At 34.9% G+C, this 70504-nt stretch overlaps 7 protein-coding genes across 9 annotated transcripts in view; 5 read left to right on the forward strand and 2 right to left on the reverse strand.

Moving 5' to 3' along the window:
- Positions 1-1307: 1307 nt before the first annotated feature.
- LOC136230760 (methylthioribose-1-phosphate isomerase) lies at positions 1308-8537 on the forward strand. Its single transcript, XM_066019929.1, has 9 exons — positions 1308-1684; positions 1780-1835; positions 2574-2732; positions 3941-4040; positions 4489-4631; positions 5712-5817; positions 6058-6196; positions 6269-6537; positions 8313-8537. The coding sequence occupies exons 1-9, from the start codon at positions 1589-1591 to the stop codon at positions 8391-8393; spliced, it is 1149 nt and encodes a 382-aa protein (XP_065876001.1). The 5' UTR covers positions 1308-1588; the 3' UTR covers positions 8394-8537.
- Positions 8538-22302: 13765 nt separating this feature from the next.
- LOC136229069 (beta-glucuronosyltransferase GlcAT14A) lies at positions 22303-29926 on the forward strand. The gene is made up of 4 exons (XM_066017634.1): positions 22303-24278; positions 28156-28231; positions 28559-28674; positions 29280-29926. The coding sequence occupies exons 1-4, from the start codon at positions 23687-23689 to the stop codon at positions 29786-29788; spliced, it is 1293 nt and encodes a 430-aa protein (XP_065873706.1). The 5' UTR covers positions 22303-23686; the 3' UTR covers positions 29789-29926.
- A 2322-nt stretch (positions 29927-32248) lies between these two features.
- LOC136229194 (uncharacterized) lies at positions 32249-39493 on the reverse strand. Of its 3 annotated transcripts, XM_066017807.1 has the most exons (6): positions 38868-39452; positions 38390-38402; positions 37939-37954; positions 36793-37190; positions 35115-35272; positions 32249-33577 (listed from the first exon to the last, which is right to left on the reverse strand). In XM_066017807.1, exons 1-6 carry the CDS (start codon positions 39246-39248, stop codon positions 33218-33220), a joined length of 1326 nt encoding a protein of 441 aa, XP_065873879.1. In that variant the 5' UTR covers positions 39249-39452; the 3' UTR covers positions 32249-33217. The 3 variants fall into 3 exon arrangements, with proteins under 3 accessions (XP_065873879.1, XP_065873876.1, XP_065873878.1); XM_066017804.1 differs by lacking the exons at positions 37939-37954; positions 38390-38402 and having other exon boundaries at positions 36793-37214; positions 39354-39493; XM_066017806.1 differs by lacking the exon at positions 38868-39452 and having other exon boundaries at positions 36793-38818.
- Positions 39494-40943: 1450 nt separating this feature from the next.
- LOC136229841 (disease resistance protein RPP2A-like) lies at positions 40944-45208 on the forward strand. The gene is made up of 4 exons (XM_066018723.1): positions 40944-41470; positions 42961-44033; positions 44133-44405; positions 44491-45208. The coding sequence occupies exons 2-4, from the start codon at positions 43584-43586 to the stop codon at positions 44884-44886; spliced, it is 1119 nt and encodes a 372-aa protein (XP_065874795.1). The 5' UTR covers positions 40944-41470; positions 42961-43583; the 3' UTR covers positions 44887-45208.
- On the forward strand, positions 45208-50028 carry LOC136229840 (disease resistance-like protein DSC1). Its single transcript, XM_066018722.1, has 6 exons — positions 45208-46295; positions 46373-46995; positions 47094-47219; positions 48045-48304; positions 48412-48508; positions 49553-50028. The coding sequence occupies exons 1-3, from the start codon at positions 45483-45485 to the stop codon at positions 47164-47166; spliced, it is 1509 nt and encodes a 502-aa protein (XP_065874794.1). The 5' UTR covers positions 45208-45482; the 3' UTR covers positions 47167-47219; positions 48045-48304; positions 48412-48508; positions 49553-50028.
- A 14530-nt stretch (positions 50029-64558) lies between these two features.
- LOC136231018 (uncharacterized) lies at positions 64559-68885 on the forward strand. The gene is made up of 2 exons (XM_066020247.1): positions 64559-65828; positions 67223-68885. The coding sequence occupies exons 1-2, from the start codon at positions 65634-65636 to the stop codon at positions 68711-68713; spliced, it is 1686 nt and encodes a 561-aa protein (XP_065876319.1). The 5' UTR covers positions 64559-65633; the 3' UTR covers positions 68714-68885.
- Positions 68886-69722: 837 nt separating this feature from the next.
- The window catches only part of LOC136228823 (uncharacterized), a 2227-nt gene continuing 1445 nt past the window's right edge, over positions 69723-70504 (reverse strand). The window contains exon 4 of the mRNA XM_066017303.1: positions 69723-69995. Coding sequence (XP_065873375.1) covers positions 69972-69995 — 24 coding nt within the window. The 3' untranslated portion in view covers positions 69723-69971. The remainder of the gene's footprint in view (positions 69996-70504) is intronic.

Here is a 70504-nt window from a genome sequence, read left to right on the forward strand (position 1 = left end):
TTCAAAATAGGAGGACTAAATAATGTGTTACGTAAAAAGGTGAGGACTAATAAATTATTTGTTCTGTTATAAACACATGTATTTTGTCCTTATTCTGCACTAATTGCTTATCAGTTCGTTTTAAAAAAAGATTTCACATTTTCTTTGATTTAATAATAGAATAATATTTTATAAATTTGGCGAAATATTTTGATTTTTTTATTCAACTCGTAAAATAGACAGTATATTTTTTAATTTTTTTTCACGTCTAATCATATGTTTATGATTTGTTTCTAATGAGTGATAAAATGATTCACATGTGAAGTATAGATGACAAGATTCATGACCGAGAAGACATTTTGATGAATTATTTTTCAAATTGACCAAACTTGATAATGTTAGGAGTAAAATTGTATTATCTTAAACGTTAAGGGTAAAATTGCTCTTGACTGCAAACGTTAGGGGTATTTTTTTACCCATTGAGTCATTTTTTATTAACATAATGACACCGAGCCCTTATTGCAGCCCGCTCTACTGAATCCGCTGCTTTATTTTTGGTACCATGTCATGGGGGGAGTTTGGTCGATCCACGGCATGGGCAGAGCCATCTCGTAGCCATCAAAGGCGGCAAGGAGGATCGGGCTTGACGGGTGGCTAGTGGTGAATGAGACATATTAATGTCCGCTAACCGTGGGCTTCAAGTTGGTGTAAGAAACGCTTATAAGGGACATGGTTAGCTAGTGTCAGATCTCCACCAACTCCTGGGCATTGTCGGGACTCAGCGATCCATCCTATTACGGGGCGTTTGGTATTCTATTGGGGATAGGGATGAGGATAAATGTTGGGATAGAGATACTGTATGGAGATAAGGATAAAATTACGATAGTCAAAAATTATTATTAAATGTTTGGTATGTGGGATAGGGATAGAGATAAAATAATACATTTTACTATTTTAACCTTATTTAAACTACATAACATTAATTTGAGGGATAAGATAGACTTTTCCATCCGATTAAAATCGCAGGAGCTTATCACACCTCCTTATACCACCTCCTCTTGGGTATAGGATTTGAGGGATAAGTGACTTATCCCTCACATGTCTCACTCTTCTATCTCTCAAACAAACACGAAATAACTTATCTCGTGTTTTTTATCCATATCTCACCTTCTATATTCCTTCTAACAAACACCCTATTAGGGATTAGAAGAGTCGGACATCCGGTCATTAGAAAAAGAAAAAAAAAAAAAAAAAAAAACAACAAAAACGACGTAACAATCCAAAATAAAGGAAAGAAAGGGGTTTATAAACCCAAAAAAAAGAAAAGTTTCTTGGCGGCTAGTGCAGCTATTGCCACTTCTTTGTTAGTCTGTATATTTTCAAATTGTTGGATTGAACTGATTCCGATTCTAGAGACTCGAGAAAAAGTAGGAATCCAAGATCAAGTGAAAACTAAGCAAGAGGATTCCTGAAGATGGAACCTTCAATTTTATACATGTTGTAGAGTTGAGAAGAGAAGAAGCGAGAGCTATAGCCTACAAAAAGCGAATCTGCGCCTGAATTTCAGTGAAGTAATTTTGTTTTCATTTTCGGTAGGTTCCTATAAAATATGCAATCGGTTTCGATATCGAGCTCTGCTCTTGAAGCTGATAACACTCTCCTTTCTATCTGCTACACCCGCGGCTCTCTTCAGCTCCTCGACCAGGTTCTTTTGCTTTTCCATCTCCTTTTAATTAACCTTTGCTGTTGCGTTCAATCGAATTGTTTGGTTAAATCGAAAATTTGTTTGTTGTTCAACAGAGAAAGCTTCCTCTAGAGACTGTATATTTGGATATCTGTGATTCATCAGATGGATGGTATTTCCTGAAACCCTATTTTTAGTAGAAATGGAAAATTGTCTGCTCATTGATTTTCTATTTTGGGGATTTCAAATTTGTTTTCTAGCTTATAAGAATAAGTTGGATCCATTGTTAAAATGTGGAAAATGGGCAGGAGTTCTCTATTTTGGGATAAATTGCAGTAACAGTTACTGATGTTTGGGGGTCTATTTCATAGAAGTTAGAGAATTTCATATTCTTTCAATAAAGTCATTCAATTTCAACTTTCATTTCAATAAATTCATTCCGAGCTAATTTGATGTGACAGAGAAGAAAGCTGAATATATGCCAACTAAGAGCCATTTTAGCATTGCTTTCCCAATCTTCTCAGCTAAAAACAATTTTGTTAAATGCAAAATTGATTTGCTTAAGATATGTGAAAGCTGCTTTAAGTAAAAACTAAATTTGTTGCTTTTGGGAAAAACATCTTTCACAACTTATGAGAATTAACTTTTTTTGGATAAAAATAGTAGTAACTTGCTATATCTTAACACAATATGTATATTTTTTATTTCTTGATTTTTAGAACTTTTATTACGCATTTACCAAACAATTATCCAGGTTGTCAATTTCTGACACGACAACATGATTTGCCGAAACAATTCGCTTGACTTGAATCAATTGACACGATATTTATTTTTGTATCATTCATATAATATACAAATCACATAACACGATAACTCGTTTTGACACCCTATTTACAACTCCGTGGTTCAGGTCTGCCATACGGGAGATGGTTGTCCGCGGGGCACCTGCTATAGCTATTGCAGCTGCCTTATCTCTTGCAGTTGAAGTGTTTAACTTGAAGGATTTTAATGGGAATTCTGATGATGCAGTTTCTTTCCTCTTCAAGAAATTGGAATACCTTGTTTCTAGGTAATTGGTGTGTTCTTGCTAGTCTTCTGTAGAGATGATGTGGATAATTAACTTGACTTTGCCAAATTGCCATAATTATAAGGGTAAAGTTAAAGAAAAACCCTTGTGCTTTCACGTTTTGTCAAACTGCTATCGGTAAATTCTTTTTTGGCCTAAACCATATGCAGCCCCTGAACTTGTCAATTTTGGTCATTTTGCCTTCTGAACTTACGGGACAACCTATTTGTCCCATCAACTATTTAAAGTGGTATTAGCAACCCCCTATTTTCATTATAACGGAAACAAGATGAAGTTCCAACATTAGTACAAGTATTCATGGAAGTATTGGAACCAGCCTCTGTAGACGATATAGAAGGAGTTAAAGCTATATGCAATTCTTACAAGAGAACTTCTATACTGTCTATACTAACCTGATTTGCAGCTTGTTTGAGTAGTGCACAACCCTTTTTTATTATGACTTGGTACTTGCAATGAGAACATGTCATGATTCTTTCCTGTTATAATGAAAAGAGGGGGTTGTTAATACCACTTTTAAATAGTTGATGGGGGCAAATAGGTCGTCACGTAAGTTCAGGGGGCAAAAATGACCAAAATTGACAAGTTTAGGGGCTGCGTATGGTTTAGGCCTTTCTTTTTTGTCCAAACGGGGATTGAGGTTTTCGTTATGACCGGGGTTTTTCTCTCTACTAAAAATAAGGACCTCAAAATTAAAATGAGCGTTTGAGGTTATTTAGGTGTGTTTGGTGATCTTTTTTGTCCAAACGGGGATTGAGGTTTTCGTTATGACCGGGGTTTTTCTCTCTACTAAAAATAAGGACCTCAAAATTAAAATGAGCGTTTGAGGTTATTTAGGTGTGTTTGGTGAGGAGAGAGAAATTAGGTGTGTTAGTGAGGAGAGAGAAAGCTCTGAAAATGATGATTTTGAAAAAATAAAAAATTTGGTTGCATAGTAAATGTGTTACTAAACAACTTTAGTTTTTGGAATTTTCCATTTTGAGGTCGTTAACGATCATTTTATAGTGTCGGACTAAACAATTCTCATTTTCAGCAAAACCAAAACCTCAGTTTCCATTTGGACAAAAACATTTTTTTGCAGGTACCAGTTTGACAAAAAGTGAAACCACAATAGTTTTTTTAGACTTTACCCTACTTATAATTAGTTAATTGTTTAGTGGATTGGCTAAGGTTTATCTTTCATATATTATCAGCCGGCCAACTGCTGTGAATCTCTCAGATGCTGCAACAAAACTTAAAGAAATTGTATTGCAAGCTGCTGCTACTGCTTCAGAGTCAAAAACTGTTTTTCAGGTGCTATGATTTTTTATGTGCTCTGATTTTTTTTTTTTTTTTTAATATTATCACTCATTCTGGAGGGCGAGCCTTGGCGCAACGGTAAACGTTGTTGTCATGTGACCTCTCACGGGTTCGAGTCTTCGGAGCAGCCTCTTGCCAAAAAAAAAAAAAGCCAGGGGAAGACTTGCCCACAATACACCCTTGTGGTGGGATCCCTCCCCAGAACCCTTGCTTAGCAGGGACGTGTAGTGCACCGGGCCGCCCCCCTATCACCCGTTCTGTCTAATTGGGCTGAAATTCAATTTAAGCTTTACCATGTGAATGAATCACTCTAGACTTGGCATGGAATTCAATTTAGGTTCTAATTGATTAGAATTTAGACTTAAAGGGGTTTATGTTTGGTGTTTTGCAACTTCATGGAGTAGCTGTATGTTTAACTTACTTTCACATTTTTATCTGCTAGGCCTACATAGAAGCTGCAGAAATTATGCTTAAAGATGATGTCGCTTCAAATAAAGCTATTGGATCATACGGAGCTAGTTTTCTTCAGAACTTACTGAAGAAATCTGAGAAGCTATCTGTTCTAACACATTGCAATACTGGCAGGTCTTGCTCTTATCACGTTTGTGTTCCTAATTTCAGTCCTCTTCTATGTTGCAGGAAACGCCTCTTAACTAGCGGTTTCTGGGTTCCATTTCTGTTTCAGTTTCACTTTCTGTTTGAAGGCTATGTTTTCGCAATAACGTTTTCTAGTGTCCATTGCAATACTGGTAGTCTTGCTCTTATATCATGTTTGTGTTCCTAATTACAGTCCTCTTGTATGTTGCACGGAAACACCTCTTAAGTAGCATTTCTGTGTTCCGTTTCCCTTTCACTTTCTGTTTGAAGGCTATGTTTTCGAAATAAGGTTTTCCAGTGTCCATTGCAATACTGGCAGTCTTGCTCTTATATCATGTTTGTGTTCCTAATTTATAGTCCTCTTATATGTTGCACGGAAACGCCTCTTAAGTAGCATTTCTACGTTCCGTTTCCCTTTCACTTTCTGTTTGAAGGCTATGTTTTCGAAATAACGTTTTTCAGTGTCCATCGCAATACTGGCAGTCTTGCTCTTATATTATGTTCGTGTTCCTAATTAGTAATTACAGTCCTCTTGTATGTTGCATGGAAACAACTCTTAAGTAGCATTTCTGTGTTCCTTTCCCTTTCACTTTCTGTTTGAAGGCTATGTTTTAAAAATAACGTTCCCAGTGTCCATTGCAATACTGGCAGTCTTGCTCTTATATCATGTTTGTGTTCCTAATTACAGTCCTCTTGTATGTTGCACGGAAACACCTCTTAAGTAGCATTTCTGCGTTCCGTTTCCCTTTCACTTTCTGTTTCAAGGCTATGTTTTAAAAATAACGTTTCCCAGTGTCCATTGCAATACTGGCAGGTCTTGCTCTTATATCATGTCTGTGTTCCTAATTTATAGTCCTCTTATATGTTGCACGGAACGCCTCTTATGTAGCGCCTCTGCATTCCGTTTCCGTTTCCGTTTCACTTGCACTTTCTGTTTGATGGCTATGTTTTAGAAATAACGTTTCCCAGTGTCCATTTTCGTTACGGTTTCGATTTCTATGCAATATAGATCCTCTTTACTTTCGAATAGCAACGCAAAAATAATCTCGGGTTCATTTTTTTTCCCAGTTTGGCTACAGCTGGATACGGTACTGCCCTAGGTGTTATTCGGGCACTTCATACTGAAGGAGTCTTAGAGAGGGCCTATTGCACAGAAACTCGTCCATTTAATCAGGTAGAAGCTACGTTGCACGGAAACTCTTTTTTATTAGCGTTTCCACCTTGCAATATGTTTTCGTTTCATTTCTTTTCTGTTTCCACTACCGTTTCGTAGCTATAATTTTTTAGAAATAACGTTTTCCCGGTTTCCGTTTCAGTTTCAGTTTTCGTTTCCGTGCAACATAGGGTAGAAGTTTTTATTTGTTGTAGTGTCAAATATCACCGGACATAATAAAGATTGGAATTCTGACTGCAGGGATCAAGACTCACAGCTTTTGAGTTAGTCCATGAAAAAATACCTGCTACTCTTATAGCAGATTCTGCTGCAGCTGCATTAATGAAAGACGATCGAGTGAGCGCTGTGATTGTCGGAGCAGATCGAGTTGCTGCAAATGGTATACTATGCTGAAGATTATTTATCTGCTGTGTGTCCTAATGTGTCACTAAAATGTGCAGTAACATTGCAGGAGATACTGCTAACAAGATCGGGACTTATAGCCTTGCGTTATGCGCGTCTCATCACAACATTCCATTTTTCGTGGCAGCACCATTGACCTCTATTGATTTATCGCTTTCTTCTGGAAAAGAAATTATAATAGAGGAAAGATCAGCAAAAGAATTATTAAATTCGCGGGGAGGACTCGGAGAGCAAGTTGCTGCTTCTGGGGTTGATGTTTGGAATCCAGCTTTTGATGTTACACCTGCACAATTGATTACTGGTATCATAACAGAAAAGGTAGTTCTTTTTCTGACTTTCATTTCATTGAAGCTAGAGATGGAAATTTTGGGTTATCATGTCAAAATCATGTTATGTTATCTAAAACCTGTGGTTTGGCCGATTTGTATATATGTGTCTGTGTTTCTTTTTTGGTTGCAAAGAGGACCGAGGTCCGTGTCGTTAATAAGACCAAAGATTTTTAGGTTGTCAGTTTGACTATTATCTGAGAATTGACGATATTCTAAGTAATTTTTTAGTTTCGAGATCATTTAGGTGTTAGATTGATTAGGAGAGAGAAAATGAAAGTTTAGAGAAAATCGAAAACATGGTTCGATAGTAAATGTGGTATTAAACAAATTTAATTCTTTGTAATTTTCTATTTTGAGATCATCAGTCAAACTGAGAGTGTCAATGTAAGTCTTTGGTTTTGCTAACGGTGAGCATTTCAGTTCTCTTTTTGCAACAAAAAAAAAACCCCATAGGTATCTATCTTTCAATCAGCGAAACCACAGGGTTATGTTTGAAATTTGACCTATTATGTTATATACTCCCTCCATTCTCAAATAAGTGTCGTTTTAGAATTTTCACACAAATTAAGAAACACAATTAATATGCATTTAAATTAATAAATTTACATGGATTAACTAAATAAAAGTTCTCTCTCCTATAATGGTTGGAGAAAAAACTTTGAAAGCTTAAAAAACGCATAAATCAAGATAAAATTTAAATGCTTAGACCAAAATACTATACTAAATTTTATTGAAAAACGGAAACGACACTTAAAAAAGAATAAAAACAATTATCTAAAACGACACTTATTTGAGAATGGAGTGAGTATATGGATTAATACATCCCTAGCCCCTGTACTTTACAAAAGTCGATTGTCCCCTTATACTTCTAAAATGTTCAATTTACCCCAAACTTATTTAAAGGGACCTATTAACCCCTTAAAATCTACGTGGTAGAGTAAGGAGAAATTTTGTAAAAATTGAAATGCATACACTTTAAACAAGTTCAGAAGGCCAATAGATCATTTTAAAAAAAGTTCAGGAGGCTAATATGTATTTTTCAAAAGAGTCAATTGGTCACTTTAAACAAGTTCAGGGGTTAATGGAACTTTTTCAAAGTAGAAACAGACAATTGACTCTTTTAGACAAGTAAAGGGCTAAAGAAGTATTAAGCCTATGTTGTGTAGAAGGGATAAGGTCCAAAATTGCCCCTAAATTATGAAGTTGTGTAATTTTACCCCTAACGTTTCTAAGCAAGTTCAATTTTACCTTTTAGATAACAGAAAATTTGAACTAATTGATTTAATAGTTGTTCGACTATCTATCGGATCTTCCAAACAAGTTTGTCGATAAAATAAAGAAGTTATGTGTGTTTGAATAACATAGTAAACATTTTATATATATATATATATATATATATATATATATATATATATATATATATATATATATATATATTTTGTAATTAACTTGTATTTAGCAGACTTAAATATTGTCATTTGACAAGTTACTCCTACTCTGTTAGTAACGGAATAAATATTTTAGATATAATTGATGTTTGAAATTACGTGATAATTAAATAACAAGTTAAGCAATAATATAACAGCCTTTTTAAATTCTGTTAGGTAGAGGTGAAATTGCCCTGGGGTAAAATTTCACAATTTCATAGAGTAAATTTGCACTTTCCGAAAACATTAGGGGCAAAATTACCGTGTGTAGAATAAAGCAATTTCAAAATTAGTCATTTTGGTGATTTATTATATCTAACATTATGTTTTAAATCAGGGTGTCATCACTCAGACAGGCAGTAATGTTTTTGACATAAAGAATTTCGTAAAAGGGACAGCTGGCCTATCTTTTGCATAGTAGAGGCAAGGAGTTAAAAACTCTTACTGTAACGGTAACTGAACTTTCGGTAAAAAAAAATTGTTGAGGTTACTTTACTTATTTTGTGTTTGATAGAGTAATTTAACTACGGTTTTATTCAATAAAGTAACTTTGACCGGTTTATTGCTTATTTCACCATTGTTAATTATTTGTTGTTAATTTAACTCTAACATTGGCGGCCAAGAGACCCTTAACATTGGTAAGTTGTGTCCATTTCAGATATCATTATAAGATTCTTAACATGTAAAAAAAATTGTGGTTAATAGAAAAAATTGGATTTTTAGAATTTTGGATTTAGAGAGGGTTTAACAGGACTGAGTCAATTTTGGAGGATGTTAATTTAGCACCCGATCTAAATTTTTGGGAAATAAGTGGGCCGGAACTACCATAGCCTCAAATTTTGTGGAGAGAGAGGGCTAAAACTACTTGTGGTTATGGTAGTTCAGGCAGTCGGAGGGGCCCGAGCCTCCTTGGGCCCCATTGTATCTGCCCATGGTACCGTTTGTTCCGAACTTCCATGCGTGAATATAACTCCTTCGTTGCATACTATAAGAAAGAAAAATGCACTCCTAAAGCTTTGATACCATAAACAAGCTAAAAGAGAAGAAAAATGTGAGATTCTTATTAATGAGTTGAATTGTAATACATCTGTTATGAGCTTCTATCTGTAGGAACTCTTTTATAGAGAAAATGACAATGTCACCTCACTATTCTGTTATATAGTAGCGTTCACTTGATTCTGAATGACCAAATACCGTTAGATTTAGGCTGATTATAATCCTACAGTGGATATCCAAATAGAAATCTAATTTTCCCGCCTATACTATCTTCTTTTCATTCTTTAGTTTGATGCTTGGTACGTGATATCATACTTCAATAGATAAGTTATAAATTTAGTCTCATGGTTACTGGGAGAGAATGGATTTAACGTCAGATGATGAGTGTTTTTTTTTTCATGAAAAGAAGATGTACAGTTTCAAATTTTATTGGGTGGTTAGAACGCTGAACATTGGAGGGTGACAAAACATGAAAAACAAAGAAACTCATCTTTCGTTAACAAGTCTTGAAAGTGTACTGTTGTTTGAATGTTAGGTTTGAGATTGTATTGTTTATACATATAAGGTTAAATCTGTATTTTCTAATAATCCTATGGTTAAATTTGTACTTTATCTAATTATCCAAACACTTGATATCTAATATTTGGAGTAAAAAAATAAAGGATAAGAATCAAATTTGACCTTAACATTTTCAGAGAAGTGTAAATTTGACCCTAATTTATGAAATGGTATAGATTTACTCTTAGTGTTTCCAATCAAGATCAATTTACGGATTAAAGAGAACCAAAAAAGACACTTAACATGTTATTTAAAGGGCCTAATGTAGTGGCGGAGCTAAGATGTAATTTCAACAATTTCCATAAACTCCTTCCATATGAAAGACTGTCTAGACCAATGATTCAACGGACCCGTGTACCTCTCCGTCTATCGATTTAGGATTTGATTAGATGGGAAAGTTTTGAAGAGTTAGTAAATGAAGGTTGGAAGGGATTATTTTATAAAACTAAGTTTATTGTAACCAACATTTATAAAAAGAATGATAATTGTTTCATTCATAGGAAAAATAAAATATATATTTCAATGTATTACATTTCAGAAGTACACTAGAGAAGTTTGAATCTGTATCTTCAATATCATAGATCGTGATAGAGCAATATTAGACAGTGCTTGAAACTGTTTTTGGCACAACGCATTCCATCCGGAATTGATTTCATAGTTTTTTTTTTTTTCCAGGAATGACTTTATGATCTTTCAATAAATTAGCTTTATATGATGATAGAAACAAAAATTATGTTTTTTTCACAAAGGAAAACATGATAACACGGTAAAACTCATACAAGGAGATATATATGCCACATCCATCCATAAAAAGAGAAAGTACAAAAAACTATAAATAAATAAGAAACTACCAAATCTACCATATTATATCAATAAAAAAATTCATTCAACAAAGAAAATGTAAAACAAAATAAAAAATGGGCTTATTTTCATGCTAAAAGCCGGAAGAAAACTCCAAAACCTGAATGAAGAACAATAGAGTTTCTTGGCGGTTAGGTATAGGTTATAATTTTTATGTGCATATTGTAATACACGAAGTCGAGTATCTCTAACGTCCATTTTGGCACTTAACCCTTGAACTTAATGTCATGTAGACATAAAAGGGTTAGTACATCCATCGCCCCTTGAACTTGTCCCATTTTGCCACTTAACCCTCTCTACTTAATGTCATGTAGACATAAAAGGGTTCAAATATATGACAATTCTTGAGTTGAAATGACTGGTAGATTGACTATTAAGTACATGAGGTTAAGTGACAAAATGAGAGGAAGCGATGAAGTATTAAGCCATCTATTAATTGATATATGAATTAAAATGAGATAAGGTGCAAAAATACTCTAATATTTACAGTTATGAGCAAATTTACCCTAATGTCTAAAATGATGTAATTTTACTCTTGATGTTGGCACCGAATAGAAATTTTATCCCATACGTTGACAAGTTGGGTCAATTTGAGAAATAATTCATCAAACTGCCTTCTTTGTCGTAAATCTTATCATCTATTATTCACATGTGTGTCATTTTATCACTAATTAGTAACAAATCATAACATACAATTAGACTTGAAGTTTTTTTAGAAAAAATATTGTATTTTGTACAAGTTGAATAAAAAAAATCAAATATTGAACCGGATTTGAAAATAATAATGTCTGGTTCTATTATTAAATCACAAAAAATATGATTTTTTTTTAGAACCAATTAATATATAATTGGTGCAGAATAAGGAACAAAATATATATGTTTTGTAATGATGTCTGAAATTAACTCAACTTGTTAATGTTAGGGGTAAAATTGCTCTTGACTACCTACTTTAGGTTAAAATTGCACCATTTCAAACGTTATGGGTAATTTTACACCTTGGCTCTGATTAACAAATAGTTGTTAGCTGATTACATTAGCCGTTAGCTAATTACTGTTTTGGTTAGCTGATTGCGTAAACTTGTTTGGTACAAGTTAGCTGATTGTTAATAGCTGTTTGTATAAAATGACAAATAAAGACATGGTAAACCCTTTATTTGAGGTTAAAAAATACTCTCTCCATTCCATTATATAGGTAATTCTAGCAAATTAGTTTTTTCCCTAAATATAAGTCATTCTAGGATTCCAATACTTATTGCCCAATAGTGACATGAGAGAGAATTATTTTTTGTATTGGTACATGTGTTTTTTAATATTCTAATGCTTATTGCCCAATAGTGACATGAGAGAGAATTTTTTTTAGTTAACCAATATATTTCTTAATTTGTGTGAAATACCCTAGAATGACTTATATAATGGAATGGAGGGAGTAGTAATTATGAGCAAAAATGTTTATAAAAAAGATGAAGCAATAAGCTAATTGTAAAAACTCGTAAAACTAGTTTTGTAAAATTAGTTTTTTTTTTTAACCTAATAAACTCTTTCAAATATCTATGGCTTAATAGGCACCCAACCCCCTAAACTTGTAATTTTTTTTCACCTGGCTCCCTCAACTTAGGGAGACAACCTCTCAACCTCCTCAACTCTCCAAAAAAATTACATACAACCCCTTGTACCCCTATGTTCGGTCAAAATATTGACCCGTGTAGAAAACACGCTTGACTGTTGACCACACCAATGCCACGTGTCATTTTTTATTAAATTTTTCTATTGAGACCCCTACTCGGCGAGCAAGCCCAATTGTGCTCGACGAGCAACTACCAGAGATGGATTTCGATCAGAATTCTTAAGCCAGAATAGAAAATTTTAATAACAAAATGACACGTGACATTGGTGTGGTCAACAGTTAAGCGCGTTTTCTACACGGGTCAATATTTTGACCGAACATAGGGATGTAAGAGGCTATATGTGATGTTTTTGGAGAGTTGAAGGGGTTGAGAGGTTGTCCTTAAGTTGAGGGGACCAGGTGAGAAAAAGTTACAAATTTAAAGGGTTGGGTGTCTATTAAGCCAATATCTATTCACTAAACCCTAACCTGTAAAGTGACTTAAACCTCTCGTAAAAAAAAAAAGAAACGTGAGACTTTTTTTTCCTTTTTATAACAAAGAAATATGAGACTTTTTTTTTTTTTGAACTAAGAAATAAGAAATATGAGACTTGAGAGTTAGGGGTGGGCAAAAAAACCGATCAAACCATTAACTGAACCGAAAACCGATAATCCGAACTGGAAGAAGCGGTTAACCGAATTGGTGGTTTTCTTAATGGTTAAAAAAATATATAGTTACCGGTTTCGGTTTCGGTTTCGGGTTAGAGTTTCAAAAACCGCGGTTAACGGTTAACCGAACCGTTTAATAAATATAACCAATTTTTTTAAAAAAATTAATATATAATTATATAACATAGATTATAAGATTAAAAAAAAGTCTTTAACATAGATTATAACATATATTAATATAAATATATACCATAGATTATACTTAAATGTAAACTTGATGGATTAATGTTGTAATAAACACTTTAACGAAATATTATTTACATTTCTTCATGTTTTAAATGTAAATTTGATGGATTGTTTTTTAGTTCGGTACTTATGTTTGAATTTGAACTTTTATATGAATTCGTTTCGTTTGAATTTTTGAAATGTGTATTTTAATCTTGTTTAAAAATTTAGGTTTGGGTAAAAATTATGGTTAACCGTTGATTTTTGGTTAACTGGTGAGAATTGGTTAAAAACCGTTAACCGAAAAACCTAACCGAAATTAATGGTTAACCGATTGTATGGTTAACCGATTGATATGGACCGGTTTCGGTTTGGATGGTTAAAAAACCGTTAATAACGATTCGGTTAATTTTTTTACTTAATGGACCGGTTAACCGAACCGTGCCCACCCCTATTGAGAGCTGCTTTTTCCTAACTTTTTTTTTTTTAATTAAAACAGAATAACGTCACCATTGTAAAAGGACGCAAAGAGCTCCCACTCATAAATAGTGGTTCTGACGCAAAACTAGCACAGACCCACTCATAAATACTGCTTTTAAATTTTTTTAGGCTAATACAACTCTGCTTGTCCCCCTGGACCGACGGTTGTTATTTAACTGCGTTCAATAACTCTGTATTTCAATAAAATTTATTAGAGGTAGAAAATGGAGATATATTTCATCATGAATTATTTCTCAAATTAATCCAACTTATCAATATTAGGGATAAAAATTATTCTTGTCTGTCAATTTTAGAGGTAAAATTACACCATTTTAAATATTAAGAGTAAAATTGCTCCCGGTTGTAAATGTTAAGAGTATTTTTGCACTTTATCTCATAAATAATTAGATACTTTTGAAAATTCACGAGGTAGTTGAATTTTTAAGGTTATTGAATACAGTTGGACAAAAACAGAAAGCTAGACCTGGGCATGGACCGACATCCCGCTATTTAGCTGAGTTTGGACATATGAAATTGGTGTCAGGCCTGGTCCAGCCCAAGCCCGTATAAAACCCGTCAGAAACTGGACGGACTTGGGCTATATGAATTTTCTATCAGTCCGGTCCGACCCCATATACTATATATATTTATATATATTATAATTTATAAATATAAATTAATTATATTTTTTATGAGATGATATGAATTAATTTATTTTGGATTTGATGTTTCGATAAACAATTAGTTTATTAGAATTTTTCCAAACTTATTAAGTATTGTATTGTGTGTACTAGTTTTTTATCAAGAAAAGTTGATGTGATATTTTAATTGTATTTTTTTAATATACAGATGAGCTTGGACGGACGGGCTTGGGATTCGTATTTTAGGCCCGATCCCATCCCGATCCCCAGCCCGACTCAATTTATTACGGGTTGGGCTGGGCTTGGGCTCGTTAGGTTTTATTAAAAGCCCGACAGATCTGATGCAGTCCGGATCTATTGAATACAATTGAACAAGAATAGAAAATCATTTATAACCGATGTAGAATACGTGAACAAAATATTTAGGTGTGTTTTAACGAGGTTTGAAATTAACTCCACATACCAATGTTTTTTTTTTTTTTTTGAAACAGAGATAAACCTTATTAAACATCACAAAACATGTCTCTTACAATGACATCACCGATCCAACTCGGTTCAGAAAAAGAAATGTAATCGTTAGCTAAGGAACCAGCCTGTCTTGCCATCGCATGAGCAGTTGTGTTCGCTAACCGCGGTATAAATAAGACGGAGTAACCCGGTCTCGAAATCAAAATATCACTACAATCCTGTAATATGCAACCATAGTCAGAAAGATCTTCACTGTTGTTTAGAATACTAGAGACCACTCCTTGCGCATCCGACTCGAATATAACTCGTTCCCAACCCTCGTTTGCTGCTAAAACCAGTGCTTTCCGGATTGCCAGAATTTCAACAACACGAGGTTCCGTTACACCAATAACCTTCGAGCTGCAGACAACAATTACCATACCCTGGCTGTCCCGAACTACACATCCCAGGCCACCCGACTGCTGCTCGTGGAACACAGCACCATCCGTGTTGCATTTCAGATGACCAGCAGGCGGCGGGATCCACCGAATTTGGGGACGAACTGCTGTATCGATAGTTGATTGGACCTGCAGATTGTGCGATTTCCACTCCTCATAAAATCCCAGACAGCGCGTCCAGCATACAACAGGCTGCTGCACCACTCCCTTCCACATCAGTGCGTTACGTTGCTGCCAGATCGTATAAAAAACCAGCACAGTTTTAATAAGATCAGTATCCTATCTCGTCAACCACATACTAATGTTAGACCTTCAATTATACCATTTATATTTATGACATTATAGATAAATTATTGGGGAAAGTTCAAATAAAACCCCTGTGGTTTCACTAATTTTCAAATAAAGGACTGTGGTTTACTTTTTATCAAAACGAGGATTGAGGTTTCACACTTTTAATAATGCTATTAAAACTATCTTTAACGACCTGAAAATGAAAGTTTTCAAGAATTAAAATTGTTCAATGTCATATTTTCTATGGAACTACATTTTTTATTTTAGAAAATCATCTTTTTTTGGAACTTTCTCTCTCTTTACCAAACATCATCTAAATAATCTCGAAATAAAAAAGTTGAAAAATTAAAGTTGTTTAGAATATTAATAGTTCTTAAAATATGTCATTTTTGAAATTGTTAAGGGTGATTTTAATAGAATCAATCGAAAAAGTCCTTATTTTACTAAAGTTGAAAACCTCAGTCCTCGTTTTGACAAAAAGTAAACCACAGTCCTTTATCTGAAAATTAGTGAAACCACAGGGGTTTTATTTGAACTTTACCCTAAATTATTTTATTATTGATCTTCAACTATAATATAATGATATTTTTTTATAGTTACATCATTCTCCACTTCAACTTGATAAAAAAATGGTTTCCACGTAAACTTTTAAAGTGTTGTGTTATTTTTTTTACGGGTTAAGGTGTAAAAATACCCCTAACGTTATGGGTCAGGAGCAATTTTACCTTTAACGTTTAAAATGGTGCAATTTTACCCCTAACGTTGGAAACAAAGAGCAATTTTACCCCTAACGTTGATAAATTTGATCAATTTCAGACATTATCATAAAACACAGATATTTTTGTTCATTATTCTGCATCAATTGCATAATAATTCGTTCTAAAAAAAGGATTTCATGTTTTTTATAATTTAATAGTAGAATTTGAGATTAATATTTATAAATTCGGTGAATTTTTTTGCATTTTTTGTCTAATCCGTACAAAAAGACAGTATATTTTTTTATTTTTTTAAATTTTTTTCACATCCCACCGAATGTTTGTGATTTGTTATTGATAAAATGACACACGTATGAAGTGTAGATAACAAGATTCATGATCGAGAAGACAGTTTGATGAATTATTTCTCAAATTGACCCAATTTATTAACGTTAGGGGTAAAATTGCTCTTGGCTTCCAACATTAGGGGTAAAATTGCATCATTTTAGACGTTAGGGGTAAAATTGCTCTTGACCCAAAACGTTAGGGATATTTTTGCACCTTAACCTTTTTTTTAGGCGTTTAATATTAATTATTCTATTGCAAATAAATAAATTATATGTAAAAATTGTATTGTACGCGCCTTGAAAAATTTAAATAAATTGATATATAAACGTCATGCCGAACTTGGATTGACACGTAGGAAAAAAGAAAGGAGGCTAATTGTTTTTTTCGAGTTCTTATATTGAGCACCGGGTCTTCCATGTCACTCGGAGGACTTCCAATTCACATTTGGACACGTGTGTTGTGGCCCCACCTAATAATTAAAATAGTGAGGTCTCTTATAATATATGTTGGTCCATATTACACGTGTTAAAATATGTATGGGAGATCCTCCATTTGACATGGAAAACCGGGTGCTTCTAATAATTTGCCGTTTTTTTCACCATCAAATCCAACATTTCATGTTACTTAAACAAAATTATTTTTAAGTTAGGGCTTTCACGCGAAAAAAAATATAATTAATTCCATTTTTTTCTATGTGTCAATCCAAGTCCGACGTGTCGTTTACGTGTCACTTTGTTTGATTCTTCTAAGGCATGTGTAACACATTTTCTGCATGCCATTTATTCTTTTTCAATCAAATGATTAATTTACTATATTTCAAGTAAGTTGAAGAAACTATCCGAACATTTTAAGGTTTTTAGAAAAGTTTAGAGGAGCGATGATATATTAAGGGTTTGTTTAGTTTATTTATTGTTTGCTACTAGAAAAACTATATTTTCAAAAGCAGAGATTCTCTGTCTTGGAAAAAAACTAATTATGTATAAAAAAAACATGAGGTCCTAATTAAATACTTAAAACTATCGTTTTTAATATGAAACGGCAAATACGAGAAGAAAATTGAGTAAACAACATTAGGGTTGTGCATCGTTTCGGTTTAAACTGCATACTGAACTGGTTGAATTCGGTTTTTCGGTTCAGTTTTTTTGACATCTCAGTTCAACGTCGGTTTTATTTTTAGGTGCATTTCAATCTTCGATTCAGTTCGGTTTGATAAAAAATGTAAAAAATCCGAACCGCACCGGATAACACATATTCTACATTATTTTATATACATGTGTATTTGATTTTACAAGTCTACTTTTTTTTTTATTATTAGTGTGATAATAAGCTAATATAAATATATTTTAGAAGTATTTTTTTTTCTTGAGGTAAATTTAATACTGAAATATAGTGATTTTTATTTGTTGTTTTCATTTTTTAACTAAATTCGATTTAAAACCGAGCCGAACTGAATATTTTAGTTCGGTTGTATTTCGTTTTTACATTCTATTTGGTTTGATGTCAGTGTGAATTATTTTAATAATTTCGGTATTAGATTTTTTCGGTTTGGTTTGATTTTAAACCGATATACATCCGAAACAACATCCCATAAGTTTTTCTTATATATCTTATCTAGGGGTGCAAACGAGCCTTCGTAGTTCGCAAACTATTCGAGTTCAGCTCGGTGAAAGCTCGATCAAAGCTCGGCTCGATAGGGCTCGACTCGAGTTTGGGATCGGCTCGAGCACTAACAAGCTAAGTCCGAGCTTCCTCAGATTCGGCTCGAAAGCTCGCGAGCAGGCTCGATTATTTTTTAATTACTATATATATTTCATTATATATATATATATATATATATATATATATAATATTTCATTGGTTATTATTAGTTTTCATCACAATTCACAAGTCAAATAAGATTTAACCCATACAAAAAATAACACAAAAAAAAAAGTTTAGACATTTGAGTCTTTAACGAGACAATTAGGTTTTGATAAGGAATAACATACATTACAAAGTTTAATATATGTCATTGTTTGAAATTTTTCTCCGAGCTTGTGTTTTCCGATCACAACTATCATATACTGTTCTGGAATCTCGACAATAACATGATTGTTTTTCTTTATAAATATTTTAAACTCATATGGAGTATGTTATAAGGCTTTTCTTGTTTTATGCTACTTATTCTATGCATGTATGATGAATTTGGTTAAAGCTCGATAAAAGCTCGGCTCGATCAAAGCTCGGTCAGATTCGGTCAAAGCTCGGCTCGATCAAAGCTCGTCAAAACTCAATTCGAGAGGGTTCGGCTCGAGATATTAACGAGCTGATACCGAACCTACCTAGGGTTCGGCTCGGTTCACCCATAGTTATTAAAGGCGCGCCTATGGTGCATGGCGCACCAGGCGCAGGCCTTGGCGCCATGGCAGCCCCATGGCGAGGCGCAATCGCCATGGCGCGCGCCTGGTGCGCCATTTTGCGCCAAAGGCGCACCAAGGCGCGCCTTGGCAATTAGAGGCAGTTATGGGCAGTTTTTTGGTAGTTACTTTATATATCTGGAATGGAACACATGTTATATTAACAAAAAGTGTCAAAAAGGAGAGAGATTATAGGTTTTAAACTAAGTAGAAGACGAAGAGACTCTTTGAAGAGGAAAAGATAGAGTCATTAAAAGAGGAAGAAGTTTAGTAGAAAGAAAACACATCAAACGGATTCAAACAACAGAAACAAAGAAGCTAAAGGGAATTCAACTTCAACAGTTTGATGATCAATAGTTTGATGATGCCTTAGACGATGAGTGTGATAGTGATGATGAGGAGTGATGGATTTGAAGTAGAACTTAGAAATTAGTATTCAACTTTAAAGTTTTTCTACTATGGGGTTTATTTTGCATTTTAAAATTTATTTATACTTAAAATATTTTCATGATTTAGTTTTATGTTAGTTTTATATTTTTTTTAAGTGCGCCTTGTCTCGCTATGGCGCGCGCCATCGCTATGCGCCATGCGCCATGGCTCCAAGACCCCTTGCGTCTTAATGCGCCATGCGCCTTTAATAACTATGGTTGCACCCCAATCTTATCCGATAAATATAATATGTCATTAATGTGTCAAAAGAGGACTTCTGGTTTCCTTTTCTTTTGAGGACAAATTATGTAGATTAATGATAATCTAAACTTTACACGTATATTCATTTTCTTTTTCTTATTTCTTTATCATCTTTGCCAAATTAAAAAATTTATCCTTAAAATTAGGGGAGGATACACAAGCTCGGTCAAAACTACCATGATCAAGCGTAATTTCAGCCATTTTGTCCTCATAAAATTTGAGAGTGTGTGGTTTCGTTAAACCATTTCTAAATCCAAAATTTTAATTTTTTTACATACTACTAGACACTCTCTAAATTCAAAATTATAACTTGTTTTAACCTGTTAGATCCTGTTTAAATTCAAAATTTTAATTTTTTTGGTTTGTTAGACTATTATTAAATCTAAATTTCTAATTATCTTAACTTGTTAGACCCTCTCTAAATCCGATTTTTTTTCTATTAGACACAATTCTTTTTTACATGTTAAGAATCTTAAACACAATGTATCTTAATTTTGAAAAGTTTTACATGAGTATTTGAATATTGGTTCTTGATCACGTATATATACAAAAACTCACACTAATAAATTATTTATCTTAATATTTTCTTTTTTCTAAATGTAATTTAATTTTACTTTTTAACAAGTAAAGGCATATGAAGATTAGGTGCATAATTCTTTAGAAGCAAAATAGACTCTCATCCCTAAAATGATAAATTGAGTTTTGATTTTTCTTTTATCAAGAAATATTTAACACTTTTAGATAATTTTAGAAATCAAATTTACCATTATCCTTAAAATTATAGTTAAAATTATTTAGAGAATTGGATTTTTACTCAAAATAATGATTTAAATGAGCATTATTCTTTTCAAACACTCTAAAAATTATTTCTTAAATAGTGTTGAATTAACTAGATTAAAATTGGATGAAGTTCATTCGATTTTAAAATTATAAAGAAGCGGATGAAGTTTGGCCGAGTACTTAACAAAATGTGTAAGTTTCATAAAAGAGAAGTCGGATGAACTTCATCTGACTTCAAGTTGTAAAGAAGTCGGGTGAAGTTCATCCGACTTCTTTGCAATAATTAATCAAAATTGTAAAGAATTCAAATGAATTTCAACCGACTTCTTTGCAAAACCAGTTATTGGATATATCGCAAACAAGGTGCTTTTAAAAATGGGTAAATTACACCCATGGTCACTGAATTTTACAATTTGTTACACCCGTGACCACTAAACTTTAACAAACTCTTCAAAATGATATCTTAACAATCTCAAAATAAAAATATTTAAGAATTAAAATTGTTCAGAACGTAAATTTACCATGAAACCATATTTTTTATTTTCCAAAACTACCATTTTTGAAGCTTTCTCTCTCTAAAAATCCATTTTATCTATTAACCAAACAACACCTTAATGATCTCAAAACGAAAATTTTCAAGAATTAAAATTACTTATACTATTATTAATTCTTGAAATTTTTTTATTTTGAAAATGTTAACCCGTCAGTTTAAGATGTTGATTGAAATTTAATGGTCATCAGTATAATAAAATATAAAATTCGGTGACTTATATGGTTTCCGGCTAAAGTTCAAATGGCCATGGGTATACCTTTAAAATGTGTATATTTAGTGACACTTGTTAGAAGGAAGTCGGATTGACAATTTTGAAATGGGTAAATTACACCTATGGCCACTGAACTTTATCAATTTTAACGGCGACTGAATTTCAATTTTTAATAGCATGGCTACTAAATTTTATATTTTTTTAACACCGATGGTCACTCAACGTCTCAAAACGACCGTTGACGGTCTCAAAATAAAAAATTCGAAGATTTAATAATATTCTAAGAAACTTTAGTTTTTGAAAATATCCGTTTTAGGTTATTTAGGTGTTGTTTTGTTATGAGAGGGAGTGAATTTTTAGAAAGAGAAATCTCGAAAAAGTGATTTTGGAAAATAAAAAATATGGTTTCATATTAAATGTTATTCTGAAAAAACTTTAATTTTTGAATATTTATCATTTTGAAATCGTTAACCGTCATTTTTAAAATTAGTTAAAGTTGAGTGACCATCAATCTTAAAAAATGTATAATTCAGTGGCTATTAAAAATTGAAATTCAATAACTACGATGTTAAATGTGTAAAATTCAATAGACACAGTAAATTGAGTTACACTTTTTAAAAGGAAATAGGATTGGCAGTTTTGAAGTCTGACAAAGTTCGTCTTACTTCAGACGTCGGCTTCTCCTTCATGCAGTTCGGCTGTGCCGAGCCCGACGGTGTGGCAGCATCCTCCAGTAGGTTTTCTAAAACTGAATGTGGATGGTGCTTCGTTTGCGGACGAGAATGTGGCTGGGTTTGGGTGTATCGTTCGGGACGAGTTGGGCCGGTTTGTTGCAGCTAAAAATGCTACCTTGCAGAATTATCAAGATGCATCGTTCATTGAAGCGCTATCGGTCCGTGAAGCTCTCAGTTGGATCAAAAACCGTGGATGGAAAGATGTAATCATTGAATCAGATTCTTTGATCGTGGTACAGTCTATGGTCCGCCCGTTAGAGGTTTCATCTCCTTTTAACGCCTTAGCCAATAATTGTCAGTTTTCATTAAACGAGTATTCTAACTGCTCTATTCGATTTGTCTGTCGTTCCGCAAATTTTGTTGCTCATTTATTAGCTAGAAGTAGTATTTTACCTTTACATCGGGGTGAGTGGTTTTCTGTACCCTGATTTTATTTGTAATATGCTTATTCTTGAGTCTTAATATATGCTTATTTGGTTGTCGAAAAAAAAAAAAAAATCTAACACTATTTGTTTCGTGGGATTTCATCCTAATTAATCCAAAACTATTTCTCAGCAAAAATTCTAGAAAATTTACTCAACTTTCTTTATAAAAAGAACATTTAAGACCCAAAGTCAAACTACATCGTGTGTGTGTCTTCTACATTAAAAACCGCTGGACCATCTTTTAGCTGTAATAAATAAGGTAAAAATAAAAACCATAGCTTTCTTTCTTACAGATACATCAAAATACCCATCAGCTGCAAAAGTCTCAGCTACCCAAATACGGACCCATTACTTTTCTTAGTCGTATCTTTCTTTTCCTCTCTGGGTTTTTTTTTCTCTCCTCCCAAACAAGAATTATACCAGCTGATTCAACCTTTAAATCTCTCTCTTTTCTTCTAAAAGCCCCGCCTTTTTTTAATAGGTATCTCCATTTATTGCTCTTCCTGTTTTTCTAGAAATCTCTTGCATTTTAAGCATCTGAAACTTCAACTCTAAGCATCTGAAACTTCTTTTTTGCTTTGGATAAATTGGGTAAATTGGATCTGGCAGATTAGAGCAAATCCCTAAAATTGTGAGTTCTTTTTGTTTGCTTTACCTTTCCTTGTCTGAAGCTAGCTTTTCAATCTTTGATTTGTGGGTTTTTGAGGTTAGTCCTTAATTAGCAATCATTTGGGGGTTTTGATTATTGGTATGCCCAAATTTAGCTCATTTGCTTCAAAATCTTAGCTTGAATGTTGTCCATTTACCTAAAAAGAAGGGTTTTTGCTTCTATTTAGCTCTTACTTCACTTTCTTCCTCCTAGAAATTGGGAATTGATATCCTGAAAAACCCTATTTCATTGTCTACATTTCCTTGTCCGAAGCTAGTGTTAGGCTTTAATTGAAGCTAGCTTTTAAATTTTTGATTTGGGGGTTTTTGAGCTTAGTTCTTAATTAGGAATCATTTGGGGGTTTTGATTATTGGTATGCATTATATTTCCAAATTTAGCACATTTGCTTCAAAATCTTAGCTTGAATGTTATTCATTTACCTAAAAAGAAGGTGTTGGCTCTGTTACAGAACCTCTTTGCTTCTATTTGCCTCTTACTTCACTTTCTTCCTCCTAGAAATTGGGAATTGATATCCTCAAAAAACCCATTTCCTTGTCTACATTTCCTTGTCTGAAGCTAGTCTTAGGCTTTAATTGAAGCTAGCTTTTCAATCTTTGATTTGGGGGTTTTGAGCTTTGATTTGGGGGCTTTTCAATCTTTGATTTGGGGGTTTTGAGCTTTGATTTGGGGACTTTTCCATCTTTGATTTGGGGGTTTTGAGCTTTGATTTGAGGCCTTTTCAACCTTTGATTTGGGGGTTTTTGAGCTTTGATTTGGGGTCTTTCAATCTTTGATTTGGGGGTTTTCTAGGGATTTTGATTACTGGCATGCATTATATTCCCAAATTTAGCACAATTCCTTCAAAATCTTAGCTTGAATGTTATTCATTTACCTAAAAAGAAAGCTTTGGTTCTGTTACAGAACCTCTTTACTTCTATTCGCCTCTTACTCCACTATCTTCCTCCCAGAAATTGGGAATTGAAACCTCCAAAACCCCATTTATGGGCATGAAAAAGAATGCAAATTTCCACTCAGGAAGGGTTTTCAATGATAGAAAATGGTTCATCCCCTTCTTTGCAAGCCTACTTATATCCATAACCTTATTATTATCAGCTACATTTGGAGTATTTACCTCTCCTTATGGTGAAAATCAGTTACAATTCGACACTATCACGGAGGATTCAAGTCGGTATTTCGTCGAATCAGACTTAAACTTGTCCAATTCAAGTGAGAATCCCAAATTAGAAGCACCTAGATTAGCATATCTGATTTCAGGTACAAAGGGGGATAGCAGAAGAATGATGAGGACATTGCAAGCAATATATCATCCAAGAAATCAGTACATTTTACACTTGGATCTCGAGGCGCCCGCCCGGGAAAGATTGGAACTTGGAGTGTCTGTGAAGAATGATGTTACATTTGTTGAAGTTGGGAATGTTAGGGTTATGGCACAGTCTAATTTGGTGACGTATAAGGGACCGACTATGATAGCTTGTACACTTCAAGCTATTGCAATAATGCTTAGAGAAAGCTTGGAATGGGACTGGTTTATTAATCTCAGTGCTTCAGATTATCCTCTTGTTACACAAGATGGTTGGTACATATTTCTACCTAATTGTTGTTGCTTGCTTTGCTTTTCTGCGACTGCCTTATTTTATGTTGGGATAAGGTACCCCTAGAGGGCGAGCCTTGGCCCAACGGTAAACGTCGGGTTTGAGTCTTAGGAGCGGCCTCTTGCCAAAAAATTGGCAGGGGAAGGCTTGCTCCCAGTACACCCTTGTGGTGGGACCCCTCCTCGGACCCTCGCTTAGCGGGGACATGTAGTGCACCGGGCCACCCTTTTTATAAGGTACCCCTAACGCTTATAGCCACGAGCAATTATACCCCTAATATCTAAAAGGTTTAAAGCATTCTTTGGCCCTGACCTATCCAAAATTTTGTCATTTGGTCATTGACCTATTACTTGGTCACATGTGGCCCCTGACCTATCCCATTTGATGAAATTTCACCCAATTTGTATGAATACTTAACGGAATCGTTATCTCATTGACAAGTAACAATATTTTGATACTTGAACTTGTGAAACGTGATATTTCTCAAAGTTATTTTTGCCACATTATGTGGAAATAATTAATTAGATTAAAAAAGAAAAAAAAAATCTTAAATTAAAATCCATTAAGTTCAAGGGTCAAAATATCATTACTTATCAATAAGATAACGATTTGGTTAAAGTTTGAATACAATTGGGTGAAATTTCACCAATTGGGATAGACCAGGGGTCAAATGACAAAATTTTGAATAGATCAAGGGCCAAATAGTGCTTTAAGCCCATCTAAAATGGTGCAATTTTACCCTTAACGTTGACAGTTAAGAACCATTTTACCTTTAACATTCGCAAGTTAGGTCAATTTCCGACATTATTGTAAAACACTTGCATATAGTTGGTTCTAAAAAGATATTTCATATTTTTTGTGATTTAATAATATAATTGGAGATTAATATTTATAAATTTGGCGAAATTTTTGAAATTTTTTTTGTACAACTCGTACAAAATACATTAATTTTTTTAAAAAAATTTTACATCTAATCATATGTTTGTGATATGTTATTAATGAGTGATAAAATGGTGCTATGTGAAGCGTAGATGACAAGATTCATGACTGAGAAGACAGTTTAATGAATAATTACTCAAATTGACCAAGCTTGTCAATGTTAGGGTAAAAAATTGCTCTTAATTGCTAATGTTAGAGGTAAAATTGCACCATTTTAGACGTTAGAGGTAAAATTGCTCATGACTGTAAATGTTAGTGGTGTTTTTGCGCCTTATCCCTTTTATGTTTCTTTTCCGTTACCGTTTCCTAGCTAATTTTTTTTAGAAATAACGTTTTCCGGTATCCGTTTCCGTGCAACATAGTGTTTTTTTTTCATATGAAGGATTTTGATGCACCGACTATGTTGCATGGAATCTGAACAGAAACGGACACAGAGAAATGTTAGTTCTAAGAAAAATATAGGCTTAATACATCCCTATCCCCATGGCCTCTGAACTTTACCTATTTTAATATTGTGGTCACTGAAGTTCAATTCTTAACGGTATGGCCACACTGATCTTTACACTTTTTAACACCGATGGCTACTCAATGCCTTAAAATGACTGTTGAAGGTCTCAAAATAAAAAATTTGAAGAGTTAATGATATTCTAAGGAACTTTAATTCTTGAAAATTTTAGTTTTGAGTTCATTTAGTTGTTGTTTGATTAGGAGAGAGAGAAAGCTTCAAAAATGGTGATTTTGGAAAATAAAAAATATGGTTTCATAGTAAATGTCGTTCTGAACGACTTTAATTCTTGAATATTTCAGGTCGTTAACGGTCACTTTGAGGAGTCAGTTAAAGTTGAGTAACCACCTGTGTTAAAAAGTGTAAAGTCCAGTGGCCATGGGTGTAATTTACCCTATCCCATGTACTTGTCTAAAAATGTCAATTGTCCTGTATACTTTTAAAATGTTCAATTTACCCCTGAACTTGTTTAAAGTGACATCTTAACCCTCTAAAATCCACGTGGAGGAGTAAGGAGAGAGTTTAGAAAAGTTGAAATGTGTACACTTTAAGCAAGTTCAGGGGGTAAATAGAACTTTTTCAAAGTACAGGGCAGTTGATTTTTTTGGACAAGTAGAGGGAGATAAAGATGTTTTAAGCCAAAAATATAGATAGGACACTAGGAAATGTTATTTCTAAAAAAATATAGCTAAGAAACGAAACAGAAACGAATTGTTGGTACATATTTCGATCTAATTGTTGTTGCTTGCTTTTCTGGTACTGCCTTATTTTATATTTGCTTAATAATACTCTTCTGAACTAAAGCTTGATTGGCCCCTAAACTAGTGTCTCGTTAACCCATTCAATTTGCTTAAAGTAATCTATTGGCCAATTAAATTTGTTTAAAATGACCTATTGGCCGCTTGAATTTGTTTACAGATACATTAGCCTTGTGAACTTGTTTAAAGTGATATACATTTCAATATGTCTGAATTTGTAAAAAACAAAATTCAAAACTTAAAAAATAAAGGTCTAGTTCGCGATTCTAAATCTTTAAAACAAATTCACTTTCTATTTTTTAGACCGTTTTTATAGATTTAGGGACTTAATCATGACAATTTAAGCAAGTTCAGAGGGCTGATGAGGCACTGTGTATGTTCAGGGTGCCAATCAAGTTTTTTAGACAAGTTCAGGTAGCAACTAATGTATCAAGCCTTTTATATTTTCGTCATGTGAAGGTTTTTGATGCATTGACTATGTTGCACGGAAATGGAAACTGACAAATTTGAAACGGAAATGGAAACTGACAAATTTGAAACGGAAATGGAAACTGACGTTGTGAAATGTTATTTCTAAAAAAAATATAGCTAACGGTAATGGAAACTGAAATGGAAATAGAAACGAAACCGGAAACGCTAATGAAGAAGAGTTTCCGTGCACTGACCTTTTGAATGAATCATAACATACTCATTGCAATGATTGATTGCATTATATACAATTTGATACCAATTAAAGTTGTCGTTCAGTGTCTCAATTTGATTTAATTAGGTTTTGTTAGATTGTTAGATACCCCCGCATTGTTTAATTAGCAAAGCTACTGAGGCAATTCTAGTCTTTTGAGCTAGTTTTCTGGTACTGGTACTGCTTTGTTTTATATTGGTCTAAACCTTATGCTGCCTCGTGAACTTGTTACTTTTGGTCATTTTTCCCTCTGAACTTACGGGACGACCTATTTACCCCTTCAACTATTTAAAAGTGGTATTAGCAGCCCCCTCTTTTCAAAACTTCATCTTGTTTCCGTTACAATGAAAAGAGGGGGTTGCTAATACCACTTTTAAATAGTTGAGGGGGGAAATAGGTCGTCCCGTAAGTTCAGGGGGCAAAATGACCAAAATTGACAAGTTCAGGGGGTTGCGTATGGTTTAGGCGTTTTATATTTTTGTCATACGAGGTTTTTGATGCACTGACCTTTTGAATGAATCATAACATGCACATTGCATTATATATATTCGGGATAAGGTACCAAAATAAACCTATAGTTTTTGGGGAAGTATCAATTTAGGTTCCATGTACAAAATAGCATCAATATAGGTTTAACGTTTAAAAAAGGTACCGATTTAGGTCTCGATAATGGAATGTGATACGTCATTCATATGCTACTGTCAAAACGTTCTACATGATATACTACTGTCAAAATGTTCTATCTGCACTATTTTCTTCAATGGTTTCTTCGTAGTCTTGTGGACTTGCTATAGATTAGTTGTATGGTTGAACTTGTGAGAACATGTTTTTGGATGAATCTTTTACGCAATTCATCGAATAATCTCAGGATAGCTCATTCGATGTCCATAGGAATATTCGAATTGGTTCATGTTTTCAGATTAATTAGATTTTCGTATAGGATGGTCGAAATCTGATTGTTTTTTACCTGCAGATTTACTCCATGTGTTCTCCAATTTGTCCCGAAATCTTAACTTCATTGAGCATATGCATATTACCGGATGGAAACTGTAAGACCTTGTTCTTTATTACTTAATTTCATTATCAATAAGTTCAGTTCAGTAGCATTAAGTTCAGTAACTTATAATTACTTACTATAATTATAAATTTTTTTATTATTATTATTATAAACTTTTTATTTTAATTATGGCTATTTTTAAAGAATTATATTATTATTTTAGTTTCAGTAGACTTCAGTTCAGTTCACTAGCATTCAGTTCAGTTTTTTTTTTTTTTTTTCCAGTAAAAAAGAACAGAGCCTAAGTGATTCGAAAACTCAGCTCACTTCAGTAGAAGATATTCCTTTCAATTTCATGAAATGTTCCATCTTTCTGCAGGAACCAAAGGGCGAAACCGATTATTATTGATCCGGGACTGTACTTATCGAAGAAATCCGACCTTGCTTTGACTTCTCAACGCCGATCACTTCCTACTTCCTTTAAGTTGTTTACTGGTATGCATATCCATTCAGCTGTACTAGTTCTTATTAGGCAAAAAGCATATTTAAGCCCCTGGACTTTACTTGTTTTGAGAATCAAGCCCCTGATCAGTTATTTTTCTACATTGAGCCCTTGATTATTGTTTTTGTTATGGATTTGGCCCTTATTTAACTTTTCAGTCGAGTTTGGGAGAGGAGAAGATCGATTTGAGGATTCTAATGCTAAAAAATCACAAAATGGGAAGGAGAATGCAAACTCGACAGAAAAGTTAAATAAATGCCAAATCCATAACAAAATCAATGATCAAGAGCTCAATGTGGAAAAATAATTGATCAGGGGCTTGATCCTTAAAACATGTAGAGTTCAGGTGCTTAATTATGCTTTTTGGCCTTCTTATTAAGCAATTGGATTCTATGATGCACGGAAACGGGAAACGAAGCGGAAACAGATACCGGGAAACGTTATTTCTAAGAAAAATTAGCTAGAAAACGGTAATGGAAACGGAAAAGGATACGAAACGCGGAAACGCTAATGAAAAAGAGTTTCCGTGCAACATAGATTGGATTCGATTCGTTACGTTACATTACATTTAAGAGTTTTTGTTGCTCATGGTGCACAGGTTCGGCGTGGATAATGCTAACCCGATCCTTCCTAGAATACAGTATAGTCGGATGGGAGAATCTTCCGCGAACTCTCCTAATGTATTACACAAACTTCATCTCCTCGCCGGAAGGATACTTCCACACTCTTATTTGCAACAATGACGAGTTCCGGAACACGGCTATAAGCCATGATCTTCACTACATTGCTTGGGATACTCCTCCGAAACAGCATCCTATCTCGTTAACCATGAAAGACTTCGAAAAAATGGTTAAAAGCAATGCACCATTTGCGAGGAAGTTCGCTAGGAACGACCCGGTTTTGGACAAGATCGATAAAGAACTACTAGGCCGTACAAACCGGTTTGCACCAGGAGCATGGTGTATTGGGAGCTCAGACGGGGATGCTGATCCGTGCTCTGTGCGGGGGAATTATTCGGTGTTTACGCCTGGTCCGGGTGCCGAGAGATTGCAGCAACTGCTTCGCACATTGTTATCGGAAGAGTTTCGGAACAAGCAGTGTTCATGACAAAGGTGAATTTGATTAACTCCAAAGTGTAAATGGCATATCCATAGAGTTCAAGAAGAAAAAACCAGTTCATCTATTTTTGTTCTTTATTTCTTTACTTTTAAGTTTTTCAATTTAGCCCCCGTAGTTGTCCAAAAAGTCAAATGCGCCCTTAGAGTTTTAAAGGGTTAAATGCACCGTTGGTCACTGAAATTACATAGTTGTCTCAAAATGGCCATTCAACTTCAATTTGTCTCAATAAAACCACTAAACTTTGAGTTTTATCTCAATTAGGCTACTCCGGCAATTTCAGTGGTTAAAATGCATTATGGTTGACACGTCAGTCTGAGTAAACTCATATTTTTTGACTCATACTGATTTGTTACTCATGTCATCATTCTGAACCCTTTTAATTGCTGGAGTGACTTAATTGAAATAAGATTCAAAGTTGAGTGATTTTATTGAGACAAATTGAAGTTGAGTGACCATTTTGAGATAATCATGTAAATGACCGATGGCGTATTTAACCTGACTTTTAAAATGTTCAATTTACCTTTTGAACTTGTTTAAAGTGACCTATTTACCTTTAAAATTCACATGGCGGAGTAAGCAGAAATTTCAGAAAAGTTGAAATATGTACACTTTAAGCAAGTTCAAAGAGTTTTTAGAGAGGGTTAATAAGTTCATTTTAAAGAGTTAATTTGTCATTTTAAATAAGTTTAGGAGATTAATAGAATTTTTTCAAAAATATAGGGATAGTTGACTTTTTTATATAAGTATCGGGGCTAAAGAAGTATTCAGCCTTTTTCAATACTTGCATCTGAGCATAGTAACCGAACTGAGTTAACCGATTCTGTTAATTGAACCATAATATGGTTAACCACGAGAACCAAATTGAACAGAATACAATGTATAATCAAACGGTTACTTATAGAAATTTTCTGGTTCGGTTGGATTAGTAATTGAATTGTAATAAAATTAACCAAAATTTATCAAGAAAAAATTTGCAAACCTGCTAATGATTAATTTCTCCATAAAGTGATTAATTGTCTTATGTTTTTAAAATGTTCAATTTTGTTTAAATTGAACTATTAATCTATAAAATTCACATGGTGTAAACAGAAATTTTGAAAAAATCGAAATGTGCACACTTTAAGTAAGTTTAGGGAGCGATAAATCGATTTAAAAAAGTTTAGAGGGTTAATAAATTAAAGAGTCAATTGTTTAGGGGTTAATAGAACTTTTTCAAAATAACTAAGCTTTTTTCAATACTTGCACTTATCTGCTAGAGCTGTACACAGGTTGAGCATAGTAACCGAACTGAGTTAATCGATTCGGTTAATTGAACCATAATATACTTGGCCATGATAACCTAACTAAACTGAACAGAATACAATAAAAGGTGTCTTCTATGCTTATTTTGTTTTCGACAAAGTAAGCTTTACTTTGTTTTTTCTACCATTGGATGAGCTTACTTTGTCAAAGTTCATCACCATCCAATGGTGGAAAAAACAAAGTAAGTTCGGTTATTAATCGAATATAATAAAATTAAGGGTAATTAATTTATTAATTTCTATATTTTGACAAAATACACTGTTTAGTCCATGTATTTTCAAAAACATACGGTAAGGTCTCTAACCTTTTTCTCAGGAACTGTTTAGTCCTTCTGTCTGTTTGTTAGATTTTTACCGTTTATGAATTCGGAAATGACTAAATTACCCTTTACTATTTATTAGTCAAAAGCAATTCATACCTCTATGTCTTTTTCTCACAACTCGCGCTCACAAAAAAATTTGAGAAATGATTGAATCCCTAACCCATAATCGAATCACTCATGCTCACTCTTCATGTTTGAATTGAAGGTAGAAATCGACTCAAATCTCTCTCGCTTACTCTTTCTGTTAGAATTGAAGGTAGAAATCCTCTTATTCTCGATGGTGAGTTTAATTTCCTCCTCCCAATTCTCAACTCATGTTTATTGCCAACTGCTTCACTGATGACGAAAGATGTTTCTGCTAATCCAAATTGACTAACAGAATCTTCATGAGAGTCTAACGACAGAGACTAAACAGTTCACCAAGAAAAACGTTAGGGACTAAACAGTTCATCGAGAAAAAGGTTAAGAATCTTACCGTGTATTTTTAAAAATACAGAGACCAAACAGTGTGTTTTTTCAAAATATAGGGACTAATAAATTAATTACCCTAAAATTAACCAAAATTTATCAAAATTTTTTTTGCAGACCTGCTGATGAACATTTTTTCTTAGAGAAGGTAGACAAAAATGACACTAATTTTTTTCATGGACACAATTAAAAACTTGATTATTGTATCTGTCATTTTAAATCTTTTTTGTATGTTCAGTTTACATACAAAAAAATTGTTAAGAAAATCAATTTAAATAATTTGGTTCGGTTTTGGTTGTATTGAAATTGTATCTGGGATAACTGCCTAAAGTAAAAACGAACAGACTAAAACTAAATAATTAATCGAACCAAATACTTTTTCGATTCGGTTTCTGATATCGGTTAGTATCAGAGTTTGCTCACCCCTACGCCGGTGAATGTGTCGGTTTACAACATATAATTAATCGAACCAAATACTTTTCCACTAACTCGTTTTGCAATTCTCCGAACAGCAGCTATGTCTGTAGTTAAGATAGGGACATTGTAATTGTCAACCCACTGAGTTGCTCCAATTAAAACTGCACCTTTTGCTGCGGATACCTGCGGTGACGGAGCCAAAAACAAATACTCGGAAATCGGAAGGTTAATGGATGAAAATATGTTAAAATTACAGTTTTTTTTTTTGGGATTAAGAACCAGCAACAGCTAATTCCGTTGTAGATTTCTTTGCTGATGTCAAATCCCATTACAGAGTGAAATTACAAACGGAAATTTTCGTTTGTAATTTCAAATTTTATTTCTGGCTTAATACATCATCTAGCTTTGAATTTGTCCAAAAAGCTTGATTTGTCATCTGAATCAAAGTGTCCCATAACCTACTAAACTTTCAAAGTGTCTCCACAGCAGACTAAGACTAGGCGTGTTTAGGCGAAAACCTGTTGAGCCCAACCCGACTTAAGCACAAACATATTCCTAGCCCATTATCATCTTTTGAACTGCTTCTCACTCACTTCTTCCTACCCCGACACAATTCTCATAGAATTGGGTCATTTACAGTCAAATTTAATCAATACGGTAGACAATAGTATTCATATAGATCCTAACAATTCGAATTCAATAAGGAACATGTGAACACTACTACAATAGATTGGAACTTCCTTACTAAAACAATTACCCCTCCAGTGACGGATCTAAGGGGGATTACGGTGCAGATCACCAAAAACTTCATCGAAACTGTTTATGAAGCTTTAATTATTATTATTTTTTTTCACAAAAGACCCCAAAAAGTATCAATTGAGCAACCTATAAATCACCAGAAAACAACTCTATCGGTGAATCCTGATTCCGTCACTGGATAAGTAACTTTCGATTAACTTTTCCTGTGAAAAATCAGTAAAATATCCCATCCCTGCAATCAAACCTTGTTCCTCTGCAACTCTTTCAATTTCTTTCTGAACTCTTTGACCTCCCACTTTATTGGGTTCCAACAAATTACAAGCAACCTCAATAACACCATCACCATGAGTTAATGCCATGGTTTGTACTGAGTCAAGTCCACCTCCTCTTCCACTAACTCGTTTTGCAATTCTCCGAACAGCAGCTATGTCTGTAGTTAAGATAGGTACATTGTAATTGTCAACCCATTGAGTTGCTCCAATTAAAACTGCACCCTTTGTTTCGGATACCTGTAGTGACGGAGCCAAAGACAAATACTGGGAAAGTTAACGGATGAAAATATGTTAAAAGTTACAGTTTTTTTTGGTACTAAGCATCAGTGATGGATAATTCCATTCAGAGTTCGTCATTGATGTCTCGTTGGAGAGTGAAATTATGAACGGAAATATGGGTTAAATGCACCATTGGTCATTCAACGTAAAGTCATTCTAACTTTGAAATATGATGTGGCTTCTGCGTCAGCACAAATAAACATTTTCCACTGACCGAAACAACACGTAGCTGAAATATGATGTGGCTTCTGCGTCAGCACAAATAAACATTTTCCACTGACCGAAACAACACGTAGCTGCCACCTAGCTGATAGGTGTCGTTTCGTTGACTAGGTAACAGCGATGTGTCATCTAAATGACAGCCACGTGTCGTTTGGGTCAGCGTCAAAAGTTGACAACTACTTATGTGACAGCCACATCACTTCTTCAGTCTTGAAAGTCGCTGAAGTAACTTTATTGAGACAAAATTTGAATGATTTAATGGGTTAAATGTATTTACATGGTTGTCTCAAAATGGACACTCAACTTCAATTTGTCTAAATAAGCCTACTCAACTTTGAGTTTTGTCTCAATTAGGTCAATCCGGTGATTTTAATAATTAAAAGGCAATAGAATAATAACATGGATGACACATCAGCATGAGTCAACTTCTTGGACCGAAACAACACATGACATCTACATATGCGTCACATGGCTACCATATGTTGATTATTTTTATAAAAAAAAAACAAAATTTAGTATTTTTTCATAAAAATAACCAGCACGTGGCTACCACATGTCACTTCAGTCGGAGATCTGAATTGACTCATTACAACTTGTTTGGATGAGGGTATTTAAAGTAAGTGAGGGTAGGTAATCTTGTTTGTTTTGAGGTGTAATTGAATGTAATAGTGAGGGTATTTGAGGTGAAATTTGACTAATTTTCTTTACACTCCAAATTGAAGGGTAGGCAAGTGACAGATCTTTCTTTTCCAAAATTGTCCTCTATGTTTTATTTTAAAATAAGACATTGTTTGGATATAAAAATAATTTAAAAATATATTACCTTACCTTACCATCAAACCAAACACAATTACATTATTAAACCACCACTTACCTTAACTTCTATCCAAACACAACAAGTTATTTCATACACTTCACTTACCTTACCTTACCTTACTACCCCCATCCAAACAATGCCTTAATTACCGAAATCGCCGAGTGATTTTATTGACACAAATTGAAATCATATGATCATTTTAAGACAACCATGTAAGTTCAATGACCAATGGTGCATTTAACTCATGATTTTATTGAGACGAATTAAAATTGAGTGACCATTTTGAGACAACTCTGAAAGCTCAATGAGCAACGATGCATTTGACACACGGAAATATTGCATTTAGCAACGAAAATTTTTCGTCTGTAATTTCAATTTCGTTTTTTTAAGTTCTCTCCAAGAGTTGGGGGGTCGACAGACCCTCCACGACCTACTGTCCCATTGCCCTTGGAATACCTGAGATGGACCTTCATCTGGTTTGATTGGCAAGGACCCTGATTTTGGTCCACCGGTCCATTGGTTTCCAGAATTTGGCCTGAAATAACCTAGTTCTCTCCTGATTGATGCAAGTGTCTTTCCTTGTTCACTGGCCGCTCCATATAGAAAAGTAGGGACTGCAAGCTACATTCACGAACATTAGCACTCCAACAAAATAGGCTTAGTACCAGGGGGGCATTTAAAATTCACCACCCAATATCTCTCTATCAGTTTAACCAAAGAAATAAGACTACAATTTAGAGTATGCAGCTGAATCATGATTGTAAATAGTGACCTAGGGATTATCTTACCCATATTTTAGGTAGGAGTGACCATTTCTAAGAAACAACCAGACTGACAGACACGATTCACAAGATTATCATATTTTCATGTATTTATATTACTCCCTCCGTTTCATATTACATGTCGTTTTAGAGAGTTGTATAGAAATTAAGGATATTAGAGAAAAGACATTGTTGCCCCTTATTTATTGATTCCACTGTTTATTTATTCTATAATAAGTCCATTATTCTAATTAATTTTCATAAACCCACGTTTTATAGCAAGAAAAAAGATGACTTAACGTGTACTGATCATATAAAATATACTAAAATAGCGTCAAGGTTTTTGGGGAAGTACCAATTTAGCCTCAAGGCCCTCAACATACAAAATAACACCATTTTGGCCTAAACGTTTGAAAAGGGGTGCAATTACATCCCTGGGTAATGGAACTTGGGGCCAGGGCAAACACAGGGGTGGACCAAGCCCCCGGGCCGCCTACCATGGATGATTCCGGCCCCTGTCTCCAGCCAATTAAAGTTGGGAGTAGTTAATTAGTTCATTGAGCTTGTATTTAATTAACGCAAAAAGCATTATTAGGCCTCCGATCTTTTATATTTTGGTTCATTGACCCCTTGATCTTTTATTTTTGGTCTCATTAAACCATTGATGACCAAATTAGTAAGTTGTGAATATGTAATTCTGTTAAAAAACGTTATTAACTTTATATGTATTTGAAATTATTAAAAAAAAAAAAATTTAGAGTTTCGGTTTTTACAGTTTTCTTATAGCCACATTACACATCCAAAACTACTTTTAAACAGTAAAAAAAATACAAATTTCGAATGCAAGTGCAATGAATAACCGTCAGTTAACCAAATTTTATGTTCAAAATTACTCTTTTTGGTCATCGGGCTTAATGAGACAAAAAATAAATGATCAAGAGCTTAATGTATTCAAATAAAAGATCAAAGGCTTAATAAACCAAAAAATGAAAGATCACGGGCCTAATAATGTTTTTTGCCTTTAATTAATAAATCCAACTTAATTAATATACGATAGAGGATAAATTTTCTAAGTTTGTTCAAAACGATCTAATCTTATTTCTGTAGTTTAGCTCAATTTTGAGAGTTCGATTTAGCAGAATTTTTTTTCCCACACACTGGTTACAAACGTTGAGGCATAAAGTACCATCATTACCTAGAGCTATAATTGCACTATTTTACAAACGTTGAAGCTAAAATGATGCTATTTCGTACGTTAGGGCTAAATTGGCACTTAAACTATAGTAATACCTTATCCCCTCAATTCCAGGAGCCTTTTTTTTTTCTCTAGACTACTACTAGATGATACTAGAATAATTTCAAATAGTTCATACCTTGAAGTGTGGAGCCAACATCAACTGCCAAAGATTTTGCAATCCCAGCTGCTTGGTCCAACGAAGCTTGTGCTAAAGGATGAAAGCAAATATGGTCAACAACACCAAGACGAGGATGAGTTCCACAATGCTGCTCAAGATTAATAGCTTCCACAGCAGCTTTAACCATGGCAAGCACAGCACTCTTCAAAGGACATGAACTTAATGATGATGGCTTTGAAGCCACACTTGAAACAAGAGTATAACCAACTCTATTGTAAGTCACATCTTCAAACTTGTTCACAATTGGTGCTTGAGGGAATAGCTTTGCAGCTTTTTCAATCAACTCCAAAGCAGCCTTGTTTCGGCTTTCCGATATGTATACTTTGCAGCAGGCAAGAGTCCACTTCAACATGGTTCTTCTGCTACTACTCTTTTACAAACTGCAGAAGGAGAACTATTGAGATGATAGGAAGAACAACATCAAGAATTCCATTGTTATAGGGGATCATAATATGTGAGGCAATCCGGGTAAATTGCACTGATGTTCTCTTAAGTTTTGTGTCTGTTTCACAAAGTTCATTAAATAAAGTTACCGAACTTCACATTTGTTTTCAATAAAGTCATTATGGCCAATTTGTATACCAAAACTCACTGGAATGTTGACGTAACATGGAAGACAAGACTACATGTCAAGTAAGAGCCTGGTTGGAAATGTCTAACTTCTATGACGGCCATGTCCTTGCCCGATGATGGCACTTGGTTAGTATGCAGTCGACTATCTTCTGTGCCACGTCAATACACTAGTGAGTTTTTATACCCATATTGGCCAGAATGACTTTATTGAAATCAAATATGAAGTTCAATTGTTTTATTGAAAGAAAACTAAAATTTAGAGACCATCAGTGCTTAACTTACTGAAAATCTGTAATTAGCTATATATGTGTTTAAAGCAGAAACAGAGATGAAAAAACATGCCAAGAAAATGAAATTGGATGCTGAGCCATGATAAACAATTGCTATCCTTAATATACAAATCAACATTGTTGACATTTGATATAAAAGTGTTTATTGAGAAACAACTGTTGATGGCTATTTGAAAGGAAAATCAACTAACATCTATAAGCTAACAACAACAACAAACAACTAACACTAAACACACAACACTCGAACCAAACAAATCCTAAGTGATGACGTGTCTTGTACAAAAGGCTAACCGCCAGGACACGTGTCCCAATAAAAAAACAGGATTTCAAATGCACACTCCTAATCTCTAAGAAGCACCTGTGATATATGGTAAAGGAAAAAGACACAAAAACACACGGAATTATGAGCCAATCAGATGTTAACACGTAGAGACTATGTATCTTTCATATCTTTCGATATGCATCTATAAATAGCCATTCCTAAAGAGGCAAAGGGACATAAATGCCGATCTTCGCTTGGGCCGGCTCCGACAGCTCCATAAGAAAGAATTTGATCCTGGTGGTGAATTGATCCAGTTTTTCTGTCTTTACTCTGTTTTACTTCCTTCTTAGTAAAACACTGACGCCTTTTTAACAGTTTGTTGACTCCAGTTCAGCTTGTTCATCCTACCCTATGGATCGAAGGACATCACTAAGTTTGCTGTACTTTCCAATTTCCAAAACCATCATTAATCCATCTTACCTAAGGTACATATTAGTATTAGAATCCATATTCTCTCTTGATGTGCTTGAAAAGAAATGCCAAAACCATAATCATGAAGTCACCATAAGTTTTTGCATTCACTTACACTGAAATCAAACTTGAGATAGCTGCTTAGTATATATAGATGTCAAGTAACATTATCAGCCCAAAGACCAAAATCACAGCAGCAATGAAATTAAAGCTGTCAATTTTGACACATAATACCATTATGATAATCCATTTTGACACCCTAACTGAAAGTTGGAGCCCTTCTTTTTTATGTCTAGTAAAGAAAAAAAGCTATCATATAGAAGTAATTTTAACAAGCAATTCGAAATCCTATATCCTTCACACCTTCAAAAACCTGTACACAAAACTCAAAATTCAGCATTGTTAGGTTTAGGATATCCATCATACTCCAATTTCACACCCAAACCAGCTCGTATAATCCGAAACTTCAACCTCAAAGAATCCATAATTCCTTGTACACTATCATCCTCCGGATCCGATAACGGGTATTTCTCAAGCAAATCCTCCATTTGCTTAATCGACTTCTGAATCCGGGCCGAGAACGCCGTTGGTTCAACCCGAATCGCCGATTTCCAGATATCAACACAGCCTCTGTAGAATCCAAGTTCTTCTCCGACTTCGAACCCTAACTTAAGGCCAACATCGCGAGCCTCGTCTTTCCCTTCGACTATACCATGTTTGTAACCTTCGTCATATCCTTCTCTCAAATGCGTTTCCTCTAAATTGAGAGAAGATTCGAAGATATCTTCGACTGAATTAGTCTGAAATTGAGACTCCATAGAAAGATTTCGCAATGTGACACACTACTATCTATGTATGATGATAACAGTGAAAATAGATGATGGAATTTGAAGATTTTGAAGAGAGGATAGAATTGTTGCTACCTGCTTGTAGAGGAACAAACTGGCGGCGGAGATAGCATGAGAGACCATGGCCTTCAATAGGGAGTTAGGAACCAGTGGCGGTTGTTGATTCGTTGAGAGTAACTGTCTGGTTATGAGTTCGACTAGATTTAGCCCACCAATGGAACCCAACTTGATGGGCAACTGGGCTTTCATTTACCTAATTTATTGGAGAACTTTTTAAAACGGAAAATTACACAGAAATTCATTTTTTAAAAACTATTTACAACTATGTCAAATTATAATTTTAGATTATATCAAATCAGTAAAATCAGTACTTTTAATATATTTTAAAGATTAAAATTTATAAATTAAAAATCTAGAATCTATGAGCTGCTAAATACCGCCTCCAAATTATGTATCACCGTCCCATTAGAGTTTTTTGTCATTCTCATAATTTTGATCAAAAACTGAAAGTTCTCTCTCCAAAATCATAAATCCGAACAATAATAATTGAAATAATGAAAATAATTTGTGTGACAATCCGAACTCCGAAAATGAATGATTACGAGTCGGAAACATTAAAATTTACATTTTTTTAATCAAAGAACTCATGAAAATAATACATATTTTTATGACAATTTTGCATTTTTCGTCACAAAAAATTAAAAAATTTTGCAATTTTCATCACAAAAAATTGAACGATTTAATATTTTTTGTCACTAAAAATTGAAGAATTTTGCATTTTTCAAAATTTGACCTAAACGGATGGCGCGTTCCCTCCGGCCCATGGTGGGGCGGATGCGACATCCGCCCGACTCATGGCAAGAACGGATGGCACATTCGCTCCCACAATGGGTCGGGGGGAATGCGCCATCCGTTCCCGCCATGGGTCGGAGGGAACGCGCCATCCGTTTAGGCCAAATTTTAAAATTTTTTCTCAATTTTTTTTTCCAGTTTTGCAAATTTTTTATGCAAAATGTAAAATTGTCTAAATGGGGGCAGTGATAAGTAATTTGAGAGCGGTAAATAGCAAAACCCTTTATAAATTGGAGTCTAGATTTTTTAAATTGTGGTGTAAAATCATAATATATAAAGAATAATGGTATATTAAGAATTAAGTTTAGTGATAGGATATAGTTGTAATTTTGTACTTAATTATGATATTCATGTATTTGACCCTTTATTTAAGGCATTACATTCATTTACGTTTTTATTAAAGCTTCAAAGTCAATTAGGACTCTAAATTATTAAAATCATCAATTAAATCCTTAAATTAAGTAAAAATTATCATTTGAATTTTTATTTTATTCTAAAATAAAAACTGTGACTATTTCATATAGACTGTAATAATATCTATATTAGTTCAAAATAAGTTTGGAGAAAAAGATCTGAAATTGTTCAACAACCGAATGATTTTTGACTATGCTTTAACTGGTGATTTTTATTTAGAACGAGACTCAATTAATGGTTTTTGGTTAATTTAGGGACTTGATTGGTGATTTTAATAGTTTAATATCCTAATTGATTTTGAAATCTTAATTTAGGGAGTGAAACGGGTATTATCCTTTCTTTAAACTTTCAAGTTGACAGAGAAGTTGAAGATGATCAGTCAACTGAAAACACTCCTAATCCATCGCAAAGCAGAATCTATTTCTATTTATCCATAACTAACCAATCTGCTCAATCATTGATTCCATGGCTTCTTCACGGTGGAATCATGACGTGTTCTTGAGTTTCGGAGGGAATGACATAAGAAAAGGCTTCAGCGGCCATCTCTTTGCTGCTCTATGCCGGAGTCGAATCAACACTTTCTTTGACGAGGAAAAGCTGGAATACTACGGGGAAATCGGAGAAGTATGCTTGAAAGGAATCAAAGAATCGAGATTAGCACTAATCCTTCTGTGCAAAGACTATGCATCCTCCCGTTGCTGTTTGGATGAACTTGTTCAAATTTTAAAATGTAAGAAGCCTGATCATGTTTGGGCGATCTTTTATGATGTTGATCCATCCGATGTTGAAGAGGTCAAAGGAAGCTATGGATTGGCATTTGTTGAGCATCAGAAACATTTCAAGAAGGAGAGGATCAAGGAATGGAAAGATGCTTTGCAAGAGGTTTCTTACTTGAAGGGGCTTGATCTATCCCATCATTTAGACGGGTAAGTAGGTTACCTTTAATCTTGTCCTTTTAGATTTTGTTGATCTATCTAATCTCGTTGAGTCATATAATTCCATAGTTCATGCTTGAACAAAATTATAGATAATGAATTTCCATGGCTCATAACGGTTAGCTATCCACATTAATTACTTAATTAGGTAGCTATGTCTTTTGGGGGTGAGTTAGGGCTTATATTCAATGTTGAGTCGCCAGGAAGGCTTAATTCACGCTCTAGATGGTTTTGGCTATGTTAGATTTCCCACAACTTGATGCTAAACTATGGAACTATATGACTCCTCGAGAGTTAGCCTTTATTTACTTACCAGGTCTTGTATTCAATACCCATGGATATTTGGTTCTCGGCGTGAGATTAGAGTGTATTGTAATGGTCCTGTCTATGTTAGATTTCCCACAACTTGATGCTGAACTATGGAATTATATGACTCCTCCAGAGTTAGTCTTTATTTACCAGGTCTTGTATTCAATACCCATGGATATTTGGTTCTGGGCGTGAGATTAGATTGTATTGTAATGGTTCTGTCTATGTTAGATTTCCCACATTGCTAAACTATGGAACTATATGACTCTTGGTGAGTTAGCCTTTATTTACCAAGTCATGGATATTTGTTTCATGCTCTGGATGGTTTTCAGCATGAGATTAGAGAGTGTCTTCTTGTATATGTGAGGCAATTCTCACCTTTGGGATGAATGAGACCGTTGTTTACTATAAGTCTAACAAACTATGTGTATATATATGTGTATTGCTCTTAAGTAAAATATATCAACATAGTCTCTTTATCTACATGGTATCCCATGTATTCTTAGTGTATTACATGGTATATAACATTTTTTAAGGGATAAGAAGTTAACAAAGGATTGGAGAAAACAATTCACTGTACTGTTGTTCTTCAGATATGAATTATAGTAGTTGACTAGCTTTGAGTTCTGTTTGTTCTCTATTCAATCATTTCTCTAGCTTTGGGTAAATAATTTAAACCTCTCTTACTTTGACTGAATACACTAGTAGAGTCTTATATTTTAGAACTTTTTATTTATTGGGATTTAAATAAGTACATCAAGCTTATTGTTAACAAGTGGACAGTCAGTTTTATTACAAAAGAAAAAGGACTTGTATTGACACATGATCACGAATCATTCTCCGGAGGAACTGGGAATTTTTCAGAAAGTTTCAGATATTCCACCAATAAATCCACCTGGTCCAGATTCCCTTCTCTAACATTTCCAACAGCCCATTCAGCTGTCCGGAAACCAGCAAAAATAACTGGATTCTGAAGCAGAGAATCACCTGAAAGCACACCATCTACACCTGTCTCTTTCAGACACCTCTTTGATTGCCTTCCCATCAGCTCGGAACTTGTTAAAATCTTTCTCAACTCTGGTTCGGAGAATTTGTTTCTCAATTGTCATCAAAGTAGTCAATTTTATTCTTTCCCTCTTGTTAAAATAATTACATTTTCATCGTACTTGTAGGCATGAGGCAAAAAATATCAGTCATATTGTTGAAGTGATAACAAGACGAGTAAACCCAACAATGCTCAATGTTGCAATGCACCCAGTTGGCATAGAATCTCGAGCTAAAGAAGTAATTTCATTAATGAATGAGTCAGAAGATGTACAAATAGTTGGTCTGTATGGAATGGGAGGCATTGGCAAGTCTACAATAGCAAAAGAAGTTTACAATTCAATCCACCATAAGTTTGTAAGAAGTTGTTTCCTTGAAAATATTCGAGAAGTATCGAGTTCCAAAGGTATTGTTCACTTGCAAAGGCAACTTCTGTTTGAGATATCTGGGACAAAGCATGAAAGGATAGAAACACCTGCAATAGGACTGAATTTGATTGTCGGAAAACTACGTCTCATCAAGGTTCTTCTTGTACTAGATGATGTTGATGAACTTGATCATATACATAAAATTCTCGGAAACTGTGATTGGTTTTTTCCAGGAAGTAGAGTAATCATAACTACAAGAATGAAAGACTTCCTAACTCCATCTGAGTTTTATTATCAGTATGAGGTTGATAAAATGGATAACAATGATTCTCTTCGTCTCCTAAGTTTACCCGGTTGAAGGTTATATTACTTCTGCAACGAAGATGGTGTACTATTGTGGGGGAATTCCTTTAGCTCTTGAAGTTTTGGGTTCTTCTTTATGCGGCCAAAGTCTTGCAGTGTGGAATAGCAGATTGGAAAAGCTCAAAGTGATTGCCAATGATGATATTCAAAGCAAACTTCGAATAAGTTATGATTCTCTTAACGAAACTGAACAACTTATATTTCTTGACATTGTATGTTTCTTCATCGGGTACGATAAGGAGTATGTGCTGAAGATACTAGATGGATGTGGTTTCTTCCCAGTTCAGGGCATCAGTACCCTTATGCGGAGATGTCTTGTCAAAGTTGGCTCTAATGATAAGTTGGTGATGCACAATTTGCTTCGAGAAATGGGAAGAGGGATCGTCCGCCAAGAGAATGCCATAGATCCCGGGGAGCGTAGTAGATTATGGGATTATGAAGATGTAGTAGATGTTTTAACAGATAAAATGGTAATAGAATGATTGCTAGAGCTTCTGATTTATGTTACTAATTATCATTTCCCTTCATCGATACGCTTACCATTTAGACTGACTAATATCATTTTACAGGGTACAACTGCAGTAGAAGGCCTTGTTTTGAACGAGCCAGGATTAAAACACACATGGATGACCAAGAGTTTCAAGAAGATGAAAATGCTAAGGCTGCTTCAGCTTAACTATGTTGGCCTAAAAGGAAGTTACGATCATATCTCTACCAAGTTAAGGTGGTTGTGCTGGCGGGAATTTCCTTCGGAATATATGCCTTCAGATCTCAGTCTCAAAAATCTGATTGCTCTTGATATGCGACACAGCAGCCTAAAACAGTTTATCGAATCAGGACAGGTATATCGCAGTAACATTTAATTTTTCTGATAGTAACTTGCGTAGATAGAGAAACTAACATTTCAAGTGTTTTACTATTTTGCAGTCGGCAACAAAACTGAAATTCCTTAACCTCAACCACTCTCACGAGCTTGTTGGAATCCCTGATTTTGAGGGCTGCCAAAGTCTCGAGAAGCTGATGCTAAAAGATTGCACTAGATTGGAAAATATTGGTGACACAGTTGGACTTCTTTCTAATCTTCTCTTCTTGAATTTTCAAGATTGCAAGAGCCTTAAGAATCTTCCAGGAAGTATAGGTGGACTAAAAGCACTTGAACGACTTGATATGTCAGGCTGCTCCAAACTTGAAGAGCTCCCCAACTCGATTGGAAACCTAACTCACCTAACATTTTTGTCTTTGGAAAACTGTGAGAAACTTGGGCATCTTCCGGGAAGCAGCAGCAACAACAACAACAACAACAAAGCCTTAGTCCCGAAATGATTCGGGGTCGGCAACCATCATATAAAACCGTGAAAATCAAGTCGTGTCAGCGACACAGATTCGCTCCCTCCACTCCGTCCTATCCACTACCATATTTTCCTCAATTCCCAATAAACTCATATCACTTTCGATCACCCTCCTCCAAGTTTGCTTAGGTCTTCCCCTACCCCTCACCACTGCATCCCTTTGCCACTCTTCGGTTCTCCTAACCGGCGCATCAAGCGCTCTACGTCTCACATGGCCAAACCACCTTAGTCGGTTTTCTCTCATTTTATTCTCAATAGATGTGACCCCTACTTTTGTCCTAATTATTTCATTACGCACCCGGTCCTTTCTCGTGTGACCACACATCCATCTCAACATACGCATCTCCGCCACCGACATCTTATGGATGTGGCAGTGTTTCACTTCCGGGAAGCATCGGTGAGCTAAAATTACTTCAGGATCTAAACTTGTCTCGCTGCTCAAAACTCGAGGTATTGCCCGAATCATTTGGATTTTTGACTAGCCTCATTTCCTTGAATTTAAGAAACTCTGAGAACCTTAAGAGTCTTCCAGAAAGTATTGGCAATCTAAAGTCGCTTGAGAAGTTTGATATGTCAGGCTGCTTGAAACTTGAGAACTTGCCCGAGTCTACTGGATATTTTGATTCCCTTCTTTCCTGGAACTTGCAAGACTGCAACAATCTAGAGAACTTCCCTAGCAACATTTTCGGGCTAAGATCACTTCAAAGACTTAACATGTCAGGCTGCTCAAAACTCAAGGAATTGCCGCAGGAACTAGGGAATATGGAATCCTTGGTTGCTCTTATTCTTGATGAAATTGGTGTAAATTCTCTGCCTGAGAGCATCAGAAAAATTAAAAGGCTCAAACATTTGAGTTTGCGCGAATGTCCTCTTATCTTTTCACGTGGAAACAGTTCAGATATTAGCAAAATTTTACCATATTCTCTAAAAAAGTTGGATCTCAGCTACTGTAACATAATGGATGGTGTGATTCCCAATGCTCTTGATGGATTTTCTTTCTTGAGAGACTTGAAATTATGTGGAAACAAGTTCACAAGGTTACCGACTAGTATATGCAGTCTGCCAAAACTTAAACTGCTTCACTTGAGTGACTGTAGAATGCTTCGATCTATACCGCTGCTACCTTCAAGTGTTCAGAACATAAATGCTGAATACTGTTCATCATTGGAAAGCATTGATCTAAGGAACTTCGACGGAGATTCAAACTTAGACCTCGAGGGTTGTGTAAATTTAACAAATATGGAAGGCTATTTCAACACGGAACCATTAGAAGTTAAAATTGCTGAAAAACTTCTTGGAAGCTCAGTCTCTGACTGGATTAGAAATTTTTCAGTGCGTAAGATAGACAATCATGCAAAGGCGGATAAGAAGTGTCCTCCACAGGTATTAATTGATTCCTTTCCTTTCTGTTCTCTGTTTCTGCCTTTTTCTTTCTTTCCTTATGATGACGTTCTGCGCAGGCTGTTTCCGAGATGGGTATGTACAGCATTTTCTTACCAGGCAGTCAAATTCCAACATGGTTCAGCCATCAAAATGAAGGTGATACTGTGTCCTTGAATGTTCCTCAACTCGATCCGAGTTCAACCATCACCGGAGTTATTACATTTGGTGTCTACGCATGGAAAGGAAACTGTGACGTATACAACTGTGCACCCTACATCACAATCACTAACAGAACCAAAATGTTTCAATGGGCATATAATCCATTAGTCACCTTCTTTTCAAGTGATGTTGAGCAAGATATGAGTTGGATGTGCTACTGGATGTTCGACAATCACAAGAATGATGCTGATCGAGTCGATACAGGGTGGCGATTTAAGGATGAAACGGAACAAGGGGATGAAGTCGAGTTTTCACTTGACATGGGGTTCGGAGTTGATGTCAAAATGTGTGGCATCCACTTGCTTTGCCTGCAGCCTAACAACCGTGGCTCGCTATCAGATGAGCTAGCAATGGTTTCTTCTGCAACATCCAGACATCAAAACAGGTTCGACTTTAGTTCTTCTGAAACGTTAACAAAGGAGAGCGATGGAGAATTAACATTCTCATGTGACGACCCACCTGATACTGAGGAACTTGACCAGTAAGCATTCTTCTTTATCTTTTACCAATTCTTCCATCACTTGATACAGACACAATAAATGAAACAATTGGCTCCATTCCCTTTCTGGTTCCTGACAGGTGGTTATACTATAGGAGGGAAAAGTTACACGAAATGAGTTTAATGAATAAGAGAGCATATGAAGACTGCTAACTTCAGGAGCAGTTTTACTCTCTGCAATTCCTTGTGTCCGAGCTTGATAATTGGTAATGATGATGAATATCCTGTTTGTCTGATAATTTTCCTGGATGATTTTTTGAACAATCAAATGAGCTTTTCTTTTTCTGATTTTCCCTATTTCATAGATCTTTTAAGCAGATAACAATACAAAGAAAGATAGCAAATTTCTTCTAGTAATGACTAATGAAAAGATTGGAAGTCACTTGGGTCTCTCAAAATAAACTGAAACAACTCAGTTTTGGGGGAATCCTTTGCCCATTTGATATTAGTTGCACAAATTTAAATTTGATTTCAAGCCTTTTCTAAGATATCTGATTGGGAGTAGTGCTAAGTCTTTTTTTTTTCTTCTGGTATGATCTATGGTTTTCCGGGATTAGCCTTACAAATTGGTTTTCTAGTATTTCAATTGAGAGATAAGGTACAAATTTGCGTTATTGTTATTGGGGGAGAGTGGATTTAGCCTTCACGTATAAAATAGTGCAATTTTAGACAGGGCAATTTCAAGCATCATTAACAGAATATGGGTTTTTCTTACATCTGGCATTTCATGTTTTGGCCACTCTACAACATCCACTGTTCTGGCCACCCAATAAGGCATGAAATTGCACATCTTCTGCTAATGAAAAAACTCATATTCTATTAATGAGGCTTGAAATCATGGTAAATGTTAAAATTGAAATTTTTTGTACGTGGAGACTAAATCCGCTCTCCTCAATAATCATACGGCTAAATTTGTCCATTATTCCTTCTATTGATGATTCTGACTTTCCAAGGAAAGCCAAAGTGGCTGATGTTTGGGGAAATTCTATTTGGAATCTCCCAGACCCTAAATTATTGCAAATGCTTGGCAGCTGGTGAAGTCTTTTTCATTGAACCAGAATAAGGAAGACCAGGTTTTGTGGACCGCAGTGGCGGATGGATCCAGAATTCACTTACAGAACTGCTGGACTAACCAGGGCTCGTTATCAGATGAGCTAGCAGTCATTTCTGCTACGACATCCAGACATCAAAACAGGTTCCAGTTTGGTTTTCCTTATGTGTTAACAAAGGAGAGTGACGGAGACATAACATTTTCGCTTCAAAATCCACCGTTCACTGAGGAACTAAGCAAGTAAGCATTCTGTTATATCTGTTGCCATTTACTAGCCTGTTTTTCCATCATTTGATACAAACAATAACCGAAACAATTCGCTCAATTTCCTTTCTGTTGCCTAACAGGTGGACAAAATATAGGAACCGAAAGCTAGACGAATTGAGTTCGATGAATAAGAGAGCGTACGAAGACTGCTAAGTTCAGGAACAGTTTTAAAAAACTGTAAGTTCTTCAAGACTGGTTCTTCTCTGCAATTCCTTGTGTCCGAACTTGATAATTGGTAATAATGAATATCCTGTTGTTTGTCTGATAGTTTTCCTGGATACCGTACCGGGATGAGTTTGTAAACAATAAAAAGAGCTTTCTTTTTAATGATTTTCTCCCTCTTTCATACATCTTTATTTTTTTTGTAAGAAGATAACATACAAAGAAAGATAGCAAATTTCCTCTAGTAATGACTTATGAAAAGATTGAGGTCACTTATGTCTCTCAAAATAAGCTGAAACAACTCAGTTTTGGGGTATCCTTCGCCCATTTGATGCTGATTGGAGCTGGAGGTAGATACACAAAATTGAATTTGATTTCAAGCCTTTTCTAAGATATCAGATTGGGAATGCTGCTAAGTTTTCTTTCTGGTACGATCCATGGGTTTCTATAGACCCAAGAAATTGAAATAAGTCTTATTTATTTTGGTGTGTTTTAGTTCTAAGCACTGTTGTAACTTCAGTTAGTTATTCGGCAGGCGGTTGTATTTTTATTTCTTTATATAATGAAGTTTGAAGGGAGAGAAGTTAAGTTCCTTTCCACAAAAACTTTACAGGAATCTGAGGTTCTCTCAATGATCCTCATCTATTAGCAACATAGGTTCCAAAGGCACAAGATCGAAGAATAAGAGACCCGATTTAGATTGGAGTCTAGTAAACAATAGATCCATAACTCAATCTCAGACTTCGGGCCATATCAGTTTCCGGGATTAGCCTTACAGATTTGTTTCCTAATATTTCTATTGAGGATTCTGACATTCCAAGGAAAGCCAAAGTGGCTGATGTTTGAGACAATTCTGTTTGGAATCTCTCTGATCCTAAATTACTGCAAATGCTTGGCTGTTCAGGAATACTAGATTCTGTGTGTCATGGAACTGTTTGAACTAAAAGTTTAAGCTAATAGTCAAAGGTCAACTTCATATTAATATCTGAAACCGTGGATTGCATTGACAAAGGACGGATCCAGAATTCACTAACAGAGTGGTCAACCGATATTTTGTAGGTGTTTTTACAGAAAAATTAAAGCTCCATTCAAAGTTTCAATTTGAGTTTTCCGACGAACAGTGGATCTTCAAACAGAAAAATTAAAGCTCCATTCAAAGTTTCAATTTGAGTTTTCCGACGAACAGTGGATCTTCAAGCCCCCTAGATTGGTAACTGGGGAAAGTTTTCTATTTCTACATCATTGGGCACAGTTTTATTGTCTGGTTAGCTCTTTAATGCCCCATGTCTATAAAAGCTAGAATAGCAAAATGGAACTGTACTATTGCACGCATCTTAAAAAAGTAAAACGACCAAGATCGGGGTATGCGATTATAATATTAGAGAAGAAAATGTTTTATAGTTGAATAAGTAAGAAATTCTTTTTTAACATGTTTTAATCTATTTTGTGAAGTATGTAATAACATTCTAAGGCACGTGTAACATATTTTCCGCATTTGACTTACTTTTTTACAACCGAATGATTAATTCATTACATTTTACGCAAGTTTAGAGGGTTAATTGCACATTTTATGCAAGTTCAGGGAGCTATCAAGACAGTTTGAAAGTTCAGAGGGCCAATCAACAATTTTGGACAAGTTCAGATGGCAAATGATGTATTAAGCCTTTTCTATTTCTACATCATTGGGCACAGTTTTATTGTCTGTTTAGCTCTTTAATGCCACGTGTCTATAAAAGCTAGAATAGCAAAATGGAACTGCACTATTGATACAAGATACAAGTTGTGTTTTCTGTTAAAGCTTCAGTTAGAAGATTGGCCTTCTTAGTTGTTATCTATTGGGTTTCGAGAACTAGAAATAATGATCTTTCTTTTTGGGTGAATTGCGCTTATGATGCTGAACTTCAAAACCGAACCTATAGCTTCTGAACTTTATACTTTACTAACATAACGGACCATCCAATAGCTGGTAACTTTTCATAATAGAACTTGTACAAATGATATTCTGAGCAACTTTAATTATTGATCTTTTGGTTTTGAGTTTATTTAAGCGTTGTTTAGAGAGAGATAGAGAGAAATATCTAATAATTGTGAGTTGAAAAATAAAAAACGGTAGTTCCACGGGAAATATAGATCTAAACAACTTTAGTTCTTAGTTTTTTTTTTTTTTCATTTTGAGATCATAATTGGTCATTTTAACGTGGTCAATGTTAGAAAAAAACTATGATGTTAGTAAAGTATAAAGTTCAGGAGTCATATTCGGTTCTGAAGTTCAAGAACTACAATGAAAGTAATTACAAAATTCAAGGGTCAAAGGTGTAATTTACCCAACTTTTTTTTCGATATATTAGTTGTGTTCGGAAACTGTTAGAACAGATTTCTTCAAGTGTTAAACTTCAAACTTTTGTACAGAAACAGAGAGAGAAATAGAGATAGCTGTGTATGAATGCTAAATTGATAATTTTTGAATGTTTTTATATAAAAATCGGATAATCTAACCTGTGCCATAAGGCACATGTTTATTTACTTTTACTTTAATGCATTAATTGCTTTTTAGGGCGGTAAATAATTAATATAACTTCCTTTTTAGTTGTAAATATATATAATAGTCCTTGAACTTTTTTTAGCCATTTTTCTTCTTCTCCGTCATAAATTTGTAAATTATTTATCCAAATTTTTATAATTCCCACCTTGCAATTAGCATTAGATGAATGGAGATTTAGATGTAAATATTGTAAAAGGTATGTAATTAAAGTTGTTCAATATCATATTTGTTACGGAACAGGTTAAATTATCCGATTTAGTTAGGATTTAGGATTTTGATACTCCATCCATTCCATTATATAGGTCATTCTAGCAAATTGGTTTTTTCCCTAAATATAAGTCATTCTAAGATTCCAATGCTTATTGTCCAATAGTGATATGAGAGAGAATTATTTTTTATATTGGTACATGTGTTTTCTAATATTCCAATGCTTATTGCCCAATAGTGACATGAGAGAGAATTTTTTTTAGTTAACCAATATATTTCTTAATTTGTGTGAAATACCCTAGAATGACTTATATAATGGAATGGAGGGAGTATTATTTTTATGTAAAAATATTAATTGTAAGGTGGATAAATAATAGGGATAAGGTACCAAAACAGGCCTAAGGTTTTTGGGGAAGTACCAATTTAGACCTCACGTACAAAATATCACCAATATGGGCTTAACGTTTACAAAAAAAAAAAATTAATGCATATACGCTTTCCAAACTCCATTAAAAGCCGAGTTTATTTTTTTCATAACAGTCACTCTATTTTCTATTTCTTTCACTTACACGCTCTTCCTCCTCCATCCTATTGCATGGAACTGAAAATTTTAGGACAAAATTACCTTTGAGATAATACAACTTTCTGCAAAATTACCAAATGAGTAAGTGCTTATTATTTTTATGTGAAAATATTAATTATGTTTTATTAATGGCAAAAAGCATAATTAAGTCCCTCAACTTTGGCTGTTTTAAGGATTAAGCTTCTGACCATTTATTTTTCCACATTGAACCCTTAATCATTGATTCTATTATGGATTGGTCGCTTATTTAACTTTTTCGTCGAGTTTGGACTGCATACATCGTTAGGGTGATTCGGCTTGTTGACATGAACAAATAAAAATAAGAGTTCCTTGACTAGGAGAGATAAAAATTAAAAACTAAAACGAAATTAGAGTCGGTTTGTGATTTTCAATATTAGAATCGTCAAATCGATCTTTTCAACTCCTAAACTCGACGGAAAATTTAAATAAGGACCAAATACATAACAAAATCAATAATCAAATGCTCAATATGGAAAAAATAATTAATTAGGGGATTGATTCTTAAAACAGGTAAAATTCAAGGACTTAATTATATTTTTTACCTTTATTAATAGTATATGATTACCTAGAAAAACTAAATATTAAGAGGTATTAATTATACCTTAACCTATGCCATAAGGCATAGGTTAGCCGGACCGTATAAAAATATTAAAGTTTCGTATACAGTTTCTATATAAATTTTGATACAGATCGGGTAACGGGCGATAGTTTTCAATCGTAAACTACCAAAGATATTCTCAAGCTCAACTTGAAGGAGCCGTGAAACCCCCAGATTTACAAGCTAAACTTGAAGGAATTAGAAATCCCCATTGTTAAGAGGGATGAACCCTAAAAACACTCTCAAAGAGAAGATATAATTTGATTGATAAAAAGTTGCTCAATCCTTACAAAATGGGGGTTTAAATACATCCCCCTAAAGATAACAAAAGGACAAGGACTACCCCTATTAGGGTTACAATAAGGTTATCAACAAAAGGATAAAAAAGGGTAATACGCCCCGACAATCAGTATAAGGTACAGGTACGGAGTGTCAGGGTTGTTGGTGAATTCCTTTGGGAGGAAGTAAACCTGACGATCCGCCCAGGAATAGCTTGAGGATCCGCCTCTCGTAAGCCCCAGTGATCCGCCACTCTAGTGCCCCTCTTAGGATCCGCCAGGATGTGTCAAGGATCCGATGTGCCTAGGATCTGCCGGTTCTAGTGAGTGATGAAGAAAAGAAAACTTAAATAGGCAGAATATATATTCTTCCTTGTTTAAGGAAGGAAAACTTGCAACTATCCTTCCTTAAACAAGGAAGGAAAGTTCACTCCTTGTAAAGGAAGTAATCTCTAGGACCCGCCTCAGTTATTCAGCCGGTATACGCCATTAGGTGCGCATATTGTTCGTATTGCCCATATCTGAATATGATCTGCCAGGATTCAATGTAGAGTGAGATCCGCCAATCTGGGTCGAAGTAGATACAATAATCCGTCGAAGTAGATATACATCGACAGAAATACAATGAATAGATATGCCAAGGTAGATCCACTCAGGTAGATAATGGAAGTAGATACGTCGATGAGTAGATACGCCAATGTAGATATGTCGAAGTAGGTCCGCTCAACTAGATACCTGAAGGAGATACATCAACGTAGACACACCGAAGAGATCCGTAGAGTAGATTCGTCGAAGAGATCCATTGATGAGATCCGTCGAGGGCGATCCGTCAAAGGAGATCCATCAAAGGAGATCCGTCAAAGGAGATCCATCAGAGAGATCCATCAAAGGAGATCCGTCGAAGAGATCCATCGAAGAGATCCTTCAAAGGAGATCCGTCAAAGGAGATCCATCAGAGAGATCCGTCAACGTAGATCCATCGGAGAGATCCATCGAAGAGATCCTTCAAAGGAGGTCCGCTGAAGAGATCCATCAAAGGAGATCCATTAAAGAAGATCCGTCTAAGAGATCCACCCAGGTAGATACACTTAAAAGAAAAATATATACTAGAACTTTAAGTGTGTCTTCCTCCTCTTCTGAGTCACTTTCCCCACATACCTGACGAAATTTGTTACCTTGCTACTTCCCTAACCTGGACTTGGAATTTGTTGAAAAGATGTCCGCATCAAATTTTGTTGTTTTCTACCGATTAGTGGGTGCTTAAGCCTCCATACCCCTGAATCTGTCCCTGCTCGTATCAATTATCATTTTTGTTACCTTTTCGTTATATATATTCACGTGGAGTACATTGTAAATCATATAACATGATAATCACGTGATAACTTTTTTTTTTTTTTGACATTTGTGGTTTTTAGTTGTTGTTATCTTTTCTTATTTATTCTTAATAAAAAATAAGACCTTTAAATTAAAATTTAAGTTCCAAATAAATATTTAAGGCTTAATATATCATTTTCTCTTTTTCATCTCCTTTAGTCTCCAGTCCATAGTCAACATAGACACAACGTCGTAAATATCTTTAACTCGTCATTGACCCACCTTCCCATTCAAAAAAAAAAAAGAATTTTTATTGCTATTATTTTTATTTACTAATGTTTAAAAACCGAAATAAAATGTTAACTGATCACAACAATTAGTTAACCAATTAGTGGTTAACTGAATTTAAAGGACTAGTGTGTATAGCTAATGTTTTTAAAAACCGATCAAATGATTAACCGATCAAATTAACTTTAATTAATAAACTGTTAAACGTAAACCAAAAAAAAAATAAACTGTTAAACCGACCATGTGCACCTCTAATTTATACGGTCCATATTATCATTTCAATGAGAATTTTACTAAAAGGTTTGATTGAAATTGAAATAGAACTACATAGTAAATTTTTTTATTGTCAAGAGGGGTCGAGAGAAAGAAGTAGTGAATGTTTTGATTTAAAACGGGCAACTATTAGGCAAAGAAAACGCTTAAGGAAATTTTATAGGGATAAATTACAAAACTGACTCATAACTAGATTAATTTAGTTTTGATACATTCAGTTCTTTGAATTCTTATATTAAGCATCGGATCTTTCATGTCACTTGGAGGACCCTCAATTCACATTTGGACACGTGTATTATGATCCCACGTAATAATTAAAATAGTGGGACCTCTTATAAAATGCGTGGATCCATGTTACACGTGTCAAAATATGTATGGAAGATCCTCTATTTGACATAGAGAACTCGGTGCTTCTAATAATTTGCCCCTAATTAAGACTTATTCTTTTGTTTTTGTTATTTCTAAAATAGTTGGTGTTATTTTTATTAAAGAAATAGGAGAGGAATTAATATTGAATCCTACATAATTTTACAATTTTCTAACTTTCATGAATCGAACGTGAGATCATGCCACTTTGACCATGAGCTACCTTGGTGCTTAAAAAATGGCATCGTCATTAATAAAGAGCTGACTGATTCCATTACTGTACTCAGCCTTGAATTCCCACCTCTAGCTCCATGAAATGACCGAAATATCCTTTAAACAATTTTCAGAATTCTCAAATCCTCTCAAACAACCTAAATTCTCTTTAATCTAATCCAGACTAATTTATCAACGAAAACATAGATCGGCGGAGGGGCGGCAAAGGAAATGGACCTTATGATATGTATTTTCGTTTGATTTTGATGTTTTTTGGACATTTTTTTCATCGGATTTTGCTGTTATTCAAAATCGGGACATAAGGCGTGTGGAGATCACGCCGTCACCTCTGGTGCGGCGTATGAACATCATGCCGCACCACATGTGACTGCGTGATATATAGTCTCACGCCTCACCACAGGCGACGGCGTGATATTCATACGCTGTCACCTGTGGTGCGGCGTGATATCCTCACACCCTCACAATGGTGACGGCGTGATGCCCATACGCCCGTGTGGTGTATGGGCAATTCTTTATTTATTTTTTTAATTTAGTTTAATTTAATTAAATTTTTGTTATTTTTAGCTTGTTTAATTTAGTTTAAATAAATTTTTATGTTGTAAATTTTAATTTGTTAATTTTAGTTAAGTTTAGTTGTAAATTTTTTATTTTGTTTAATTTAGTTTAACTAAATTTTTATTTTGTTAATTTATTTTTATTAATTTTAGTTAATGTTTATTCATGAACTATATTATTGTTATGGGTTTTAATTAAAATTATATGGTATTTACAGGTTTTAATTAAAATTGTATATTGTTTACATGTATTTACGGGTTTAATTGAAATAACATGCCTATTTTTTTTGCCTTCCTGACACGCGGGCGTGTGGCTATCACGCCTCACCGCGTGGTCGGATGTGTGGCTATCACGCCTCACCGTGTGGTCGGGCGTGATAGCCACACGCCTCACCGTGTGGTTGGGCGTGACAGCCACACGCCCGACCACAAAGTGAGGTGTGTGGCTATCACGTCCGACCACACGGTGAGGCGTGATAGCCACACGCCCGCGTGTCCGGAAGGCAAAAGAAAATAGCATTTTTCCATCCCCAACCCCTGAAAGAGCATTTTCGTCATTTCACGGGGCTAGGGGTGGGAATTTGAGGCTGGGTATAACAACACCCTTTATGTATTATAAGGCATTTTTCATTTTCATTGCTCTAAAGCTTATGTACTAAGACATTTAACAAACAAAGTTAGCTTAAATCAATTTTAATTTAATTACTTTGATTTTGAATAGTTTTTGAGATCTAATTTCCTTAATTAATTTATTCTTGTCAGAATAAAAAACTATTGGAAATTGTATTTCAACATAAAAGTTTGCTAATATTATGTTGGAGGGTCATGTAAATTGTAATGTGTTTACAACAATATAAGAGGTCGAAGTTGCATTTGCAAATAATAAATGTAATTTTATTATGTTTATTAATAAATGTGACTTGTAAAAATATGAGAGAATATAACAATACTTTTAAATATTCGTGCATTTTCGGGTTTGCAAGTCAATCCTAACCTAACCTAAAAATTTACGAGTCAAATTTCATGTTAAAAATGATGCTTTACCTACTAAGTTAAACTCAAACATTAAAATTACATATTAATTTTATGTCGTATTGAATCATGTATAATTTTTTCAACTCTAACTTTTATCTTACCTCCCTTAAGTAACTCTTCGTGAACCCCATCCAAACAAAGGGTTATTCATCTAAATCTAATTATAGTAAAAATTTTATAAATTAATATCTTTGAAACCTTTTTTTGAACCAGTATATCTTTAAAACCTGAAAAGTTATTACCGTAACATGGTTATTAATTTATAAAATAATTTTTATTTTGTATATTATATTTCTCATATTATACAATTAATTTTTTTCGGTAACTAAAAAATATATAAATAAATAATTAATTAATGATGGTACATTATATTTAAGTTTATTAAGATTCAGATGATAGTAACATTATACCACATGTTTTTCCAAAAAAAACTTTTCTTGACGTATAGACTTTAAAAATTACTTGTTTCAAAATAAGAAGAATGTGCCGAATGTAATTGAATTCAGTTCACATGAGAAGAAAAAACAATTAACTATAGACATATATTTTAGGAAAACATAAAATTTGAAATAAAAGTCGTCTAGGAAGTGCTTTTTTTTTTTTTGTAAACATGAAAAGAAAAAATACAAAAAATGACTAAGGCAGAATCATCCTCGGAAAGCTAACACCCAAAAGGTCATCTAACAGCAGCTTTCGAACCTCCAATGCGGGGAAGAAAGAATAGAGACTCCGAAGTCAAAATCATAAGCCATACCAGCCAAACAATCAGCAACCCGATTCTGCTCCCGGAAAACATGACGAATCCGAACACACTCAAAGTTCCTGATAAGATGCTTAATACCTTTAAATAGATGCTGACCAATACAACCAGCAACACCATCTCCATTAAGAGCCTCCGCAATCTCAGAATTATCCGATTCAATCTCAATCAAATGGTAGCCCTTATTTGAAGCAAGAGAGATACCATAGAAGAACCCCAAAGCTCCGCATCATAGGAGGGCCTTTTACTAATATTATGACCGAATCCAGCCACCCAATCCCCATGACTGTCACGAATGACTCCGCTACCCGAAATGGATCTGTCACTCATTCTCGAGCCATCGGTATTAAGTTTAAGCCACCCCACAGGAGGTCTCACCCAATGAACATTAGTCTCAACATGAGAAGGCCCACAATTGCCTTCCCCCGAGTTATTCCATGCCGCCTGAAAATGACTAACAATCGAATGGATTACCAACAAAAAGTTCGAGGGGATTTCCTCTTTTCTATTAAACACAAATAATTACGTCACCGCCACAAGAGCCAGCAGCAAGTGATAAAAGTAATTTTCCAATTATTAATCAAGTTTAGCTCCTTGTCCCAGAGGCACCACAAAAACCAGTCTAGATCCGATTTTGCAAAGAAGATAGACATCAGGCGAGTCGAAACAAGGTATCGCCATACATCCCCATTCTGCTAACAGTCACGGAGCGTGTGAGTTATATTCTCACAACCAAGCACACAACGAGAGCAAAGATCCGTAGAAACCAGGTGTCTACAAAATCTCTCTTGGTTCGTTAAAAGCTTATGGTGAGGAGTTAGCCAAGCGAAACTGCGCAATCTTTACGGAATTCTTAAGGCCCCGATTTTTTTCCAATGATCCAAAACAACACCTACCAAAGGTTCGCGAACAAGGTCATAAGCCGATTTGCAAGTAAATCGTCCAGAATTGGCACCACCCCAGATAAGAACATCAGAATCAGCCCCATCTAGGCTAAGTTTAACACTATGAATCCTCAAAAGCCAATCCATGTTAAGAAACGGTTCAATCATATCCTAGTCCCAATCTCCATTACTATTGACATAGTCCGCCACCCTCAAACCAAGAGCAGAAGCATGAGGTTTTGGATTAGCTACATCAATCAGTTTAACATTGTTCACCCAAACATCACTCTAGAACCTCACATCAATCCCATTTCCAACTCTCCATTTAACCCCACTGCAAAATTCCTAGAATACAGAGTGGAAGCTCTTCCAAAGGAAGGAACAATTTTTAACACGACCAGTCCCTCCAAACACCTCATCTTCCAAACACCCCATCTTTCATATATTTACCAAGAAGGACCTGTACCCACAAAGCATCAGGCTCTTTCCACATACGCCAAACAAGCTTCATAAGAAGAGCATTATTATTATCTTTAGCTTTTCTGAGACCAGCTCCACCATCATTTTTAGGCCGACAGACATCACTACAAGGAATAGGATGAACCTTTCGATTACTATTAGTACCACCCCATAAAAACCGACGATTAAGTTTGTCAAGCTCCTCCAGGACGGGATTAGGAAGAAAGGAGGACTGCATGACATGATTAGAAGTAGAACTAATGACCGATTGGACAAGAGTCATACGACCCGAAAAGTGATAGAGTAGAAACCTTCCACGTAGATAACTTATTGCTCACAGAATCGATAGTTTTATGAAAGGTTGCTTTAGAAACCCGACCACTGAAGAGAGGGATACCAAGGTAATTCCCAAGAGAGCTAGTCACAGGAATACTATTGATGGAACTAAGGGTGTTACATAGAGAATTATATATGTAATTTTCATACGTATTTAATGAATTATTATCTTATATTTTCAGTGAGCCTCAAGAATTCTTTTAAAATTATTATCTTATGCATTTAATGAGGTTATTATGTTATCTTATTGGGCCAAGTTGGGACCGAAATTTTTTTATTATTTAATCGAGATTATTAATTTATCGAATATTAATTTATCAAGGTTTTACTATAACCTTCTTCCAAGCAATAGTTATTAGACAAAAACATCATGAGGTCCCGATCTTTTACTTTTTAGTTTATTAAACCTTTGATCTTTTATTTAGACACATTAAATCCTTAATTGTCAAATTAATTAATCGTGAATATCTAATTTAGTTAAAAATACGTTATTCATTTCATCTATATATGAAATAATATTTTTTATAGTTTGAAATAAAAAAATTTACATTTTTCCTATAACTACATTACACATATTAAAAGTTATTTTCAAATTATCAAAAATAAATTTTTTGAATGCGGCTCGTTAACAGAATTTTAGGCTTAAAACTGTTTTTTTTAAATCATCAGGGGTTATTGTGCCAAATAAAAGATTAAGAACCCAATATATCCAAATACGAGATCAATGACTTAATAAAGAAAAAAAATAAGGACCTTAACATACTTTTTGCATAGTTATTATTAAGGGTAAATTATTATTTTTTTTGAAGGGTTTTTGTTGAGAGATTAGATTGAGGGTAAATTATTTATTAGTCTCTATATTTTTACCTATTAAAATGTTTAGTTCTATTTTAATAATACATTAATTTTTTTTTTTTTGGTAGAAAAGGAAAAGAAAAACGAACAACAACAAACTACCCAGGAATTAGCCTAGGGAAGCTAACCCCAATCCTATCTTCTAAGAGAAGATGAGAGATGAAACTAGGGGAAACAGGAAGGGTAGTAACGCCTAACGTCCCTTCATGGCCCGCCGCCGCCAAGCGATCAGCAACACGATTCTGCTCTCTAAAAATGTGTCTGAACTCTACGAACTCAAAGGAGGAGCAAAGCCTTATAATAGCTTTGATGAGGTTGCGACTGTTAAGACCCATAGAATGATTCTCAGAAATCATTTTGATTGCTTCCAAATTATCAGACTCCACAGAGAGCCTCTTAACACCCAGCCTTTTAGCAAGATTGATTCCAGTAAGAATAGCCCAGAGCTCCGCAGAAAAGGAAGAACCCAACCCTAAATTCTGGGAGAACCCAGAAAGCCAGACGCCCCCTACATCTCTAAGCACACCTCCAGCCGCAATCTTACCGTTACTGAGGCAGGAACCATCAGTATTCAGCTTCACAACCCCCTCTCTTGGCCTGCTCCATCCCACGAGATGGACATCACAACACTGAGAGGCTCTGGCAAGGGACTCTCCTTTGAAACTATCGATAATAGAGAAAAGTTTTTTCGAGAAGAAATCAGCTAAGTTTGTCATAAAAACAGTTTTATCTCCAAAAATCTCCTCGTTTCTCCATTTCCAAACTTGGTGACAGATAATAGCAAAGAAAATGTCACCATGCTCCATGTATGGAAGCAACTTTCCTCTAACACCATCAGAGAACCAGTTGACCTCAGAATGTGCCATAAAGGAAGAGAAAATATGGTGTGGGAGAATTTTCCTCCAAACCTCTTTACTATTAGAGCAATCTCTAAGAGCATGGCACAAAGTCTTAACATGGCCTCTGCATCTACTGCAAGCTCCAGAATCAGCCAAGTGCCTTCTGTGCCTATCCGAATTAGTAAGAAGCCTGTCCTTAACGCCCAGCCACAGGAAACTCCTAATACGGAAAGGAACTTTAAGGGTCCAAATCGACTTCCACACATCCGAGGGAGGATCAGATCTAAAGAGAGAGAAAGCTTCAAAGGCCGATTTGCAAGAATAAACTCCATTGTTAGTCAGCGCCCAACAGTGCCTATCCAAGTCTTCCTCTTGATTACTCACCTTCACTCCCCGCATTCTAAGGAGAGTCTCAAGGCTAAAGAAAGTATCAAACTTTGACCAGATCCAGTCCCCTTCCGAGTCAACCACATCGGCAATCCTCCAGTTGCGTATATCACTAGGCGGGGGGGGGGGGGGGGAAGAACACACCTCAATTAACGGTTTATCCCCAATCCAGTTATCAAACCAGAAACTAATGGACTTACCATTCCCCACCTCCAGGCCAACTCCCGAGCAGAACTCATCAAACACAGCACTAAGTCCTTTCCAGAGGAAGGAACAATTAGCAACTCTCTCTTTCGGGCCCCCGAAGATTTTGTCTTTCCGATACTTACCACAAAGGAGGCGAACCCAAAGAGAGGAGGGGTTTTGCCACATACGCCAAAGGAGTTTCATTAATAAAACTTTATTATTGTCCTTTGCTTTCCTAATACCCAGATCCCCAGAATCTTTAGGCTGGCAAACCTCACTCCAAGGCACAAGATGGATCTTCCTGCCCTCCGCAGCTTCCCCCCACAGGAACCTACGGTTAATCTTGTCAAGATCATTAAGCACAGGATCCGGAAGCTTACAAGCCTGCATGATGTGATTGGGAGCAGCACAATTAACAGATTGAATTAACGTGAGGCGGCCAGCGAGAGACAGAGTCTTGGCTTTCCAAGTGGCACACTTCGAATTAGCTTTATCCAAAGTCTCTTTGAAGGAGCCTTTAGACACAGGCTCACTATGGAGGGGAACGCCCAGATACTTCCCAAAATAATTATTAACTATTGTTCTATTCAACAGTAGTCCCACATATATTTAAATAATTAAGTCTGTTTATAAGGGATTAAACTGTGGAATGGAACAAAAAATTAAAAACTAAATAATATCTTATTAAAAGAAAAGATTAGACATTGTATTAATAAAAAATATAGAAATTAATAAATTATTTATTCTATTATTAACCATCGCTAACCCTACCTTTACTAACCTATACACTGTAAACTTTATTATGCAATGGTTTAATACATCATAAGTTCTTGAATTTGGTTAAAAAAAAAGTAAATTAATCTGAATTTACAAAGTATTTCATTAATCTCTTGAACTTGTTTAAAATGATATGATTAATTTTCTAAATTCATGTGGCAAACAAAATCGATTCTAGACAAATAGAAGTATATATAACTTTAAACAAATTCAAGGGACAATCACTGTAAGCAAGTTTAAGGTACTAATAGGTCCACTTTAAATAAATTAAGGTGGTCAATTGATAATTTTAAGCAAATTCAGAGAGCTAATGAAACACTTTATAAGTCTAGTTGACTTTTTGAGTTAAGTTTAGAGAATTGTGGATGCATTAAGCCTAGGGATGAGCATTGGTTACCGAACCGAAATATGTTCCATTTTCTAAACTGAATATTACAACAACAACAACAAAGCCTTAGTCCCAAAATAATTCGGGATCGGCTAACATGAACCATCATATAAAACCGTGAAATCAGGTCGTGTCAGCGACACAAATTCTCTTCCTCCACTTCGTCCTATCCAGTACCATATTTTCCTCAATCTCCAATAAACTCATATCACTCTCAATCACTCAAGTTTGCTTAGGTATTCCCCTACCATCATTGCATGCCACTATTCAGTCCTCCTAACTGGCACATCAAGCGCTCTTCGTCTTACATGGCCAAACCACCTTAGCCGGTTTTCCCTCATTTTATTCTCAATAGATGTAACCCCTACTTTTATCCTAATTATTTCATTACTCACCCGATCCTTTCTCGTATGACCACACATCCATCTCAACATACGCATCTCCACCACCGACATCTTATGAATCTGACAGTGTTCATTAAAAAAATTAATGAACACTCATAATATTATTAAATTAAAAAAATTCAGTTGGGTTCAATTTTCGACCAAATAACAAAAAAACTCATAATATTTCATTTCTTTTATATTTTTGTTTTATTGGTTAAATAATACACCAGAACCAGAGGAAGGGAGCGGTCGATAATCAATCTATGTTAGTGTACTTCCGGGAAGAGGAAGAGTTTTTTCTTTTAACTGTGCAGAAATTACAATTGAAGAAATTAAATGCAATTAAACCAAAAATTATATATATAAAGATAAAAATTATATTTTTATATTAAATTTGCTTCCGTTATGTATTATAACGATTTTTTCCAGTAACCAAATCGATAATCGGTCTCGTAATCGATTAATTTTGCTGATTCCTAATTAAGCTTTATTATACAATTAAACCGAAGGTCTTTCATGTAGCTTCAGTTATAAAAAAAGGTAGGCAGTTGGAGCAACTAGAGATTATTAAAAACCATTAATAATCACAATAATCAATCTACGTTTTGTTCATTAATTATGGGGTAAATTACACCCATGGCCACTGAACTTTACCCATTTTAATATTGTGACCACTAAACTTCAATTCTTAACGGTATGTTCACTGCACTTTACACTTTTTAACACCAACGACCACTCAATTTTAACTAACTCCTCAAAATGGCCATTAAAGACCTTAAAATGAAAATATTCAAGAATTAAAGTTGCTCAAAATGACATTTACCATGAAACCATATTTTTTATTCTGAAACAGTCAATGACCTCAAAATGAAACAACACCTAAATGACCACAAAACGAAAATTTTCAAGAATTAAAGTTCCTTATAATATCATTAATTCTTCAAATTTTTTATTTTGAAGCCGTCAATGGTGGTTTTGAGGCATTGAGAGGCCACTAATATTAATTGAGAGGCCACTAATATTAAAAAGTGTAAAATTCAATAGTTATACCGTTAAAAACTGAAGTTCAGTGGCACAATGTTAAAATTATTCAGAATGACATTTACCATGAAACCACTTTTTTATTAAAAAAATCACATTTTTGGAGCTTTATCTCTAAAAATTCACTCTCTCACCTGACCAAACAACACCTAATAACCTCAAAACGAAAATTGTCAAGAATTAAAGTTTTTTAGAATATCATTAACTCTTCGATTTTTTTATTTTGAGACCATTAACGGTGGTTTTGAGACGTTAAGTGGCCACAGTGTTAAAAAGTATAAGTCATACCGTTAAAAATTGAAATTCAGTGGTCACAATATTAAAATGGATAAAGTTCAATGACCACGAGTGTAATTTATCCATTAATTAGGTGTTTAAAAGGTGAAAACGGTGCAAGGGTAGTATAGTAAATGAATGTAAGAAAATGCATGGGAAATCCCAATACACAAATAAAAAGTTTTCCAGAATCAGCGCCCTCAAACATCTCCCAAATGCTTCTATTCAATAGTTTAACTCTTGCTCTAGAGAGAGAAAGTTGGAGAGAGGCAGATGCATAGTTCTTTTTGCATGACAAGAAGCAGTTTTTGCATGAGATATAGACCTTGAGATCAACCAAAAGAATACCCATTTCACTGTTTATCTCTCTACCCCTTCTTTTCTTCCAATTTCTAGAGAGAGAAAGTAGAGAGAGGTTTGCTGCATGAGATATAGCCCTTCCGATCAAGAAGACAAACAAACCCATTTTCTTTGTTTCTCTTTCTATCCCTTTTTTTTGTTCTACTTTCTAGAGAGAGAAAGAGGATTGCTGCATAAGCCCCTTCTTTACTTCCAGTTTCTAGAGAGAGAAAGAAGAGAGAGGTTTGCTGCATAAGATATACTCTTAAGATCAAGAAAAGATACAAGTTTTCTTTGTTTCTCCTTCTACCCCCTTAATTTCTTCAAATTTCTAGAGAGGGAAAGAAGAGAGAGGTTTGCTGCATAAGATATAGCCCTTAAGATCAAGAAAAGACACAAGTTCTCTTTGTTTCTCCTTCTACCCCCTGTTTTCTTCTAATTTCTAGAGAGAGAAAGAAGATAGAGGTTTGCTTGCATGAGCTATAACCCTTAAGATCAACAAAAGAAACAAACCCATTTTCTTCCTTCTACCCCTTATTTTCATCAAATTTCTAGAAAGAGAAAGAAGAGAGAGAGGTTTACTCCCTGAGACATAACCCCATAAGATCAACCAAAAACAACAACTCCATTTCATTTGTTTCTCTTTCTACCCCTTCTTTTCTTCAAATTTCTCAAATTTCTAGAGGGAGAAAGAATTTCTAGAGAGAGAAGTTAGCTGCTTGAGACACAGGCCATAAGATCAACAAAAGAAACAAACCCATTTTCTTTGTTTCTCTTTCAACCCCTTATTTTCTTCAAATTTCTAGAGAGAGAAAGAAGAGGGAGAAGTTTCCTGAGACACAGTCCTTGAGATCAACAAAAGAAACAAACCCATTTCATTTGTTTCTCTTTCTACCCCTTCTATCCTTCAAATTTCTAGAGAGAGAAAATAACAATGGTGGGATTACAGAAAGGAAACAGCAATGGAAACAGAACCGGAAACAAGCCATATGGGTTAATGTTACTTCTAGCATTTGGAGCTGCTTTGCTAGGAGTTATGACTATTCATAAACTTAGAGAGAGAAGAATCTTCAATCTTCTTGTTAAAGAGAAAGATCATCAACTCATTTCTCTTCAGCTTCTTCTTCAGGTTTCTCTCACTAACTTTCTCTCTCTAGATTTCTATTGCATGTGACTCGTATACGTGTCTTTTTGTATGATTGACATGTGGTAAACATCCTTGCAATGTTTCTTATGATTCATCTCTGAATTTATTTGGTGTAGAAAAGGTTGCTACTTTTGCTTTATTTTGACCCTTTTGTGAAATTTGAAAAGATAGCTTCTTTTGGCATATTTTTATCAACTATATCTTACCCAAAAATTTGATTTTAGAGTTTGAAATTTATACAGTTGGACCTTTCCTAAATTTATCGCATAATCCATCATTCAATTTCATACATAATTGGCATAATACTTATTTGGCCCTTAAATTAAAATTTAAAGTCAATTAGAATTTTAAATTATCAAAATCATTAATTATGTCTTTCAACTAAGCAAAACTCATCACTTGAGTCTTTGTCCAATTCTAAAATAAAAAATCAAAAAATTCAAAATGGATTGAGAAAAGAGGGTATGAAACTTTTAAAAGACTAATTTTCAATGAAAACTCGATGAACTTGATAGTTTAATGTTTTAATTGACTTTAAAGCTTTAGTTTGAAGAGTCAAATGGATTTTAAATCTTTAGTTTGGGGAGTCAAATAAATGTTATACCTAGATAATTTCAAATTGTCCCGTTCCTTTGATTACTTCTTTGGAAATATTCAAATGAAGTCAATTTTAGACATCATTGACAGAGCCCTCTATCTAGTCATAAGCAATGTTGTCACACCCGGATCCGTTCGGCCAGTCGATTGGAAATCTGCTAGGTCTCGGGTTTGCGTCATGCTAGGTTTGTTAATTTTCAACCATGCGGTACCCGGCACTCCAATCGGGACCTGTCATGGAACCGATTGAACTAAAAGCTCGAACTGATAGTTAAGGTCCAATATATATTGATACCATGTCATGTAACCGATTGAATTAAAAACTCGAACTGATAGTTAAGGTCCAATCATATATATTATATTAATCTCCGACAGGACCTGAGTGACCCGTTTCTCTCTATCATAGATTAATTAAAACTAAAAGAAAAAGGTAAAAAATAAAATAAAAATCATTACTGGAACTTGGTGGTGATGAATCATAGAGCTTATTAAGTTATAGTTGAAAAAAATAGTTACAACTGTCAAGTGATGTATAACTGGTTTATAATTTTAAATTAACTATATATTTTACGTCATCCAGTGCAAACAACCCGAATCATTTGGTTGAACTAAGTGATTCATGACCCAACTATAAATCCGGTTTGATATTCGATCCAATTCGTGTATGTCACAAATTGCCACTCCTACATAATATCATGATGTCTAATCGACCCGACTTACCAAGGGTAGACCGAATATTTATTAATGTCTAATTTTAATTTCTATATATACACTAACAGAAAGAAAGAGAATACACCAAAGAAATGAAAAAGAAGGCTGAGGAGATGAAAACAAAGATATACTCTCTCAGGAATCAAAATATGGAGACAGATAGAAGAATTCTAGAGTTGCAGTCCACAATTCATTCTCTAAAGGATGAAAGGAAGATCTTAGAGTCCGCATTAGACGAGAAGCGGACCGAGATCAAAGCGAATCAAAAGAAAATCATTCGGAAAGAAAATAATCCTCAAGTAACAGCTTTAATGGAGAGGTTGAAGCAAAAGGAAGCTGAGATTGAAGATTTGAAGCGCCATTTGGAAAGTTCGGTTAGGAGATCATCGAACGGAAAACCGAATTTCAACTTGACTGGAAATTCGGTAGGTAATGAGACACGGGTGAGTCAGAGTAAAGTTGAGACTGGTGAATTGTATGACTCTACAAACAACAGCAATGGTGTGAATCCGTTGGAGCGAGGTAACACGAGTACAGTAGAGAGTGAGAATGCTGGCAGATTTGAGAACAGAAGTGAAAGCAAGGGAGGTTTAAGAGTAAATGGGGAAAATAATACAGCAAATGCAGCTGAGAAACTAGTAAATACAGGCGATACTGATTCCGGAATGAGATCAGCACACGGTCAAGAGAATACAGTTGCTAGAGATGAGCAGATGGGACTTAAAAATTCCGAACAAGACGAGGGCCAAGGGACATTAAGGAGATCAGCATACAGTCAAGAGAATAAAGTTGCTAGAGATGAGCGGATGGGAGTTAAAAATTCCGAACAAGATGAGGGCCAAGGGACATTAAGGAGATCAGCATACAGTCAAGAGAATAAAGTTGCTAGAGATGAGCAGATGGGACTTAAAACTTCCGAACAAGACGAGGACCAAGGAGCGTTAAAGGGCGGGCAGAAGTTGGAAATGGCAAACAAATCTAGAACTTCCAACGGTAGGACAAAGAGTAAATATGCCAAAGAAACGCGGTGGAGAAAGCTTGCTAGGAACAGGAGACTTGTAAACAGCAGAAATGACGAAAACGATGAACATGAGGGCATCGGAAAAAGAAAAATTCCGGTGGATAATAAGAATCACCAGAGTGATGAAGAAGAAGCAACAAAGCTAGAAGATTTATCTAATGCAAAGTTACTCAAATTCCGGAAACCTGACTACTTAAAAGATGCGAAAAACGTACCTGTAATAGAGGACACAGTTCAACATCTGGAGAAATTGCAGGCAAATGGAAGTTTAGATGATGAAGCCACTGGTAACAGAAGCAATGCCACCAAAGAGAGCTCCGATTCCAACTCTGACTCGGAGCTGGACCAAGAAAACTATGGCAGAGGTATGAAGATGCAAGATAAAGCTGCACAAGCAAATGATGTCAAGGATGAAATGCAAGAAGCAGACAATGAAACTGTTAAGGTCACTGCAGAATTTGACAGGGAACTAGTTCCTGATGATTTGGAAGAAAATAAAGAAGATTACAAAGAAGAAACAGAAGAATCTGAGTTCTAGCTATTAACTTTTTTTTTTGTTCTTTTCTTTTGTTTGGATGTTTTTGTTTTCTATAAAGATTTTGACAGTTGTTGCATGTATATTTGAGTAGCTACCAGTTGCTTTTTCTTTTGCCTAAAACTAGGGATGGCAAAATGGTAATATTTAACACGATAATTCGATTTACATAAATAGCCTGACTAATATAAAGGGCGGTCCGGTGAGCGAGGGTCTGGGGAGGCATTCCACTACAAGGGTGGGTGCACTGGGAGCAAGCCTTTCCCTATTAATTTATTTGGCAAGAGGCCGCTTCTAAGATTCGAACCCGTGACCTCTTGGTCACACAACAACAACGTTTACCGTTGTGCCAAGGCTCGTCCTCTATGTAGATAATATAATTATAACGGATAATATAATATAAATATGATATGATAATCTGATAACCTGTTTTAGTTAAGCCAAACTACTTCCGAATATTGTCTTATAAGATTTCCTATGTATCAAATCACGTCTCTGACTCTCATATGAGTGTGCAGTCACACTATGAGCCCAATGGCCCCTATAGTGTCCATAAGACTCCTCCACTATGGAGATATCCCTCCTATCTTTCCTAAGGCCAGATGTCGCCTCCTAGTCCTCGATTGACTAGGATGAATCACTTAAGCCAAACCTAACCAATTGTCCTATAAGTTCCTCTATGTATCAAATCTCGATTCTCATATGAGTACGCACTATGAACCCAATGGCCTTGTAGTGTCCATAAGACTCCTTCGTTATGGAGATCCCGCCTATCTTTCCCAAGGCCAGATGTCCATCTCCTAATCCACGATAGACTAGAATGAATCACTTAAACGAAGTGCCTGTTCACTGGCCTAAGGGTGGTGGAGAGTCACAGTTTCTAACCCATTAATGTTTACAAATCTGTTATAGATAAAAGTGCAGTAGGGTTATGGTATAACTGCAAATAAACATGTTTATTTTTTATTATATATATAATTTGGATCTTCAAGAACATGTTGCGAGTTCATCATAATAAAAAAAGGTAAAGATTCAATTTATCAGAATAACCATTGTCTATAAAAATGGACAAGCAAATGAAAATGGCTTATTTTCAAAAAAAAGCAATTTAAATCTAATCATCCATCATTCTCCAGTAAAACAGATGACAAATTGGTTAGCAGAACAATCTGCAAGCTGTGAAATCAAAATCGCGCAGGTGATTTCGAACCAAACACGTTATTACTAGGATTTAGAAGTGTGGCTGAAAAAGCTTGAAACCTCAGTTCGCTGCTTCTACCAGTTTCTGCAAATATGCAATTGAGTATCAGAAAACCTGTAATAAAAGTTCAAATTGATAAAATATAAAACAATGGCTATTGTATTTCTGGGCTGGAACTTCCGCACTAAATTTGATAAGAGCGCCCTAGCTAGCTCTGAAGGCAGGCATCCCTTTCTAATAAGATTCTTTCTGTCTGTTTCCGTGACACTATTTCTAGCCGAGCAAGAAGCTCGATCCATGAGCTCAAAGAAGCAAGAGCCTGATATGCTCTCTCTTTCTTTGAATTGTGATTGTAATTGTATATAAGCTCAGGAAGAAACAATTCTTTTGATTACAAGTCCATAGCATTTGATCAATATACTGGACTCACCATAATGACCTAAATACGACCCAATATACTACGGGATTTACATTATACGCAGCAGAGGCACCTGAAGTACTAAACTGCTTAGGTATTAGTTTGGTAATGGTTCGAGCAGCAAACTCAGATTCGGCAAGAATCTCATTTTTTGGCAGTACAAAGGGGGTATTGG

This window comes from Euphorbia lathyris, chromosome 5 (assembly GCF_963576675.1).
Source record: "Euphorbia lathyris chromosome 5, ddEupLath1.1, whole genome shotgun sequence".
Lineage (NCBI taxonomy): Eukaryota > Viridiplantae > Streptophyta > Magnoliopsida > Malpighiales > Euphorbiaceae > Euphorbia > Euphorbia lathyris.

Excerpts from the sequence above, each read along its gene's own strand:
- LOC136229194 (XM_066017807.1), bottom strand. The coding sequence starts at position 39,248 with ATGGAGTCTCAATTTCAGACTAATTCAGTCGAAGATATCTTCGAATCT. Across the intron at positions 35,273-36,792 it reads TGTTGGCTCCACACTTCAAG|TCCCTACTTTTCTATATGGA; the intron begins GTATGAACTATT and ends TGTAGCTTGCAG. Across the intron at positions 33,578-35,114 it reads CAGATGAAGGTCCATCTCAG|GTATCCGAAACAAAGGGTGC; the intron begins GTATTCCAAGGG and ends CCGTCACTACAG.
- LOC136230760 (XM_066019929.1), top strand. The coding sequence starts at position 1,589 with ATGCAATCGGTTTCGATATCGAGCTCTGCTCTTGAAGCTGATAACACT. Across the intron at positions 1,685-1,779 it reads CTCTTCAGCTCCTCGACCAG|AGAAAGCTTCCTCTAGAGAC; the intron begins GTTCTTTTGCTT and ends GTTGTTCAACAG. Across the intron at positions 4,041-4,488 it reads AGTCAAAAACTGTTTTTCAG|GCCTACATAGAAGCTGCAGA; the intron begins GTGCTATGATTT and ends TTTATCTGCTAG.
- LOC136231018 (XM_066020247.1), top strand. The coding sequence starts at position 65,634 with ATGGTGGGATTACAGAAAGGAAACAGCAATGGAAACAGAACCGGAAAC. Across the intron at positions 65,829-67,222 it reads CTCTTCAGCTTCTTCTTCAG|AAAGAAAGAGAATACACCAA; the intron begins GTTTCTCTCACT and ends ATACACTAACAG.
- LOC136229841 (XM_066018723.1), top strand. The coding sequence starts at position 43,584 with ATGGTGTACTATTGTGGGGGAATTCCTTTAGCTCTTGAAGTTTTGGGT. Across the intron at positions 44,034-44,132 it reads ATGTTTTAACAGATAAAATG|GGTACAACTGCAGTAGAAGG; the intron begins GTAATAGAATGA and ends ATCATTTTACAG. Across the intron at positions 44,406-44,490 it reads AGTTTATCGAATCAGGACAG|TCGGCAACAAAACTGAAATT; the intron begins GTATATCGCAGT and ends ACTATTTTGCAG.
- LOC136229069 (XM_066017634.1), top strand. The coding sequence starts at position 23,687 with ATGGGCATGAAAAAGAATGCAAATTTCCACTCAGGAAGGGTTTTCAAT. Across the intron at positions 24,279-28,155 it reads TCCTCTTGTTACACAAGATG|ATTTACTCCATGTGTTCTCC; the intron begins GTTGGTACATAT and ends TTTTACCTGCAG. Across the intron at positions 28,675-29,279 it reads TTCCTTTAAGTTGTTTACTG|GTTCGGCGTGGATAATGCTA; the intron begins GTATGCATATCC and ends CATGGTGCACAG.
- LOC136229840 (XM_066018722.1), top strand. The coding sequence starts at position 45,483 with ATGTCAGGCTGCTTGAAACTTGAGAACTTGCCCGAGTCTACTGGATAT. Across the intron at positions 46,296-46,372 it reads ATAAGAAGTGTCCTCCACAG|GCTGTTTCCGAGATGGGTAT; the intron begins GTATTAATTGAT and ends CGTTCTGCGCAG. Across the intron at positions 46,996-47,093 it reads GATACTGAGGAACTTGACCA|GTGGTTATACTATAGGAGGG; the intron begins GTAAGCATTCTT and ends GGTTCCTGACAG.